The following is a 72,089-nucleotide window of genomic DNA, read 5'->3' on the forward strand; positions in this document are numbered from 1 at the left end:
TCCTGGCTGCCTGCCACACGCAAAATGCTACCTCGGGACATCCTGCTGGAGGCAAAAGGCCAACCTGGCCTGTTTCTCAGCAGCTGGATTGACAAGCCAATCCCCTAGGATGATGACAGCTCTGTGTGTGTGTGTGTGTGTGTGTGTTTGTAGACATACTCTGTGTGTGCTTATCTGTGTGCACGTGTATACAAACACACATCTATAGCATCCGTGCTGTATATGCTCTCAGCTGTCTGGGTTGTGTATACACACACACACACACACACACACACACACACACACACACACAAGTACTCAGATTCCAGATGTGCTGTAAACTTCCCATTTCTAGTCTGATATGAAATGGATAGCCTCCAACTTAGCTTTTTGTCCCTCTTGGTCTGAAAGGGCATCGCCCCCTCTTCAAGGTACTCTCAGAGTGGCACTCAACCCTTTACTGCGTTGACATGTTTTCCCTTTGGGGATCTTTCAAGCACTAACACACCTTCTGACAGGCAAGTGGCAAGCGTGAAGTTAAACAACTTTGTGTTTCTGGGCGACCCATTCACATGTCCTTTTATTTTTATAAGCAGGGAAAGGAAACACCAATCTCAATAGATAGCAACATAAACCCTAAACTCCCAGACCTTGAGGTTTAACGTGGATTTGCCTCTACTCCATAAATCACTGTCCTAGATTCTACTAAGTGGAGCTAAGCAAGCTATATCAATATTTTGTCTGACAACACAGATGCAGTTTGGAAACAAGTGAAGGAAAAAAAAGGTTACAAGTCCTGGAGATTCTTGGACGTTTCTCTAAATCTCCTATGCAATTAGAGAACGCAAATTTGGATGAATTTTAACAGATTAAAAAGAGAATTGTAATGAAGCCAGGATTTCCTCTTGAAGAATTTTTATTCAAAAAGTGTCTGGGATAACTGTGCACAAAGGCAGCAATGTGTACTTAAATGAAAACACAGTGGGAAGCAAAAGGTTAGGGCCAGAAAAATGAAAAACATCCAAAATTTATCTTTCTTGATAAAATGATTATATGTGTCAATGTATATTGTAAATACTTTAAATCCCCAAATAAGTCAGTCAAACAACTCTGAATATACTATGCATCCCCCAAACTGTGCAGCTCAACACGTAGACTCTCCTCTTAATTATCTTATTTAAATTTAGCAGCTCTTTCTATCTGAGACTATCATCTGATGATGAGTCATTTTGGAGATTTTCCTCTAGAAATAATTGATGACAGAATCTTGGCTTTCCTGCGGAACAGTGTTTGAATCTCATGTCATCCACGTGCCATGTTTTTTACTTCAGTGACGAAATGAAAACACAGGTTAGGATGCATGGACTTGAATTCAAATAGCATTTGAGGTCACGGTGCACAGCCTAGGTCCTCAGTTGTGGACAGAACCGGTGTCCTATGTTGGGGAGAAATCATGAACCAGTTTGAGAAGTTGAGCAATGAGAAATGAACATAGAAATAAATACCCATCTGTGAGTACAGCCGAAACACAAAACCTAAGGATTCCCTAAAGAGTGAAGGAGATGTGGAGGATATGATGGGACTTCGTATCCTAACGACATCCCCCCTTCACTGTGGTCGGTATAATGGAAAGTCTCTAATCGTACACAGTGAACTAAAATTCACACCTCCGATGCCAGGCCATGTGTTTTCTCCCCTGAAAGACGCTTTGGACCCTCCAGCAGAAGACCTCTTTCCCTCCTCAGTGCTATTTCTGTGCTCTCTGCATAGATCCTCTGCTCCACCTCTCACCCTCTGTTGTCCTTTTATTATTTACGTGTTGTTTTCCTGTGCTCGACTGTGAACACCTGGGTAGCAACTGGGAATCCTAGTACGATGTCTTACTCGAAAATAGGTGTTTTTTGGATTGATAGATCAATGGATCGTTGATGAATAGTAATGATATCAAGCTGAAAGCTTGACCCTAAGAGTGAAAAGACTGTGCTGACACATGTCATATCAGCTTTTTCACTATGGCTTCCCTCAATGGCCTTTCCCTTCAAGTGGGGTTGAGAGGAAGGATTCTGAATAGCACTTCCTTAGAAAGTTCCATTTTCCCTTTAAGTCAGGTTAGGAGTAAAATTTTGGAATGACCTTTCTAAATAACCTTCTTTTTAAAATAGGACTACATAAAGCATTATGGAGTCATTTAAAAGGATTTTGTTCTCCTTTTCAAAATAAATTCCTACAATGAGATGAGGGCCCACCAGGGAATGTTCCTGGCCAAGGAAGAGCACTTTATGACCTGCTGGTCTGAGATGGATGGATCTGAGACATATTGCACATGTGCCATGAGCGTCAAACTATATGAATGATACTCGGACTGTATCACTGTGTTTTCCCTATTCCATACTAATTGTTTATGATATCCATTATAGCTAAAAATCTTCTGATTTCCACCCAAACCTGATTTTTTTTTTTTTTTTTTTTTTTTTGCTAATCTTGGGGGATAACTTTTTAAGTGGTACATAAAATACTCTGGCATAAAAGAACCTGATTTTGACCTGATTTTTAAAATTTATTTAACTGATGTATGAGAGAGAAAGTGCACACGAGCAGGCTGGAAGGGGGAGAGGGAGAGAGAAACTCAAGCAGATTCTGAGTTCAGCCACAGAGCTTGACTCGGGGCATGATCTCATGACCCTAAGATCATGACCTGAGCTGAAATCGAGTCTGATTCTTAACCGACTGAGCCACCCAGGCATCCCTTGACTTGATTTTGTTTTTTGACCTTTAAGTAACTGAAATATTTTTTAGAATATTTGCAGTATCCATGTAGTTAAAAGTGTACCTTTATTTGGGATACACTGTTTATTTATAAAATATTCCCCTGCAGCTCACTTCTATATTTGCTGTCAATTGAAAATGAAAAAGCTAAGCGTTTTACTTGCAGTATCATGGACTTTCATTACTATTGCAATTGCCACTGATCAGAACAAATATTTCATTCCTATTTATCAAAGAATTATGTTTCACCCAAAGTTACATAATAGCTAGTTGAAAAATTAGATCCTGTCTTCTTCTCTGTAGGATATCCTCATATGGGTCATTTGACCTTAAACTATGATTGATGACCTTAAGGATATAATGGAATCTACAACTGAGATTCCTTCCAAATAGAAAAAAAAAATAACAAAAATGTAGGAATCAGAACTATACTAGAACCAGTGTTACCCTGTCTTCTTATTTACTATATAATTATTTCAACTTCTACTGTTTTCCTTGAGCCCATTCTCCAAAGCCTCTCTTCTTCAAGAATATGCACAGCTTCTGTTCTGCCAGGCTTATGGGCATCTCATTCCCATCACCTCTTATCCTACTGTAAGAAGATCCCATCCTCATAGTCAAGGTAGAGACAGCTGACTATACTGTGGATCCCATGCCTGACCCACCCCCGTCTCTAACTCCCTCGGGGACTTCTCTCTGTCATAGTGCAGATCCTACATTTATCTTCAGCCTCAACCTTCCCACCAGCATATTGATGTGTTTACGTCTTTCTAACTTTAAAAAGTCCTCTAGCTACTGCACCACCACTCTGCTTACCTTCACAGTTAAAGTGTTGGAAACAATACCGTCTGTCACTTGACCTACCTTACCTTCTTTTTCTTCCTGAGACACAATGCATTATGGTTTCTGAGGCCATTAGTCCAAAAACAAACAAACAAAAAAGAATGGCTTTACCACCTTGGTAGGTACAATGGATGCTTTTCAATTATTTCCCTGACCATACTTGAATTAGAGAAAATTAGTCACTCAGTTCTTAAAAATCATGCTTGCTTTGGCCTCCATGAACAGTGTTCTCCTCCTTCCCACTTTTCTTGTTTCCTATTTCTCTAGCTACTCCTTTTCAGTATCTTATGTCCTCCTCTGCTCTGTTATCTACTCCTCAATCTCAGTTTTTCTTCTTGTCTTCTCATCTTATAAATCTCTCTTCAGTGATCTATCTACCTCCACTTCCATGGTTTTATGAACTAATTGATTCCACAAATATATTTATGACACAGGTAGGCAGAGGAACTCCAGAGCAGCATCCCTAGTCCTGACCTCTTTTTTGACCTCCAAACCAATATTCCTATCAAAGTCCTCCTATTTGACAATACCATATAAAGGGCCTATAGGCACCACAAGTTAGTGATCCCTTGATAAATGTAGGTACCAAATAAAGAACCAGTAACTGATTACTAAAGAAATTACTGAATTCCCCCCGACTCTTTTTTCCCTATGGCTGATTACAGCCATTTTAATGACAGCACCATCTTGGAGAGAGTGGTTCAGGATTGTAATACTAGTCGCTGTTCTGGGTGAAGGCTTGCAAAATAGCCCTGCCCCTAGCTCCAAGTGGTGTTCCTAGACCTTGCTTCCTTGAAATTCTCCAGGGCGTGTTTCTCCAGGTCCCCAGCTCTCTGAACCCTTGGTTTCCCTGACCATTGACTCCACGAGGCCTTGACCTAGCTGAATGGTGGTGCCCTGAACTCACTTCCTGGCTGTCACGCACCCACACACACACAGCTTAACCCTTTCATTCCTAATCCATCACTCATTGACCACGTAGGTCACAAATCTGAGAGTTGAAACAGTTTGTCAGAGTCCCAGTGGTTTCATAGTTGATACATTTTTGCTAAGGTATAATTCATTTGATACTTTGACAAACTTTGAAAATTAAAATCTTGTGTATGGTGACTCAAAAACCTGTGTATTAAAAAAGACCAATTAAATTAGCCCTTATTTTTATAAGGTGAGTTATACATGTTTGGTATTTACTTTCAACATTTATGATAACTAAAGTAGAATAATAACTGCTTGCAATTTCCTACAAAACTCTTGTAGACATTTTCTTTGTTAGGTACCTAAGAGTGCTTATTTACAAAGTGCTCCATTGGTAGTCCACTTTGTGGGAATTTCAATGAGTAGATTTGAAAAGTTAATTAAAACATATTTTTAAAACATAGTTTATAACGTAGCACTTACTGCAATATAGGTTAAAACCTGGCTACTTAAGCCATTTTAGATGACAAGACTATGAGAAGGAGAAGCTGAATTTTAAGAATTATGAATGTGTAGTTAAGCTGCCCTCTGAGAAATCTTTGTAGGTTACAGAAACTCGATGACAGAGAAGATAAGTTGTTTTTCTAAAATCCCTATTAAGAACTAGTGATGTTCAAGAATATTCATCACTTTTTAGCTTGTAATCATAAAACAGAAAATGGTCTAAATGCCTGACACATGGAGGGAGGGAGTTCAGTTTTGAGGGTAAGGGGTAGAAGAAGACCTGTAGCTGTGATCTTCTGTAGGAAGTCAAAGGAAAACAAGATCTATTTAGATCAAAGACTAGATGTTTGTTAAAAGCATCTCCATTTGTACAACAGATGTTCCATATAAAATTTTTCTACATATATATTTTAACCCCAGCTAGTTATCTGGAATTTAGCCCGAAGTCAGCCAGGACTTAGAGGAAAAGTCCGAAATAGTCTCTGTTGAGTGATAAAATAGGCGAATTCAGATGAGACTTAAAAGCAGCAGAAGAACAAGAAAAGTACAGAAGGAGAAAACAGGATGAGTTATGGAAAAGTGAAGAAAAAATAACCAGATGGTGTGGAAGTGGGCAGAATTCACTCGTTTTAAGGACACTATATAGCTTGAACTTTCATTGCCTTTGGTGAACTCCATTTGGCAGTGCAAGGTTTACTTTCAGTTTTCAAAAGGTTACTTTCCTATTGCTTCTGGGAATGAGTAGCATGATGTTAAATACCAATTCAATTTAAGCATCAAACTATAGGTAAACCCTGAATTTTATAAAGAACATGATTCAGTGAAAGAATGCATATCATGGGGCAGCTAAGTGGTGCAGTGGGTTAAGTGTCTGACTCTTGGTTTCAGCTCAGATCGTGATCTCAGGGTGGTGTGATGGAGCCCTGCCTCAGGCTCAGTGCTCAGTGGGGAGTCTACTTGGGATTCTCTCTCCCTCTGCCCCTCCCCCCATGTTCACTCACATGCTCTCTCTGAAATAAATAAGTCTTAAAAAATGTGTATCATTGGGAAACCTAAATCTTTAAATACAACTTATTGATAAGTAAATCAAGCAGAATATTGGTTAAAATCATTTATTTTTATAGGGGTTCGAAATCTTTACTAACCCCCTTTACTTTGAAGCAGATAGGACACCGAACAACATTCTATATAGCATCCTGATCTAATAAAGCTGAGAGGACTCAAATCTTAGCAACTGTATGTCTCAAATGCCTTGGACCTGCGACATAATGTGCATGCATCTGTTTTACACACATGTAAAATGTTAGCACACTTTGAGCACCTGTTTTCATCTGGAAACTTGATAGACTTCAAGGGGAATCTGAGAGCATAGGACAAAGATGGAATGGGCGAAGGAAGGGAGAAAAGGAGAAAGAGTTGAGAGGTAAGAATGAACATGGTTTTGTGTGTGTGTGTGTGTGTGTGTGTGTGCGCGCGCGTGCGTTATGTATGGGAATTTTCACATGGAAGGTGTAATATTCTTTCCCTGCTGAGATCTCATCATCCTTCCTTCTCACTTGGTAAACTCTTTAGTGTATTCTCGTTGAGTGATTCTTTGGGGGCTACCCAGATGCCCTGACCTGGCTGGAAGTGGAGAGAAGGGCTGATTTAGAGACTGGCTCTGAGAATGTTCTAACAACATGCCTTACATGGCAGCGTGAGGGATTTAGGTCATTTTAAGTGGTAAAGATTGCCACACACCAGGCTGGAGTGTGAATAAGCTTTCAGACCTTCATTTGCCTTTCAGCTCACCTTCTCTCTTTATATTGTTATTAATGAGAGATTGTCCCTAACAGAGTTGTTTTTCAGGGCTCGGTATAAGCTAATATATTCCTTGATTTCTTTTTCTGAGCATGATAGAGGTAGTATTGAATAATGCTTCAAAATGCAGCCTCAGGTCAGAAGGCCTGGGTTCAAATGCTGGCCTGGGCATTTTCAGCTGTGCTTGGACAAAAATTAACTCTCCATGCCTCTGTTTACTTATGGAACTGGGAATTTTGTGCAAATTCTAGGGGTTTTGTGTAAATGAGCTATTAAATGCAGAGTTATTGGATCAGTGAGTGATACATAAAATGTGCTCAGTGAATGCTGTTACCATCCTGTTACTGTGTTTTCTGTTCTGTCCTATTCACTTTTATGAATGTCTTTTTCTTTTTTTTTTAAAGATTTTATTTATTTATTTGACAGACATCACAAGTAGGCAGAGAGGCAGGCAGAGAGAGAGGGGGAAGCAGACTCCCTGCTGAGTGGAGAGCCTAATGGGGGACCCGATCCCAGGACTCTGGGATCATGACCCGAGCTGAAGGCAGAGGCTTAACTCACTGAGCCACCCAGGCGCCCAATGAACATATTATTCTTGAGGGTTAGTGGATGCAGTCTGTGGCCATAAGAGTTTCCCCCTTCTGGAAAGCATTTTTTAATAAGCCCTTTCTCTTCATGTTTGGTCAGAGCACCAGGTAACCTGAGAATGGGTACATCATTAACATTCTCATGCTGGTTTCTTTGCTCAGAACAATTGGATACAAATCTTTAGAGGAAAAAAATTGAGCATCTGATAAGGTCAAAATGTCTCAAGGAAATAAAATATTTATTGTGTATTCAGCTTCAGAGGAAGCTGGCCCGTTTTGAAGCCAGGCCCAATTTTTTAAGAAGGCATTAGGTTGCCGGAAAGATGGTGCCACCAGCACACCGCCACCGCCACCTCCACCGAGAAGCCTCTTTGCTGGCTCACACCTGTGAACCCGTAACCCATATTGTTGGCAGTCTACAGATTTTGGTCTGGGAAAGAGGTTTCTAAAATTTATCTGCTTTGGAATATCTAATACCTTTTTGTTTTTATGACCTATTACTGTGTTCTTTATTTGTCTTAGAATTTATTTTTAGTATGTTCTCTACCTATCTTTGTGAGAGTAGTCACAAAATAAAATGGCCCACCTTAGAATAGCATACTATTTCTAGCAAGTTTGCTACAATAAAGAAAGGATGAAGAGATAGAAGCTAAAGTTTGTTTACTGAGGGGTGACCATGTGCCATCTATCCTACTTAGTCTTCATAGAACTCAGGGAAGTCTCAGGATCAGAGAAATTGACTGGCTTGTCTCAGGTCTTCCTGCTCGTAACTAGTCAAGGAAGTTCAGGAGTACAGAGTACCAAAAATGATGTTTTCATCTCACCTAGCCCACCACCATCCAACAATGATCAAGTCCTGAGTCCCAGATATTTAGAAGTCACAGATCCAGCCATTTCTCACCACCCCCACTACTACTCTACTAGTCCAAGCCTCCATCATCTCTTGCTTGGATTATTATAAGAGGGTCTGGATTGGTCTCTCTGCTCTACCATTGACCACCTACAGTCTCTTCAGATAGCACATCAGAAGAATTCCACCTTGATTGGAGCAAAAACCAAAGCCTTTATGCTGGCCTAAGAGATCTGCTAAGTCCCTGACCTCATCTCCTACAACTCTCTCTTTCTAAGTGTTCTTTTTGTATTCACTCCGGCATTAATATTTTTTATAAATAAAGTAAATGTGCAGTTATGGGAATAAAGATAAAACCTATCAAAGGGTGTTATGAAGGCTCAGTTTCTGATACTAGAAGAAGACAGGGAATGGGAAAGATACATGCAAGCCTATGTGGGGCAGAAGAGGAGAGAGCAACAACATTCCTATGCCTTAAAGTATAGAAGCAATAAAGATGGTGGGAATGGATTCTGTTAGCCTCAAAATAGAGAAAAACAGAAAGAAGCAAGTTTTTAATTCTTATAGTGTATAATCCATGAGTCTGGTGTAATAATGCATGACTTCTTTATCACTTAATTCAGGTCTGTGATCAAATGGCATCTTCAGAGAGGAATTCTCTCACCATTGTATCAAAAACAGAGTAGCCCGCCATCACTTTCTTTTTTTTTTTTAAAGAGGAGAAAAAGTGGGGGAAGGGCCAAATATCTTGCCCGCTTCATTTCTCGCAGTCCTTTTTCTTGAAGTTGCATTCACTTTTTTACTTACTCACTTTGTCTCATCACCAGCTCCATGAGACCAGGGAACTGTCAGTCTTACTCTTAATGGATCCCTACTGCCTAGAAGAGTCCCTAGCACATCAAAGTGATTAATAACTATTTGTTGAATAAACAAATGGGTTAAAAGGAAGTGAGATGGACAGTTGAGGCAGCAAGTGCTGACTTTCACTTAGATTAAGGGAGCTGCTCAAATCAAGTGTTTGCTTGATGGCAGAATGAGGACTGAAATCCACACCTCAGTTCATGGTGCACCGATCTTCATATTGTAACAAGTGGCCTCTCTTTAGAATAATTTAGTCTATCTTGAGAACCGTGTACAAAAAAGAGTTCCAAAAGTCTCTTTTTGAGTAAAAATGTTTTTCTTATTTTTAGTATTTAAATCTGAGGGCTCATACTTCAATATTGCACAACTACTTAGAGTATCTTAGAAGAGCAGAATGGAAAATCTGTGGCTTTTCCCCAAAAGTGTTTTCCTAAGAAAACATTAATGTGGATGGAGTATATAATGAAAAGTGAATATGGGAGATGATAGAGGGATGAATGAATCAAAGGACCTTATTATTTTGTTGGTCTGAGTTTTCTCTAGAGACTGGAAACTCATTTGGCCACCACCACCATCATCGTCGTATTTATCGAACACTTGTTCAGCACTGAGCATTGCCCTAGATGCCTGACAAACATTTTAATCTTTAATCCTCAGAATCTTGCAGTCTCATTTTATGGGTACAGAAGCTAAGGCTCAGAGAGGACATGTCACAGCTAGGAGGTGACAGAACTATATTCACATGAAATTCTCTAACTGCAAAGCCTTGATGCATCCCACTATTTCCTAAGAGAGAAATCATTTCTGATATGTCATTCAGAGCACCTCAGTGCTAGCTACGTTATAGATGCTCAAAATATCCAGAATAAAACTTCAAGTTGGAAAGAACTTTCAAGATCAATTTACCCAGGAAGGAATCTATGACTTACCTTTTGGAATAACACTTTAAGAAATCTCTTATTTCTTTAGAAGCAAATGTGGACAGAGAACCAAGGCCCTCGTTGCCAGTGGTTTTTTCACTATACCACAGCCCTTTTGGGTTGGTTATGAATACGATGCTTCTAAAGCTGTTAAATTATCTACATAATTATATATGTAGGATTGTATCTCAAATGTGCAAATTATCATTATTTAGTAGCATTCCAATTCAAATTCTTCCATCTTCCACACAGGTAAACAAGAAAGTTAAAGCTTGGTCTGAATCAGAAAAAAGATAAACAAAAACAAATTATTTTAAAATCGTACCCCCCATCTCACAAATCGACCCTACAATTTGTATAAAGGGTCAGATGCTGCGAAGGCATCTGCTTATGTGTGTATATTACACATAAGCTCGCACCTATATCCTGGCAAAACTCCCTCTGTGATGTAAGGATTACGGAAGCCCAAATGGTGAAGAAACCCACTTAAATCCTCAGGCAACAGTAACGTTACCAGAGAATTGCGGTGACATTTGTAAGTTCATATTTGCTTTCCCCAAACCATCAGCCTGTAGACTGTAAAAAACGCCGGCCCCAACCAGGAGATTATACACCAGGTAGGGATACCAAACGCAGTTCACACAGAGCAATTACGGTAAAAGCTGTGAGTTTTACTATTGCTTGGGGAATACTTTACACATTTACTTTTCCTCTATGAAAGGAACTTGTGCTAAGAAACTACTGCCTTCTCTATGCAAATGAAAAAAAGGGGAATACCTGAAGAAAGGGTAAAAAATGCAGGTTAATTTCTATATGAGCCTGGTCAAATAATTTTAAGAGTCAAACACGGCGGGGAGGGGGCTGGCGGAAGTGGAGTAAAAAGCCTTCTCATTTCTGAACTGGCTCTCCTTCCTTTGCATTTTCCTCCCAGGGTATAATCTGATTCAGAGCAGGAACATACAGTACAGTTAACATTCAACTTTAATTGCAACGAGGTGACAACATACTGGGTAATGAGTTGTTTATGAGTTGTAGATGTGTTTACAATGAGTTGACAATGTGTTGGATAAAGTGTTCTTCTAAAGTTGTAGATCTATTTACAGTGAGCGGTGGGGGATGTTCATTAGTTGTCGATTTGTTTGTTTACATTGTTTTCGATTTGCAATTGCTATGAAACAAATTGCGCATTGATGAAGGATGATTGTTTGTGTGCCTTAATGATTTACTGCAGTAGCTTGTCTGAAAAAGTACTTAACTCTGCCTCATCTGTCAGTTTCCACTGCAAAAGCTCCTCGTCACAATAGTTTTATTAGCACAGCATGGACCATTTGTAAGAACATTATGCAGCTAAGAAATCTCAGGACTTTGCTATTCAGACCATTGTATTTGGGCCAGCAGACCTGAACCGAATTCTTTCTGCTCGGTACACATTTATATCTTTTTAAGTTAGAATGTGATTGATAGTTGGTTTTCAAACTCCTAGCTACAGAAAAGAATTCTACAGATCCTTTGTAATGCCAGGGACAGTTCATTTTCAACCTTAACTTTGAACCACTAAATTCTGCAAAAAGCCTTTAAAAACAGAATCAGACTAATTTGAGGGTTATAATACAATTTTATGAAATATATTTTAACATACTCTAAGACAAGAACAGTGTGGGTCCTCTATTTAAAAACTCACAGTAAGCCAGTGCGATTTGCATCCGTCTGTATTACTTCTATATCTTATGTACTGAAAAGCTTTTATTGATGGAAGGGAAGAAATGAGAAAAGAAACGTACTCCACCCACATCTTCACCGTCTCAAAATTCATTCACTCTGTCCCTTTCTACATGTACAAGACCCATATGTATTCACATAAGGAAGCTGATGTACACTGTGCTTCATTTATATTCCATTCAGACATTATGATAAATAAAACCATCTTGTAATAATTTGAATGGAAAAATTATGAGCCAGAATTCATGGGCCAAGCCAAACTAAAGAACCTGTAGTCTTCAAACCATCAAGAATGAAGTATTGTGGTTAATACCTGGGATCTAAGAAAGAAGAAAGAAAGAAGAAAGAAAATTAGAAGAGAGAAAAGAAACCATTAAAAGCAAGAATAATATGAGTTCAGTGAATGGTAAATAACATTTAAATTTTCAAGGCATATAACATACTATCTTATTTAATCTACAGATGGGCAAAAAGTAGATTTTTATCCCGATTTTAAATATAAAGTGACTGAGACCAGAAGCCTACATTTTTATGCAAAACCTGTGATTATAAATACTGGCTTTACTTTTCTTAAATACATGGAGCAACTTCCTCTTATGGAAAGTCCCCATTTTATACAGAAAGCATGCGGTAGAACCTGATGACTTCTTGAAGTCTGACATCTACAAAGGACAGAGATAACCCAAACGTTCTGATTCAAATCTGGTGGTGTTACTGTCAGTTCCAGTTCTGTTTTGTTTTTATTATGCTCGAAGTAAAAATCCCAAAACACGAGCCAACACTTTTCCTTGTTTAATTCATAGATAGAAATCTAGTGATGTTTTTTTTCCTCCTACTGGTATGCTATTTGCTATAATACATGTCCATCCATTTGGAATTTCTAACTTAGGGAAAAATAGGAAATTTGATGAAATTCCACTAAACTGGTGTTCTCCTAAGCTCTTGACCCTCACTTTTTAGAAGCACCCTGAACAGTAAGACCTATTAAGTCTCACTTCCATGCTTGTCCCCGAGGAACATATATTTGCCTCTAAACCAGAAGTCACCTTCATAGGCATGATTTCCCATGCTTCATAAGAAAAAGGAAGACCTTTTAGTAGCTGAAAACACGTCAGCTAATAGACATGCGAAACAATTATTTCTAAAGATAAAACCCGAAAGGTCCGAAATGCTAAATTGGGCTTTCGGAGACCACGTAAGGGCTCTCCTTGACTAGCACTGAGAGTGCCAACGAAAACAGTGCTCGCATTTTCCTCTTCCAGTGTGCCATTTACCACTGCGAGCTTCCAAAAAAATAAATTCTCCATGCTTTCCAACATGCTGACCCTAAAACAAATCTGTCATTGGAATCTAAAGAAAAGGCACTGGACGAAATGCTGAGCTGTCGCTGCTCCCGGGGAGTCACGTTCGCATATTCATGTTGGAAAGGATTTCATCTTGGAGGCTTCTGTTCATCTAACCAGATACTTTGCAAGTAAAAATGCATGAAATTTAAACCAGCTTTTCACATGGCCATTTTTTATGGCAGACCATTTCAGCAGTATAACAGGGGTAGACACCTATAAATGTATGATGTGATGGATTCGATTGTAATGCAGACTGGATACATATGGAGGTAGTGTTTGCCCTTCAGTGCAAATCCATTTTTATGTCAAAAGGAATCCATGGAAATTAATAGGGCATTATCCAAGCAATAAACAATGTTGTATATACAATGCAAAAATTTCTAGCAGGAAGACAAATTTTCTCTAAGTAATGTGAAAAATAACCATGCTAAGAGATAGTAAGCACATTAAGAAAATGGTGAAGCTCTGAATACTATTTAGAAAGAAAACAGGTGGAGAAAGGGATCGTTAAAGTTAGTTAAAGTTAAAGAACTGCGATCTTTAACCTTTAGTGGAATAATACCTATGAGCAAGAAAAATGCATTATTTTCTAGACTCACATTTATGTTGGACACAGGCTCAGAGGTTTATGATTATTAGTAAATGCCCCAATGTCACTGCCCAAATTTTTGCTCTATAATGCAGTTTACTTAACTGACCAAGCAATTATTTTATTCTTTCATATATGGATTAATTTAAGAAATATCTTTGGCATTCCTATCATGTGCCACAAAAGCAAGTTCAATAGGGAATAGGGAAATCAATGCAGCAGGTATGGTCTTTATTTGATTGTGTTAAAGGGTGATCCTGTCTGTTGTTGAACCTGATTTGTAAACTTTCCACCGAAGCATAATTTTTAATATTGAATTATTCTTTGAGTCCCTTGACTATTTTTATATTTCATATATATACATATATATATTTCTTATGCCCAGTGTTTCTTAAAACATGACCTGCTCGCCTACTTTTGTTCTTACTTTTTATCACTTTATCCAGTTTTTTACTGTAGGGTATGCTCGATTTCCGCCCCCCCACCCCGCCCATCCCCAAGAGGCATTTTCTGACCATAAGGAAGACAGTACACCCAGCCCTTAGCTGGTATTTTATACATACTAATGTTTCCACCCCACCCTCAGTATAAACTACTGGCTTCTTAATTCCTCTTGTGCTTTACAGAATTTAATGAAGAACTTTGAAAGGGAGTTGGGAACTGGCGTTATATTCATATACAATCAATAGTCCTTTACTTTTGCTGTCACTACTAAGTCACTGATAGCCACTGGCCAGATCTGGAATGACCAGATCCAGGCGTCAGTTGATTAGGACAACTTGGTAAATGGTGTCTTTCTAGTGGCAGGTTCTCAAGAAAAGGAGGGCTACAGACAGACATTTGAGAATGGGAAAGGCCAGGGGCTGTAGCCGAGTGCTGAGTCTAGTTTTTTGTGGCATCAGGTAGGGGTACACAAGAAGCTCAATAACTATCAGGAAATCCAAAGCAAATGAGGAAAGGCACAAAATATAAATGGGCACAAACAAGCCACTTGATATAAGACCATGAACCTGAAGAGTCCGAGAAAAGATAAATTCTCTCAAGGCAGGTTGATAAGACATCCACTGTCTCAGAGTTGGTAGAACATGGGGAGGGAGAGATAGCAGGGAGTGGGACCCCCCTCCCAACAGCAGATTCTGAGCAGCAGGACACTCATTATAGCTGAAGCCCACGAACATTTTTTCCTTTTAAAGAAAGTATACAGGCTGATGACTATGATCTGAAGATAGAAGTCTACACCTCATTGCCTTTCTCAAACCTGAATGAGGGTTCTTCCTTAGGGTCTGTGAGGTGTTCACCAGCTGGGCCTTACTGGCTGTTTGAGCCTTGACCTCTTCATTGACCTCCAGGGCAGGCACACAGAAATGAGGAGACTTGATATAAACATGTCCCTGCCTCGTTAACCTCCTGCCATTTGCACATGTTACAATGTATTTCCAGCTCTTTTGTTGTGGGGAAATTGCTTTTTGGAAGCTTTAAAGCTACAAAAGTTGTTGAACCAAATGTCAGATATTTATTTGGAATCAATAGAACTGATTATGTACTGGGGAAACGGTGAAATAAGTACAACCTTCTTAGAAAAGAGAGTTATGCCACCTCACTTCTATGATTGTGGCCAACGGACTGAACAAGGGGACCGCTGGCCTGTTCAACCAGTCGATGTTCACCCAGGGCCGTGGATTTGCGTCAGCACTCAGACCTTTCTAACTAGACTGTAAAAGAAGTTTGTGGCACTTCATACATTACCTAGGACAATTGAAAAGAAGAATTATCCACTCATAGCAAGATGATGCTGTTCTCCCCATCTTCCAAATATTCACGAGCAGCACACAGTGTGCAAGGACAGACCCTTGCATCCAGCTGAACAAAAAAGTTGAGGATGGGTCATTTCGGAAGAAAGCAACTTGTTTTATTTTTGTTTTGTCTTAAAACGATGTGAGGAATAGAAGTGATTTTCCTGCTGGATGAGAATGTAGAAAGGTTACTGGGTATGGAGAAAGAGAGGCAGGATCAGCTGTAAGTTCCCTAGTGGTCAGACTGCCTCTCTACGGCACAGAGCTACAGTTTCCAAAGGTGTGCTTAGAGAACTACCCGGAGATTTTCTAAAAATGAGGCATCCTCAACTCCACCTGCGGTGATCCTGATTCAGTTGATCTGGATTTTGATGCAAGAATCTGCAGTTTTGATAAAATACTTCATGTGTTGTTTTAAGGTAGATGGCTTATGGATCATATTACAAGAAACACTAATCAAGGGTCTTGGTGGAGTTGACCCTGATTTCCACCCATAAACAATGCAGTACACACTCCTCAGAGTAGTTTGCAGAAGTTTCTGAAAATCTCACTAATGGGCATTGGTATAGAAATATCTCTAGGTCTTTTAGGAAAGGACCCACTAGTAACCACATAGATCTTCCCAAGTAATTCAACTGTTAAATTTCATATTGGAAAAAAAAAAGGAAAAAAAAATTCATACTGAAAAGTACAAAGTAAGGCTTCGAGTGATAGCAGATCTTCAGATAGAGAGAAAAAGACATGTCATCTCCCCTTAGAACAATGGAAACCTTAACCAGCAGAATAAACAGGCCAAGTAGATGATCAGAGATTTCATTGTGAAAAGAGAAGAGCTATCTAGCAGCAGACCAGACTATTTATTTGAATTTTTCTATACCCTTTAAATATCAGCTTTTTCGATGTTACTTTTCAGAGACTGTGACCTTTTAAGAAGTGAAAAAGCACCAAAATGCTATACAGTATATTGAAGCAGTTTATCAAAATGTCACCCAACAGTTGATGCCAATTGCTAACAAGATATTGTGTTTCCTTATTTAATTGGCCAGCTTGCCTAATTATGGCTGTTTTGGGATATCTATCAATGAGCTCTTCCTGAAGAAAAAGCATCATTTGAGGCAATTTCATATAAATATATGAAGAGAGAATATAAAGTAAGGGAACACCCCCAATGAGAATTATGACTGGGTAATAAAATTTACCTGTTTGCCCGGATCCCTAATTTATAGAAACACCTCCATAACATAGCCAACACAAATCTGGATAATTGCCCATTACCTATGCTGCTGTACCTTCCAAAAGTTATCTTGGCATACAGCTCAACAGAAAAATAGGAAGTGCCTTGGAAATTACTCACAAAATGTGAATACCACATGTCAGAATCGGTGAGCTTTGGAAGAACTATAAAGAGTTTTCATTATTTAGGTCTATGAAAGCAGAGGAAACAGAAATATATCTAATAATTCAAGGCAATGGAACCAGGAAATTTATAAGAAGGCTTAATCTGTGGATTTTACTTTAAATATTGGGCCATGTTCAAACTGAGACATTAAAAAACATTATCTCTGGCTGTAGCTGTGATCACTCAGAGGTCGGAAAGAATGGGATGTCAAACTTCCCAAGGTTTTTAGACAAAGGACTTGTAGTGAGTCCTTTCCCTTAAGCTTTCTTTTCTTCCTCTCTTATGTGGACATGAAAGACAAAACCTTAGCACATTCCACAATCAATGGAGACGATGTCCAGTGCCACTTATCTTAAATACTGTATTATGTTATTTATGACCCCTTGGCTGAGGCTTTAGATAATTAAGTGGGAGTAAGTTAGTCCTTGCTCTATAGGAATGATAATAAAAAATTCCAAATCTCAGTGGATTAAACAGAATGATACCCAAACTCACTGCTCCAGATACTATCACCCAAGTGTTACTCAGCTTGGGGAGCTACAGAAACTATATGAGGTTTAGAAAGTGATCTTGGGGGGGCACCTGGGTGGCTCAGTGGGTTAGGGGCTGTGCGTCTGGTGTAGGGCTCGATCCCAGGACCCTGGGATCGAGCCCCACATCAGGCTCTCTGCTCCGCGGGGAGCCTGCTTTCTCCTCTCTCTCTCTGCCTGCCTCTCTGCCTACTTGTGATCTCTATCTGTCAAGTAAATAAATAAAATCTTTAAAAAAAAAAAGAAAAAAAACAAGTGATCTTGGATTCTGTCTACAGTGTTCACGAAGTTTGGAGAACTTTCTGGGGATGAAGTCTGGACATGTCTGGTTTGCACAGGTTTCAGAGATTTTCAGCAGGCTTATACCAGGGCTTGTTTAAACCTGACAGGAATAGTATCTGCCGGAAAATTGAATCTTGAAGCCTTTAGGACATACCTACCCAAAGGTTACAAACCTCTTGATGAAGGTCACTCTCGAGTATCGGGCTATTCCACATAGTAAAATAGAAGATTTTGGTGCGTGCTGCAAACAATATTATACCTTAGAAGTCTTACATTTCAAATCTTCTTTGGATCATCAGTTGCTTGATCTTCTGTGGAATAAATACTGGGTGAATATGCTGAGTTCCTCCAGCTTGCTTACTGATGTAGACTTTGCCACCAGTCAGGCCTTGGATTTGTTTGAAAAGATCGAGCAGTCGGAGTCCTACTGGGATGAGGAAGTTTTACCTTGGGTTTAGAAACACATGGCAAAAACCCAGAAGACAAACTTGCTAAGGCTACTTGAGACTGCCATAAAACTGTCATAAAAGCTACACATGGATTGGTGTCTTAGAATAAATTCTTTAGTCAAATTAACATCTCTTAATCAGTAGTACTTCTACCTGAAAGTCAGTAGGAGAGAACTACTCAAGGAACACTGTAAAACCAGTTCCCTCAAATCAGATTTGATATAGGACAAGGGTGCTCTGAAGTCTCTTGAATATTAACATTTTGTAAGAAAACTCTTTAAAGTAACACACACACACTCTCACACACACCTCAAAACCTTGGGTACCGTTCAACTGCAGGAGCTGAGATCCGTATGTCCTGTTAAGCTAAAGCAACCACAGTGACAGAGTTAATTTCACGCCTGCAACATTTATAGTGCTGACCCCCAGACAAAATTAAATGAGGTAAACAGAAAGTTAAAATCCTTAAAGCTGCTAAATTAACCATAACAAAACCAGAACCTGCTTGGGCACGTTTGGGGAGAGGGTGGAGGGAGACAACTTGGGCTTGCAACTTCTTCTCTTATCTGGAAGGCATGACAGATTCTTAAGAACTCACACTGTGGCTTTTGTCAAAAATACCTGAAAACGTCAACTGCTACTTTGGAGATCAGCATTTTATTGAACCTATAATTCTTTTCTTTCTATTTCCCTCCATGAAAATAATTGCATTTAGGTTGCCGTAAGAGAGAGAAATACTATTTATTCATTCATTCGTATATAAAACCATTTATAAAACTTGGAGAATGTTATAAATACTGTTAAAATGAGATGATCATTTACATAATTTTGATTCTAAAAACAGTGAATTTATTCAACCTAGTTCTTTGAATGTAGCCTGTGTGCAAAATGGCAGTGCAATCTAACAAAAATATGAAGTAGGATTCTGTACAGTGTTGCTTCTTTCCTGAGAACATTGAGAAGGGACAGTGGCTTACATGATAATTTTCAAATATCCAAATTAACCATGAGAGCAGCTTCAGGATCAGCTATTAGAAAATATAGGATGGAAAAAAAGAGAAAATATAATAAAATGAAGAATAACAAGACAGTTAACCTGGCTTACCCACTAGAATTCCAACCTCCTACAGACTCAGGGAGTGTGAATGAAATGGACTCCATAAGATAGGTGTGAGATGGTGTTATGGCCTGAACCATGTCGCCTAAAAATTCCTTTGTCAATGTCCTAACCCCCAAAGTTACTGGATCCGGAGATAAGATCTTTATGGAGGTAATTAAAGTTAAATGATATCATAAGGATGGGACCCTAATCCTGTAGGAGTGGTGGCCTTATGAGAAGAGAGACATGACAGATGCACATACACAGAAAAAAAGACCATGTGAGGACACAGAGAAGACCACTTACAAGCCAAGAAGATAGGCATCAGGAGAAATCAAAACTCACCATATCTTGCTCTTAGACTTCGGCCTCTAGACTCACACACAAAACAAAACAAAACAGAAAACAAACAAAAAAAAACAACAACAAATTTCTTCTGTGTAAGCCACCCAGTCAGTGGCATTTTGTACTGGCAGCCCAAGCCTACTAAGGTAAAGTCCATGGATGACCCTGTGTATTCTACCTTTATCCTGCACCTGCTACCTCATTGTCATGTTCCCAAGGTGCATTTGGTGTTCCTTTTTGTGGACATCTGATAACAGCTGATACTCCTGTCTTGTCTCCTCTTGCTCACACTGTTTGCATTTCAAACATCTATGTATCTGCCATGATGGCCTGGGCAATTCTTCAGTAGTCAGCAGAGAATGGAAAAAAGCCTCTAACTTATGAGCTATATTTTGACACCAGAGCCCAGTGGGGCTTTCTGGAACTCTCTGTTATTTGAGATACTCTAAACAAACTGACAGTACCACACACTTTACTGTTTGCCTTATTTTTATAATAACCCAACTTGCCCCAGAAATCTGCCCCTTATATTTGAATAAAACTGGAATTTTATTCTTCCAACTTAAGATCCATCTCAGCACAATGTTACAACCAAACAAAATATAACTCCAAAGCCTTAAAAATATTGCAAGTTTTTTTGAGATATACTTGGTATGTAAAAAATTAGTCTCAGGTGTACAACAAAATGATTCAATATTTGTGATCAGTGTTGGTTAATATCCATCACCACACAGAATTACAATTTTTTTCTTGTGTTGAGAACTTTTAGGGTCAGCTCTCTTAGCAACTTTCAAATATACAATACAGTATTACTAACTATAATCCCATACTGTACATTAAATCCCCATAAGTTATTTATTTTACAAGTGGAAGTGTGTCCCCATTGATCCCCTTCATCCATTTTACCAACCCCCGGATTTTTTAGATTCAACATGTAAGTGAGATCATACAAAATGTGTCTTTCTCTGACTTATTTCACTTAGCATAATGTGCACAGGATCCATCCATGTTGTCACAAGTGGCAAGGCTTCATATTCTTTTATGGCTGAATAGTATTCCATTGTGTGTGTGTATGTGTGTGATGTGTATGTATATGTATATATTATGTGTGTATACATATATGATATATAGACATAGATTATATATATATATATATATATATAAAAATCTTTATCCTTTCATTCATTGATAAACACTGAAATTATTCCCATACCTGGCTATAGTAAATAATGAAGTAATGAACATGGGGGTGCTCATATATTTTGAGTTAGTGCTTTTGTTTCTTTCAGATAAATACCCAGAAGTGGAATTTCTGGATCATATGGTAGTTCTTTTTTATTTTTTTGAGAAATTTCCACACTGTTTTCCATAGTGGCTGAGCCAATTTACATTCCCACCAATAGTACTCTTCATCCACATCTTGACCAACATGTGTTATTTCTTGTCTTTTTAATTATAGCCATTCCAAGAGCTGTAAGTTGATGTCTCATTGGGTTTCAGTTTACATTTCCATGATTAATGGTGTTCACCATCTTTTAATTTACCTATTGGCCATCTGTATGTTTTCTTTGGAAAAATGATTATTCAGATTCTCTATTTAATTGGATTTTTTTGCTATTGTTTTGTGTGAGCTCTTTGTATGTTATGAATCTTAATATCAGATATCATTTGCAAACATTTTGTCTCATTCATTGGGTTATCTTTTCATTTTGTTGGTTTCCTTTGCTGTGCAGTCTACTTTGATTTTAGTCTCATTTATTTATTTTTGCCCTTGTTGCCTTTGTTTTTGCTGTCAAATCCAAACAGTTATTAAGATTGATGTTAAAGAGCTTATCACCAATTTGTCTTCTAGAAAACTTATGATTTCAGGTCATACATTCAAGTTTTTCATGTGTTTTAATTTAATTTTTGTGTATGATGTAAGATAGTGGTCAAGCTTCATTCTTTTACATGTGGCTGTCCAGTTTTCCCAACACTGTTTATTAAAGAGACTGTCTGTTAACCATTGTATATTTTTGGCTCCTTTCTTATAAATTATTTGAAAAAAATATATATACGCACATATATATGCATACACGTGTGTGTGTGTGTGTGTGTGTGTGTGTGTGTATAAATTTATTTTTAGGCTTTCTATTCCATTGATTTGTATGTTTATTTTTATGATAATACCATACTGCTTTGATTACTATAGCTTTATAATATAGTTTGAAATTAGAGAACTGTGATGCCTCTAGCTTTGTCCTTTCTCAAGATTGCTTTGGCTATTTAAGTTTTTTTGTGGATCCATACAAATTTTAGAGTTATTTGTTTTATTTCTGTGAAATAGGGATTTGATTGGGATTGCATTGCATCTGTAGAATGAATATTTTAACAATATTCTTCCAATCCATGAGCACAGAAAGTTTTTTCATTTATTTATGTCTTCTTCAATGTATTTCACCAGTGTCTTATAGTTTTCAGTGTACAGGTTTTTCATCTCGTTGATTATATTTATTCTTAGGTATTTTATTCTTTTTTTTTTTTTTTTTTAAAGATTTTATTTATTTATTTGACAGACAGAGATCACAAGTAGGCAGAGAAGCAGACAGATAGAGAGAGGTGGAAGCAGGCTCCCCGCAGAGCACAGAGCCCGATGCGGGGCTTGATCCCAGGACACCAGGACCATGACCTGAGCCGAAGGCAGAGGCTTTAACCCACTGAGCCACCCAGGTGCCCCGGTATTTTATTCTTTTTTTTTTGTTTTTTTTGTTTTTTTGTTGTTGTTTTTTTTTTTTTTCAGTTTTTTTTTTATTAAATTTTATTTTTTATAAACATATAATATATTTTTATCCCCAGGGGTACAGGTCTGTGAATCTATTTTATTCTTTTTGATGCAATTGTAAATGGGATGGATTTCTTTTCTCTTATTGATAATTCATTACTAGTATGTAGAAATGCAATACATTTTTGTGTACTGATATTTTATTCTGAAATTTCACTGAACTTGTTTATTCTAACAGTTTTTAGGTTGACTCTTTTATTAAAGATTTTCCATAAATGATATTATGTCATTTGCATATAGTGAAAGTTTTATTCCTTTCCTGTTTGGATGCCTTTTTTTTTTTTTCTTTTTCTTGCCTATTTGTTCTGGCTAGGATTTCTAATACTATGTTGAATAAAAGTGGGGAGTGAAAATCCTTGGTTGTTTCTGATTTTAGAGTAAAAGCTTTGATCTCTTCATTTTTGAGTATGATGTTAGCTGTGAGTTTGTCATATATGGCCTTTATTATGTTGAGGAATCTTCCTTCTATTCCCACTTTGTTGAGAGTGTTTATCATAAATGAATGTTGTTGAATTTTGTCAAATATATTTTATACAGCTATCTAGATAATCACTTGATTTTTATCATTCATTTTGTTAAAAATATATATTATTACACTGATTTGCAGATGTTGAACCATCCTTGCTTGGTAAAATAAATTGTACTTGATCATGGTATGCGATCCTTTTAATATTTTGTTAAATTCAGGTTGCTAATATTTTGTTGAGAATTCTTGCATCTATGTTCATCAAGGATGTTGGCCTATAATTTTCTTGTGGTGTCCTCATCTAGTTTTGGTATCAGGGTAATGCTGCCCTTATAAAATGAGTTTGAAAGTGTTCCCCCTTCTACTTTTTGGAAAAGTTAAAAAAAATACTGGTATTCTTCATGGTATTCTTAAATGTTTGGTAGAATTCACCAGTGAAACCATCTGGTCCTTGATTTTGTTTATTGGGAAGTTTTTGTTTTGTTTTGTTTAATGGCTGATTCAGTTTTCTTATTAGTAATCAGTTTGTGTCAACTTTCTATTTCTTCATGATTCAGTCTTGCTAGGTTGTATATTTCTAGGAATTTTCCATGACTTTGAGGTTGTCTAATTTATTGATATATAGTCGTTCATATCAGTCTTTTAGAATCCCACCCGCTTTTTTCCTGCTATACTGCTATTAGAAAGACCTGCTTGTAAGATTGGCTGATATGTTACCTTGGGTATCAGGAAGGCTCCCACCATCCTGATAAAAATAGCTATGTCTAAACTGTTCATACAAACAAAGGTTCATACTAAATAACTGCTTTCATTTGGGAACCTTGAAAATTGTGCCAGGCCAAGGATGCCTATGTGATTAGCCACCAGTAAAACCCTAACCACTAAAACCCTAAAACACTAGCCACCAGTGTAACAGTAAAACTGAGTCTCTAATGAGCTTCTCACAATTTGTTGGTGGAGTAATTAAGGGTACCCTGTTCAATTCTAGTCAGAGGGGACTCAGTAAATCTTGTGCCTTATTTCCTCGGGATTTGCCCAATGTCCCCCACCTTCCCCTGCCTTAAGTTTGCTTTGTCTATCTTTACCATTAAAAAAAAAAATCATTATCATGGGTACAACTCACATACTGTGTTCTGCTAGACAATCATCAAACCTGGGAATGGTCTTAGGGACGCTGATACACTCTAATAGCCTTTTTCCCATTTCCCTACTGAAATTCTAGCTGTGCTCTTCAACTTCATCATACAAATTAATTGACAAAATGACATTAGAAAAACTGGGGTAGGAAGCCTCAAACTTTCCTTGCAAAAAAAGCAGTGATTTACACTCTGGAATCTAATCAAAACCTTACCATAACCAAGGGAATGCTCAGTGAAGAATGAATACATTTCAGTAAGAGAGCTCTGTGCTGTTTAACTTAACTGCTACCATTACCTACTCTCTAGCAGAATGTATAACAATGATATCCAACTATATGGTGTCTATAACAGACTCACATTAGATACAAAGACACAAGTAAGTTGAAAGTGAAAGGATGAGAAACCACAATAGTCAAAACATAATTCACTTATTCCACTGTCCCGCTGTTTAGTTGATGTTTTTAGGTAATGCTGAATTTGTGTGGAAACAAAGTCCATCAACTTTTTTTTTTAATTTATTTTTTTAAGATTTTATTTATTTGTTTGACAGATCACAAGCAGGCAGCGAGGCAGGCAGAGAGAGAGGAAGGGAAGCAGGCTCCCCACTGAGCAGAGAGCCCGATGCCGGGCTCGATCCCAGGACCCTGAGATCATGACCTGAGCCGAAGGCAGAGGCTTAACCCACTGAGCCACCCAGGTGCCCCAGTCCATCAACTTATTAATGGATAAACAGAATATCATATGTCCATGCTATGGAATATTACTGAGCCATAAAAGGTAATAAAGTACTGAAGAATGCACAGCATGAACAAACCTTGAAGACATTATGGGAAATGAGAGGAACCAAATAAAAAAAGGCACATACAGTATCATTCCATTTTAATAAAATATAAAGAATTAGTCATATCTGTGGAGATGGAGAGAAGATCAATGGTTGCCAGGAGTTGAGAGTTGAGGGAAGAATGGGGACTGACTGACTACTTGATGGATATAGTTTCATTCTGGGGTAATGAAAAGTTCTGGAATTAGATAATTATGGTTATACAACACAGTAGGTATACTAAAAGCCACTGAATTGTATGTGATTGAAATGGTGAGTTTTAGGTTATATGAATTTTACCCTAATATAAATACTATAATTTAGCCTCTCAGCTTTTTTCAATTCTCTTCGTCCTCTAGTCATGATTCAACAATCACCATAAAGTTTTGAAAAGCAACAACAATAGTAACAGCAATAATAATAGCTAACATTTTAGGTACTTATTTTGAGCCATACATCCTTTTTAAAATTTATTTTTTATTTTTTGAATGGGGAAAGATATAATTTTTTTGAGTGTAGTTACTATGTTACACTATGTTACACTAGTCTTAGGTATAGAAACTTAGTGTTTTGGCAAGTTTATACCTTATGCTGCGTTCACCACAAGTGTAACTACCATCCGTCATCATACATCATTATTACAGTATCATTGATTGTATTTCTTACACTGTGGGTTATAGTTCTGTGACTTATTCATTCTTCTTCTTCTTCTTCTTTTTTTTTTTATTTCTTCATTCTGTAACTAAAATCCTATATCTCTTTCTGTTCTACCCTCTTTGTCCAACCCCATCCTCACCGCTCTGACAACCATGTAGTTTTTGTATGTAACCGTACAGTATCTGATTCTTTTTGTTTTTGTTTTTTTTTTCCAAGATTCCACTTAGGAGTGGACTCACATGGTATGTATCCTTCCCAGTCTGACTTATTTCACTTGATATCCACTGGATCCATCCAAGTTTTCTCAAATGGCACAATCTCATCCTTTTTTATGGCTACACACAATATCCCTTTGTGTATGTGTCAGGGGTGTGTGTGTGGCTGTATCACATTTTCCTTGACCATTCTTCTGTTGATGGACACTTAGATTGCTTCCATATCTTAGCTATTGTAAATAATGCTGCAATAAATATAGGGGTTCATACATCTTTTCAAATTGATGTTTTCATTTTCTTTGGCTAAATACACAATAGTGCAATTATTGATCATATGGTATTTCTACTTTCAATTTTATAAGAAAAACCCCATTCTGTTTCCACACTGGCTACACCAGTTGACAGTTCCATAAATAGTGCACAAGTGTTCCTTTTTCTCCACATCCTTGCCAACACTTGTTATTTCTTGTCATTTTGATTGTAGCCACTGTAACTGGTATAAAGTGGTATCTCATTGTGGTTTTGGGTAGCATTTCCCTTGTGAGAGATATTGAGCATCTTTTCACGTCAGTTGGCTATTTGTATGTCTTTTTTAGGAAAATCTCTATTCATGTTCTCTCCCTATTTTTTAATTGGATAGTTTGTTTCTTTGGTGTTGGCATTCATTTGGTGTTGGTAAATCCTTATATATTTTGGATATTAACCCCTTATCAGCTATATCATTTGCAAATACCTTTTCCCATTCAGTAAGTTGATTTTTGTTTTGTTGATGGTTTCCTTTGCTGTGCTTTTATTTTGATGTAGTCCATTTTGATGTAGTCCCAATTGTTTGTTTTTTCTTTTATTTCCTTTGTCTTAGGAGGCAAGTTCTGACAGCAGGTAAGCTGCAGAATTTGGATTTAAATGAAGGAAAAACTGCATTTTTTAAAATACTCTCTTCCTAGGCAAAAGGGATAGTGGTGAAACTACATGTGTGTGTTTTAATATTTTTTCACACCACAAATTCCTAAGGTTTCAGTGAGAGAATAATCAGAGGGATAGGTGCAGAGATTTGGTGGAAGTTATCTCTCCTTTTTGACACCAAAACATCTTTGGAGTATGTTTGTGTACAGAGTCTGTCACCTCTTAGGGTAAGCTTCCTGCTGTGGTATGCATCCTTGGAGTGACTGGCTTCTGACCAAGAGCTTTCGGATCTCAGTGGTCTTAGTCCAGTTGACCATGGTAGGAAGGATTACAGCCATCTGCTGTTAAAGGTCTTATTGTTTTACCTATGAAGTTTCTGGAATCTCTGGACAAGAATTCCATAACTTGTATTAAGTGCACAGAAACCCCCACCACATACAAATAGACATGCACTTTAGAGAGAGTAAAAGAAAGATTTGGGACATGGGATAGGCAGACAGAAGCTGGGCTTCTGTATTTAAAAGAAAAAAAAAATGATACACATTCCATATAAAGAAATTGTTTTTTTTTTTTTTAACATAATCAATTAACAGAAAATAAAAGGACACCAGTAAAAAGCAAGTGGGATATAGAGGCCAATGGGGCTGGGATAGAGACCAGGCTCAGCCATTTATGAGCTGCGTGACCTTGAGTTAATTTATTAACTTGTAAATTTCCTGACTTATAAACATGGGAGAAACCAACCTCTTAGGAGTGTAAAGATTAGAAATAATGGGCTCACAAACCTAAACACACTGTCATAAAGAAGATACTGTCTCTAGGACTGCACATTGCAAAAATCAGACTTGGGAGTAGAAAGCATCACTAACTTATGCCCAAATTAGATCCTTTCTCAGAGCATGAAACCTAAGTAGGATTCCCTGAAATGAATACTCATTGACATGGAAAAAATAACTTAGTTTGAGGGACACTTTATAAACATATAAACAATATATGTGTTCAGAGGAGGAAAATGTTATATACCCAAATGGTGAATCAGGAAGGGCTTCCTGGAAGAGGTAGAGAACATATATAAGACCAAGGTAGTGAGTATTTTATCTGGAGCAGCTGTTTGAGCAAATAATAAGAGGTTGAAGAGCAAGTGGCTTCAGTAGTAGAGTTTGGATAGAGCTGAAAATTTGTAAATGAAAGATAAAAATGCAAAATGGAAATTCATTTCAGGGCAAAATTCTGGAGAGTCTTGCCTACTAGGCAAGTGTTCAGACTTTATCCAAAAAGCAGAGCTGAGAATTTGAGCCTCAAGTTGTACAGAGCTGAGAGAAATAATGGTGAAACGGACCAAGACTTGTATACAGAGAACACCCATTCGTAAACTCCGGATTCTGTACTTCTGGCCCTACTCAATTAGGATGCCATGAATCCAATCTCCACGGGTCACAAGAGTATATTTTTTTAAACATGCAATACTTGACTAAATATATACTCAGGTTAGGATTCAGCATATAAATTGGGTGCTGAGTTAGCACCGAACTGTCTGGACATGGACAGAATCTCCTCCCTTCCTGAGTTGTGTTTTTTTTTTTTTTCCTATAGAAGAAATATTCATAATTGATCTTATTTTTATTCATGAGCCACAACTGACACCCATCTGAAATTCTGGCAATGTCTCTGTCACTCTTAATGATGCAGCTGAAGTGAAACATGTACTTAGTAAAAATCTGTAGTAACCTCTCCTCACTGCTGTCCCTGCTTAAAGTGTGTCCACAGGGTGAGCACATTGCTCCAGGAGGTTGAAGGAAAATACCTGATGGAGTGAGGTTTAGAATTCAATTTTTCCTGCTTGGACCTCTTTTCTGTTTATTTTACGGCTGTACATCCTTCCCCATTGGTGCTTGCTGTCTTTATCATTACTAATTCCAGCTTCTGTAATCCTCCCTCTCTTTTATACACATTGCATAAACCAGTTCTCCTGTTTCCATGCCAGTGGGGAAAAGGTAGAAGTGCAAATAAACCAAGAGTCGTTTTATTTTAGTTTCAGAATGCTATGTTATTTTGTTAAAAGTAGAGTTACTATTTTATTTTGCTAAGTATATTAACATTAATTAGCATAGCCTGAAAACCATTAGCTGGATCGTAGGACGGTGGAACAAGCAGATTATTTATCTGCTGTGAGGCAAGGTGGACTAGCCACGGATTAATAATCTGCTATGAATAAACTGTTAAGTAGATAAATTATACTTAAGGATTGATCAGAAATTGATGTGTCGGGGAAAAAAAGTTAATTCCTTTGAATTACTATTTTTTTTCCCAACTAAGTAGTTAGAATACATTTGGTTTCCTTCTCTCTAAATAGAATATAATAAACTTCTAGTTCTGAACCATCACTCATGGGGAGGACTTAGGAGAATCATTGATATGCATCTTCCTAAATGCTTAAGAGATACCTTCACATGAACATTACCTTATCACTTCAAAATCACCTTGTTCGGGACACCTGGGTGGCTCAGACAGTTAGGAATCTGCCTTCAGCTCAGCTCATGATTCCAAGATCTTAGGATCAGATCCCACATCTGACTCCATGCTCAGCAGGGAGTCTGCTTCTCCCTCTGCCTGGGGATTCCCCTGCTTGTGCACATGCCTGCCCTCTCTCTTGGTCTCTCTCTGCCAAATAAATAAAATCTTAAAAAAAAAAAAAATCACCTTGTTTTAAACTGAGCAGCGCATTGTACCCCTAGAAGCAACTGGCAATCTCAATTTCCCCAGTTATTCAAACTTCAGATCACTTTGTTATTTTCCCTTTTCAATAATCTGTGTTGAGGGCATTCCTTTTCACAACTAAACTTGAATCCAGAGCCAGCAAATGTCACACTATGAAATATAAATAAGGATCAATTCTATATGTAAGGAGCCCCATCCTAAGTAAGAAGCTGAAAATGTTGAAAAATCAACAACCCTTTTAAGATCTGCAAGAGAGGAGGGGACAAAGGGCAAATATCTGTCCATAAGATGGGGCATACCAACAAATATGGAGAATCACAATTTGTTGAGGCAGAGAGAAAGTAGAAATCATTGTAGGAGGAGAGCTAGGTTGGAAAACCTGAACTGTGAATGGTGAATTGCTGGAGGTTCAGTGTGGACAACTCTGTGAATTAAAAACTCCAAGGGAAGCCCCAAAATTGTATGAGATTGACCATCAGGAGCTAGACCAGGTTCTTGAAGTAAATACTGGGGAAAAATCCTCCTATGCTTCTGTCAAGGAAAGGGAAAAGGGAACCATTTTGAAATTCACCAGAGTACTTTGTTCTTAACAAGTCCTGCCCTCAGGAGAAACCAGTTAATGAGAACCTGGTCTGTTAGGTTATTATCAGAGTCTAACTAATTTGGGCTAGGGGAATACATAACTCTAGTTCACTCTGGCCATCCTTTTCCACTTAAAGAGGGCAGAAAAAGTCCCGAGAAACACTTGTGGAGTTCACAGTCTGGAAGTAGAAACTCACTAAAGGACTGAGACCCACTCATGACTATAAAACATTCTGTCTTCATACATTACCATGACATTACCAAAGGCCTATATACAAAAGTTCTTTTTACTTAGTACCCCATGCCATTATTACAAGGGGAAAAATTACAAGGCAAAATAAAAGGCAGATTTAAAAAAGAGCAAATTTGAAGGGAAAAGATAAACATCAGAACCAGATATCACTGGAATGTTGGAGAGATAAGACTGGGAACTTAAAACAGTTTTGATTAATATGCTAAGGTTTTTTAATGAATAAAGTAGACTGTGGTAATGTTAGCATCCTAGAATGAATTTGGAAGTTTTCTTTCCTTTTCTATTTTTTGGAATGGTTTGAGAAGAATAGGTATTAACTCTCGTTTAAATGTTTGATAGAATTTATCCATGAAATCAACATTAATTAGACAGAATGGCTGGTGAAGTCTTTGAAGAAAATAAGATACTGTATAGATCTTAAAAGATTGGTAGTACAGAAATTAATAGAAAGTAACTCAGTGGAGAGAATGGTAAAGCTTCAGGGATTTGAATAAGCAGAGTTGGTTTTAAGAGGTGTGTGTAAAATGTCTGGTTAAAGTAGATTTACAATTGGGGAGCACTAAGATAAACTTATATAGGTATGTTTTTGAAAAAAACCAAAGACAGGCATTTCTGTCGAGCCCATCTAAAAGGATTAATGCATGATCAAAAAATAACTAAGAAACAATATTGTTGAGGGACATGTGAAAAAAAAAGTTGAAGAAAGTCCTCTTCAAAACTGTGGCCATTAAAAGTGTTAGCTAATTAGAAATGGAATTAGGGTTATGGCACTGAAAACTGAAATTAATAAGTATGCTATGACTATTCCCTGTCTTATACATAAGAAATCATGTTTAACATGTTAAAAATTGCTAATTTGATAATAGGTATAGAGAATGAAGTTTCATATTTGGAACAAATGTTAATGATTATAATATCAAGGCTATTGCTAGTTGTTGTAATAAACTCAATATTTTAGGTGCTGTAAAAAAAAAGTGAACTGAGGTTAGTTGTGATGTAGATTGCAAGTTCTAGGACAACCATGTAGAAAAGTAAAAAACAGAGTATAATATCCTAATAAAAGAGAGAAAATGGAATCTTATAAATGCTCAATTAAAACCACAAAAGGCAGAAAAAGAGTGGAATTAAAAAATAGAAAAAAACAAGTGCAATAGAAAATAGTAACAAATATGGTAGATATTACTTCAACTATATCAATAATCACTTCCAATGTCAATGCACCAATTAAAAGAGAGATTGTCAGAGTGGACAAAAAACATGTTTATTTTGTATATTGTATATTATATATGTATAAAATATACATGTATATTTTGTTTCTAAAAAATTTTAACCATAAAGACACATTTAGATTAAAAGTAAATGAAGAAAAAATTCTCCATGTTAACAGTGGTTAAAAAAAAAAAAGGCAGTAATAGCTCTATTAATTTCAGACAAAGAAAATTTTGAAGTCAGGAAATTTATAAGGGATAAAGAAGGTCCTTATATAATGAGGTTAGTTCTCTGAAAAGACATAATAATCTTTAATGTATATGCACCTAACAAGAAAGCATCAAACTGTGGAGCAAAAACTGATAAAACTGCAAAGAGCAATACATGAATTCACTATCATATTGGAGACATCAACGCCCCTCTATTAGACATGAACAGATATAGCAAGCAGAAAACAAGTACGTAGTTGAACCCAACAGCACCGTCACTCAACTGGATATAATGGATGTCTGTAGACTACTTCACCCAATAACAGCAAATGCACATTCTTTTTCTCAAATTAATGTGAACACTTACCAAGATAGACCACAGTTTGGGCCATAAAACACACCTTAACAAGTTTAAAAAAAATAGAAATCATAAAATTTCTGCCCTCAGACCATAATGAAATTAAACTAGAAATTAATAAAAGAAGGATAACTGAAAAAAAAAAAACAACAAAGTTTGTGTAGATTAAAAAAAAAACTTCTAAATTAACATGTGGATCAAAGAAGAAATCTCAAGAAAAATTTAATATTTTGAACTAAGTGAAGGTGAAAACATAACAAACTTTGTGATATGGAGTAAAATCAGTTCTTATGGGAAAAACTATAAAGTTGAATGTTTGTAGTAGAACAGAAGGAGGATCTAAAATCAATCATCTATGCTTTCTCCTTTGAAAACTAGAAAAAGAAGAGTAAATTAAATCCAAACTAAGAAGGAAATATTTCTTGTTAAGAAATATTTCTTGATAATTTCTTAAGAACTTCTTGTTAAGTTAACAATTTCTTGTTAAATATTTCTTGTTAAGAAATATTTCTTGTTATTTCTTGTTACTTATTAAGAAGTAGTAAGAAATTGATTAAATTGAAGACAGAAAATCAATGGAGAAAATCAATGAAGCCAAAAATTTGTTCTTTTAAAGGTCTAATGAAATCTATAACTTTTTAGTCAGGCTAACTTAAAAAAAGAGAGAGAAAGCAAGAAAGTGAGCATAAAAATTATTAATATCAGAAATGAAAAGGATTCTGAGAAAAGAAACCATTTGACTTTTCTGAGCCTCAGTTTTTCTTTACCTGCAAAATTATGCAGTCCACCTCACTGTCTTTTTATGTGAATCGATAGTCATGTGTTGTTGATGCTTTCTAAAAAAAAAAAAACAAGAAAAAGAAAAGGGGCCATCACTACAGATCCCATGAAAATTTGAAAAGTAATAGAAGAATACTATGAATAGTTCTAGACTCATGAATTAGTTTTAAAAAGATTTTATTTATTTGAGAGAGAGACAGTGAGAGAGAGAGCATGAGAGGGGAGAAGGTCAGAGGGAGAGGCAGACTCCCTGTGGAGCTGGGAGCCCAATGCAGGACTTGATCCCAGGACTCTGGGATCATTACCTGAGCCAAAGGCATTGCTTAACCAACTGAGCCACCCATGCACCCCAGGCTCATGAATTTAATTACGTTGGTGAAATGGACCAATTCTTTGAAAGACACAGTCTGTCAAAACTGCAAGAAAAAAAAAATGGGTAATCTGAATATGTCTGTATCAAATAAATTGAGTTCAATGATTAATAGCCTTTCAAAACAGAAAGTACCAGGCCCAGATATGTACACTGCTAAATTCTACCAAACATTTAAGGCAGAAATTATAACAATTCCCTACAGGCTCTTTCAGAGAATAGAAGCAGAAAGAATACTTCCTAACTCATTCTATGAGGCCAGGATTACCCTAATTCCAAAACCAAATACATGTATAGTCATTAAAGAAAACTATAGACTAGTATCTTTCACAAACACAGATGCAAAAATCTTCAACAAAATAGCAAATCGAATTTAACAATGTATAAAAGAATTCTAAACCACCACCAACTGTGATTAATCTGATATGCAAGTCTGGGATTTGATGCAATTCAACATTTGAAAATTAATGTAATCCATCACATCAATAGACTAAAGAAGAAAAATCACTTGATCATATCAACAGATACAGAAAGAGCACTTGACAATATCCCACACCCACTCATGATAGAAACTCTCATAGGTTAGGAATAGAGGGAACTTTCTCGACTTGATAAATATGTACAAAAAACAAAACAAAAGAAAACAAAACAAAACCCCAACTCCTACAGCTAACCTCATACTTACTGGTGGGAAACTAGAAATTTTTTTCACTAAGAACCAGCACAATGTAAGCATGCCCCCTCTCACAACTTTATTTCAAAATCATACTTGAAGTCTTCACTGAGGCAGTAAGACAAGAAAAAAGTAGTAAAAGTAACACAGACTGGGAAGGAGGACATAATAATATCTTTGTTTGCAGATGATCATCTGTGTAGAAAACCTGCAAGAATCACCAAAAATCTCTTGGAACTAATAGATGATTATCTCAAGATTGCAGATACATGGTTAATATACATAAGTTACTTTTCTATTTACCAGTAATGGACATGTAGAATTTGAAATTAAAAAAAAATACCATTTTCATTAGCAAAATGAAGTACTTATGTATAAATCTAACAAAATTTGAATTAGATCTGTATGAGGAAAACTACAAAACTTGAATGAACAAAATAAAGCAAAAACTAAATGGAGAGATACACCATGTTCATTAATAGGAAGTGTCAATATTGTCCAGATGTCTGTTCTTTTCAGCTTGATCTATAGAGTCAGTATAATCCCAGTCAAAATCAGAGCAAGTTATTTTATGAATATGCAAAATTGACTCTAAAATTTATATGAGGCAAAAGACCCAGAATATCCAAAGCAATACTGGAAACAATCTGGAAGACTGATACTACCCAACTCAAGACAAAACAACAGTACAATGTGGTATTGGTGAATAGATAAATAAATAGAGCAATGGAACAGAAAAAAGAGCCCAGAAATAAATCCCATATACATAGTCAAGTGATCTTTGACAGAAGAGCAAAAGCAATACAGTGAAGCAAAAAGTCTCTTCAACAAATGATTCTGGAACAACTGGACACACATTAAAAAAAAAAAATCTAGGCAAGGACCTTACACTTTCCACAAAAAATAACTCACCATGAGTCATAAACCTCAATATAAAACATAAACCTGTAAAATTCCTAGATGATAACATAGGAAAAAACCTAGATGACCTTGAGTGTGGTGATGATACTTTAGATATAATAAAGACACTTAACATAAAGAAATAGTAAGTTAGACTTTAAAATTAAAAACTTCTCTGTGAAAGACAATATAAAGAGAATGATAAAACAAGCCACAGGCGGGGAGAAAATATTTGCAAAAGACGTGTGTGATAAAGGTCTGCTGTCCAAAAATGCAAAAAGAATGCTTAAAACTCAGTGATAAGAAAACAAGCCAAGTGGGGCACCTGGGTGGCTCAGTGGGTTAAAGCCTCTGCCTTCGGCTCAGGTCATGATCTCAGGGTGCTAGGACCGAGCCCCACATCAAGCTCTCTGCTCAGCAGGGAGCCTGCTTCCTCCTTTCTCTCTTTGCCTGCCTCTCTGCCTACTTGTGATCTCTGTCAAATAAATAAATAAAATATTTTAAAAAATAGATAAAAATTGGGGCACCTGGGTGGCTAAGTGGGTTAAAGCCCCTGCCTTCAGCTCAGGTCATGATCACAGGGTCCTGGGATCGAGCCCCGCATCAGGCTCTCTGCTCAGTGGGGAGCCTGCTTCCTCTTCTCTCTGCCTGCCTTTCTGCCTACTTGTGAACTCTGTCAAATAAATAAAATCTTTTAAAAAAAAGATAAAAATTAAAAAAAAAGAAAACCCAATTAAAAAATGGGCCAAAGTCCTTACACATCTCACCAAAGACAAGATACAGATGGCAGATAACCATATGAAAAGATGCTTCCCATTACATATCATTAGGGAAAGGCAAATTAAAACAACCAGCTACCATTAGATACCTTTTAGAATGGACCAAATCCAAAACATTGACAACACCAAATGCTGACAAGGAGCAACATGAATTCTCATCTATTACTGGGGAAAATGCAAAGTGGTACACTTTGAAAGTGTGGTGGTTTCTTAGGAAACTAAACATATTATTATGATCTAGTTATCAGTGCTCCTTGGTATTTACCTCAAAGAGCTGGAAACTAATATCTACCAAAAAAACCTGCCCATGGATGTAAATGACAACGTTATATATGATTGCCCAAACTTGGAAGCAACCAAGATTCCTTCTGTAAGTGAGTGGATAAATTAACTGTGGTACATCCAGACAACTGAATCTTGTTCAGCAGTAAAAAGAAATGAGCTACCAAGCCATGAAATGACATGCAGGAACCTGAAATGCATAATACCAAGCAAAAGAAGCCAATCGGAAAGGGCTACTTACTCTACAATTCCAACTATACGACATTCTGACAAAGGCAAAACTATAGAGACAGTAAAACGATCGGTTGTTGCCTGGAGTTGGGGGATAGGAAAGAGATGAATAAGTGGAGCCCAGAGGATTTGTAGTGCAGTGAATATACTCTGTATGATATTATACTGATAAATATGTATCATTATACATTTGCCCAGATCCATCAAATGTACAACACTGAGAGTGAATCCTGGGGTAAACTGTAGACTTTGATTGATAATGATGTGTCAACGTAGGTTCACCAATTGTAACAAATGTAACACTCCGGTGAGATGCTGATAATGGGGAAGGCTACGTGCATGTATTGGAGCAGGGAGGATGAGGGAAATCTCTGTAATTTCCTCTCAATTATGCTATGAACCTAGACTGCTCAACACACACACACACACACACACACACACACACACCACACACTTTAAAAATGTTAGAGGACCAGGAAAAAAATTAAAAAATAAATATTTGTCTTGTGCTATGTTCCCAGTCCTTTGTGCAGCCTCTGATACAGGATGAACATATATAAATTGTTCTCTGAATGACTTGAATGAATGGGTCACTGTCTGGTAAGAGCACACCATACCAGCCATCACAGATGACAAAATCTCTTAAAACAGAGATTAAAAACCTAGAGATATAGTAACATGATGGAAGTGAGCCTGGTGATTTCTGTTGTAAATTGGAGGAAACATGGCTCATCTTGAAGATGCAGTTGCTACCTGGCCCAAGATAAATGTTGCTTTCCAGACTGAAGACAGTGGGACAGATATTTTGAATTTTCAGTAAAAGTTGGACCTGTGGATTGTTGGGTAAAATATCCTAAATCTTTAAATGTTGGCAAATAACTTTTAAAAATATATAAATACTCTGCAAGCCCATAGATTTTTCTCACATTCTGTAATTTGTTGATTGCTTCCAATGGTGTCAGTTATCATACTAGTGGTAGTTAGAACTAGAGGCTTGACTGGAAAGGGTTTTGATTTTCTTTTTCTATAAAAATACTCATAAGTGGCCAGGTGCCTGGGTGGCTCAGTGGGTTAAGCATCTACCTTCCACTCAGATCTTGATCCCAGGCCCTGGGATCAAGTCCTACGGCGGGCTCCCTGCTCAAAGGGGAGTCTGCTTCTCCCTCTCCTTCTGCCCCTCCTCTCTGCTCCTGCTCTCTCTTTTGCTGTCTCCCAAATAAATAAGATCTTTTTAAAAATACTTCATAAGTGGTAATCTGTATACTTCTCTCAGGAGCTACATTATATCTGATTTTTTTTCTGATGTTTGTATGAGGGATTAAAATTTCTGATATTCTAATCTATCACTTCCTCTTCATTTATTGGCTGAAATACTCCTATCAGGTGGAATTTTTCTTGTCAACTCAATTTTGTACAGAGAATGCAGGAAAAATGTTTGTCTATTTCCATTTTTAAATTGGTTTTCAAAATAAGAGTTGTTTCCCTGGCATCTTTCAAATATGACAAATCAGTTGTTTTAATATCATTATCTCATAGGTTTAAATGTATTTTTATGCCTTAGTTATCTTCACATAGTATCACTTACTGATCCTTAAATTGTCCTATGTAGGCCACTGGAGACTCTTTAAGTTGCTTTCTGAGATTTTTGTTTTGTTTTGTTTTGACATAAACCTAGTAGTCATTGGGAATTTTCTTATTTTTTGAAGTAATCAAATATTTCAGGCTCATTTTCTCACTCAGTCCTAAGAACTTGTATGAGAAAATTTGAGCATCTTTTCATCTGGTTAAAGTGCCATTGTATATCATTTCTGCGAATTGCCTATTCATATCAAAAACTTTTTTTTTCTATATAGTATTGATCTCTTCCTTATTCCTTTTTAGAAAATCAGAAAAATGTACTTGTCATGTCTAGTTCACCAAAATGCAACTTTTGGCCCCAAACTGAAAGATAATATTCCCATAACAGATCTTAAAGTGATTCAGTAATTTAAGATTATATAAAGATCATCAAATAAATAACTTATTCCAATATAGGACTGCTCCAGTAATTATACTCCACAGAAGAAACTATATTTGGCCCAATTTCATCATAAAATTTCCACTATTTGATTAAAATCTAAACTCTCTTCTGGCTTCAAAGGCTTTAAAGATTTCAAAGACTTCAACTTTGACATATTAGTAAAATATTCTCAAATTAGGTAAGATCCCCATGACTGTTTCTCACTTAGATTTCATGAAATCCAGTGGCCTCACGTGGTTTGTTAGTGTGCACCCAGAATAGGACATGTTCTCAAAGATTGACTCAGTAAAGTCAAACTCCTTATTTATTTTTATTTTTAAAAGAATTTGTTTATTCATGAGAGACAGAGAGGCAGAGGCAGAGGGAGAAGCAAGCTCCCCACTGAACAGGGAGCCCGATGTGGAACTCGATCACAGGACCCTGGGATCATGACCTGAGCCAAAGGCAGACGCTTAATGGACTGAACCACCCAGGTGCAGGAAGTCAAACCCTTTAAAGATGGACTTTTAGGTTAGAATTAAGGTCCATTCTTTGACAATGAGATCACACACACACACCCTTCCTTCCTGCCTGCCTGCCTTCCTTCCTCTATTATCTATCTATCTATCTATCGAAGAAGATAAACAGTTAATAAGTGATCATGATGTGTACCAGTCAGGGCTCCAGGAAGATGCAGATGGCACACACCAAAGTAGGTAATTGAAGAGAATATAGTTAAAGGTTTGTTTAGAGAGATATGATCAGGATTTAGGGTTGATGATGGGCTGGGAAACCACCCAAGAAGTCTCAACACATTGGTTTGTACACCCAATGCTTGGCCTAAAAAGCCAGAGAGAGTAGCTATGATCAGAGCCTGGTGAGAGTATTAGTCTTTGAAGAGAGGCCACCTGACAGAAACTGTGGCTTTAGACCACAGTTTAGGACTGAACCCTGACCCCTCCTCCTGACCTCCAAACTTCTCTTGGTGCACTCTTACTTACCCTACCCCATTAGCTGAGACCAAGTGGAAGTTTGAGTTAAAGGAACCTTGATATACAAGCCAAGGAGAGCATCCTCCTGGAACATGGAGCAAGGCAGAGAAGGCTGGAGACTGATTTAGTCTGTGGAGTTGGAGCCCATGGAAATCCTAAGTGAAATTTAACAATGATACGAAAAAGCATAGAGGATGGTTCTTTCCTCAGAAAGCTCCTATCCTCCCTGTACATCTCTCACTTTGACAGTATTCACAAATGTTTATACTCTCCAACTTATCTTTTTTAGACTTCTTTCAGACTGCCTCCTCGGTGCTCAGACCTTTTTTTAAACAGGTTTCTTTCTTTTTAAAGATTTTATTTATCAGAGAGAGAGAGCACGCACAAGCAGGGGGTGCAGCAGATAGAGGGAGAAGCAGGCTCTCCACTGAGCAACAGCCTGATGTGGGGCTCGATCTCAGGACCCTGGGATCATGACCTAAGCCAAAGGCAGATGTTTAGCCAACTGAGCCACCCAGATGTCCCTACACAGAACTGATTTAACACAAACTGATTCTTCTCCAGTTTCTAAGTTCGTAACATTTCTGGGTTAAAGTTGAGGCTGTACTCTCATTACTTAGATTGAACTTTGGCATTCTGGAGGCTGCTCAGCCATGTATCACAGCCTCATGGGTGATTTTCTGCAGATAGTTATTATTAACATTTGAATTTTTTTATTTCACTCTCTGATTCCTATGTTCCTACATGGGGGAATGGGTCTCCTTCTAGACTGTAATATTCTTCTGATGAAGTCTTTCAGACTTTAAAAATTTTCCTTCTCCCCATTAAAAATAAATAAATACACACCCATCTATCTCATGGCATAGGTTAGTCAACAAAAGTATTGATTGAATAAAGAGTAGGTGCTGAACTAACAAGCATTGTTCTATCTTTGTGTGAGAGAAATGGAAGAATTAGCAGTCTAATTGGGAAGTCTGAAGTTCACAATATCACATAAAGCTAGATGCAACTTGAATAATGCAAACCAAGGATGGAAGGGACTAATTAGAGTATAGATTTAGATTTGGGAAGAGGAGGTGCATATTTGGGAAGAAAGAAAATTGGATATGCAAATACACAAAATTGTACATATTGAACAACAAAATTCACCTGAAAGAGCATGAAGACAATTAGGCAAGGCCAGACAGAGTAAATTGAATGTTACAAGCACAAATAAGACCATGGAGCACAAGGCAGCTCAAGAGATCTTTTCTAAAGTTGAGAGCTGTGTGATTATCTGTGTTTGGATAATGGTTAGGTTCTAACTTATGGTGGGTAATACAGAGATGAAAGAAGATGTGGGTCTCTTGGTTATGCACAGTGCCCAGGTGGTGATAAGAATGAGGTGGCAGAAATACCTGTAGGATTTCAAAGGATAACAAAAAGATGGTAAAAACATAATGGGAAAATAATGGGAAATTAAGAATGAATGGCTAACTGTGGAGTATAAAAAAAATGAGAAGTTTAATTCCTGACAAGTCCACCTTCAGGTTTTGATAGTATAAATAATACTTTTCAGAAGTCAACTGAAGCTTCATAACTTTAAGAGGGTATGTTATCAAAACTGAGAGCAGACAAAATAAAGTTGGTAAAGTGTTTCTTCTGAGTATATGAATTCCCTAAAGCAAGAAGGATAGAGATTCTGTAAATATGCTTAGGAGTTATCATCTCTCATGGCAAAGAATAATCAGAGAATAGCAGTCAGAGAATCAAGGTCTGGAGAGTAATAGATCATGGAAGTCAGGAGTGGAATTGCAATGTCACATGCCCAGAAGAAAAAATCATTGGTTTCCAAACAACAGACCATAAATATAATTTAAGCTTTCATTTTTGAAGATTCTGTTCCTTCTCTGTTTCCTGAACTAAATACAACAATAAGATTTATTAAATATGTTGCATACACATGAAATAATTACTCAGATGATGAATCAATCACAACATTCAATTTGCATTTTATATCACAAAATCTATGAAGTGCTATATAAAAGCAATCAAATTATCTTGGATCATGATAATATATATATTTTTTCTGATTTAAAAAATGAGATGTTATGATTTGAGAACTTTTAATGTAATTATGATCAAGAAATGAAAGCTGTAACTGGATAATTTGTTCTGTGGTGATTACATGGAATGCTTCATGTAGTTTAACTTCTTTTAAGCTAATGTTGACTATAATTTGTGAATGTACAAAAAATATGATGTGTGTGTGTGTGTGTGTGTGTGTTAGATCATAAAATGAAACATATTAGGATTTCTCTTATTGATAGAAAGATCCTGAAGATTAAACAATTGAGATTCCTTTCCTAGTCTTTAGTCAAAGAATGTTTGTTTTGGACTCAACTTTTTGATGTATGTTATTATATGTGTGTCTTGAGGGGGAGGGGTTCCTCATAAGGTTTCCCAGAACTATGTTGCCTTAAGTGGTAATACAGATGTGAGATCAAACTTCATTTGAGAACATCAAAGACCATATCAGGAAGCCAAGTGATGTCAGATTATTATTCAGCATTCTAAATAAATATCCATTGTAAAGTACACGACATGGACTGGAATTGCTCCTTCACTGAAGGCAGTGTGGGAAAATTAATGAATATCACTGTGTGCAGTATGGAAAATAGTCTAAACACAAGGCTGGCATAAAACTTGTTTCTAGCCAGATTGAGCTAATGATAGATATACATACCCAAATGTAAGTTGTACAATTATGGGGGTAGTTTACATGCTTCTGAATTCATTACCTGGTTAATGCCAATCTCCTACTAGTCTTTAGAAAATAAATCTGGGTTAGACCACAAACTACTAAGAAAGGGGCGCTGTGCTTCACATGCAATATTATTGTCCCCGTACGTTTTATAAATAAAAGACTATGCCTTTAGAAACATAGTTCCAATTCTTTACCTAAAATCAGTTACCTAAAATCAGATCTGTTTCACAGATCTTGACATTCTTCATTACACATTAAATCTGAATTTTTTTTCTTTTGAAAATTTAAAGATAAAACACATTTAAAAGAAGACATTTCACATCTGGAAAACTAAGGAAATTTTTTTTTTCATTTTGAAGAGTGTGTCATCTTCAAAAATAAGTTTTATTCATATTTTATATCAATTTTCCATTTTATTTGTGTTTTCCATAATGAAAGTGACAATTTTTATTTCCTATTTTTATCAAGTTAATTATAATTTCAATATCTTTACCATATGGTGTTATATTAGTTTCAGGTGTACAATACATTCAACAATGCTACACATCATTATTCAGTGTTCATCATGATAGTCCTCTTCACCCCTTTCATCCATCCTTCCACCAACCTCCCCTCTGATACTTTATTTTAAGCAAGTACCCTCAGTTGAAGTTATTTCTTTACTTGAAGCATACTTCAGGATACATGATTCTTATATATATAATATATAATATATAATATATAATATATAATATATATATGTTATATATGTTATATATATTATACATTTTTTTTCTTAGAGATATATCTCCAAGAAAAATAGAATACACATTTTCTTCAAGTACACATGGAAGAATCCCCTGGTTAAATCATATGAAAAGAGACATAACAAGTATTGGAAATTTAAGAAGACTAAAATCCTACCAAGTCTATTTTCCAATCACAGTGGTATAAAATTAAAAATAATAAAGCTAGAAAATCTACAATGTAAATATTAAATATTTAATATGTAAATATTAAACATACTACTCAAGCAATGGACCAAATAAGAAATCAAACAGCAAATCAAAACATGTCTTAAAACAAGAGAAAAAACAATATCCCAAAACCTATGGGATGCAGCAAAAACAGATGTTAGAGTGAAATTTATGCCATAAATGCTTGCATTAAGAAAAAAATTGCAAACTTGGCTAAAATTTAGTAGAGGAAAGAAAAACAAAGAAAAACCAGAAATAATTACTAGAATAAACAATAACACTGAAAGTAATGACCAGTTTTTCCAAAACTATAAACAAAATTAGCAGTGCTTTAACTATATTAAATAAGAAAAAAATCAAAAATAGAAAGCAATACAAGAGATAACCACAGAAATACATAGGTAATTATTATTTATAAAGTTGATATCTTGCTGCTGGTAATGTACATTGATATGGCTAATATATAGCAATTTGGCAGTGTATCAAGGGCCTTAAGAAAGTTAATTCTCCTTGACCCACTAATTCTAATTCTGATAAAGAGTTCTGAGGAAGTAATCCTAAAAAAGCAAAAGCCTTTATGTGTGGATGTGTATTCTACAGTTGTGAAAAGCTCCAAAAATAACAAAAATGGCCAACTATAGAAGGTTAAGAAAATTGCCATATAGACTTGATAGAGTTGTATTACTTATGAATCACTATGAATTAAACTACCAGGCAGTAGCTTCAAAATTCTTATGATTTAGGAATTATAAATGATAAACTCAATATAATCCAGCATCAAAAATAGTGTTTCAGTGATGACTGACTGACTGAGTTAATGAATGAAGGGATTGTAGATTTATCTGACACATTATTATTTCTTCCAGCCACTTCTTGTATCAGTAGACTTAGAATAATTAAGCACTAATTTACTGCATACCATTTGGGGATAACCACCAAATGAGATTTGCATAAAAACAGAAAAGATTAGTCAAACACATATTTTTTCAGTCTCTAATGAAGTTTTGGCACTATTTTTCATTCCTGACATAGAATTTTAAAACAATTAAGAGTTTTATACACACTCATAATCAACAAAAAGAAGTCATTGATAGCACTAACAATAAAATAAATTTTTTTCCATGTGTATTCTTCCTCTTTATTGAGGCATAATTGACATATAACATTGTATTAGTTGCTGGTGTACCAGCTAATGACTCAATATTTGTATATATTGAAAAATAATCACCACAGTAAATTTAGTTAACATCTATCACAATACCTAGTTACAAAAATGACTTTCTTCTTGTGATGAGAATTTTGAAGATGTACTCTCTTAGCTATTGTTCAATATGCAATAAAGTATTAACTATAGTCACCATGCTATACATTTTTCCCCATAACTTTTCCCCATAACTTTCTCCATAACTAGTTTGCACACTTTGATCCTTTGACCCATTTAACCCACCCCTTACATCCTGTCCCTGGCAGCCACCATCTTTTTTATATGAGTTTGGTTTTGTGTGTTTTGGGTTTGTTTTTATATTTTGTGTTTTATTTTTTTCTTTCAAATTTTAATTTAAATTCCAGGTAGTTAACATGCAGTGTAGTATTGGTTTCTGTTGTAGAGTTCAACAACCCATCACCCATAAACAACACACACTGCTCATCACTGGGTGTTGTATGTAAGCAATGAATCACCAAATATTATACCAGAAACCAATAAAAAGTGGCTTTTGTAGCAAGAAAAAATTCTTTGCTCTCATTCCATGATTCTGGATGCATTGAATTCCTTTATAGGAATTTAAATTCTTGCACTATGATGTATTGGGAAGGCACTTCTACTTTTAACATGTCCAAGAATCTGATTCCTAGGTAAAATCTCACTTTAAATTTTTCTTCTAGTGAAATAAACAAGTTATATTGTATCTGAATGGCTGTTATCTACTGGTATTATTTCACTAAGGAAGTGGGATTTTTTTCCTTCTTTGTTTCAAGTTTTTATTTAAATTCTAATTAGTTAACACATAGTGTAATATTGGTTTCAGGAGTAGAATTTAGTGGTTCATCACGTACATACAACACCCAGTGCTCATCAGAGCAAGTGCCATCCTTAATACTCATCACCCATTTAGCCCATCTCCCAGCCACCTCCCCTCCATCAACCCTCTTTGTTCTCACTAATTAAGAGTCTCTTATGGTTTGCCTCTCTTTTTCTTTTCTGCCTTCCCCTATGTTCATGTCGTGTTTCTTAAATTTTACATGTGAGTGAAATCACATGATATTTGTTTTTCTTTGGCTTATTTCACTTAGCATAATACAGTCTAGCTCTATCCACATCATTGCACATGGCAAGATGGCTGAATAATAGTCCATTGTATATGTATATACCACCTCTTCTCTACCCACTCATCCATTGATGGGTATTTGAGCTTTTTCCTTAGTTTGGCTATTGTTGGTAATGCTGCTATCAACATCAGGGTACATGTATCCCTTTGAATCAGTATTTTTGTATCCTCCTGGTAAATACCCAGTATTGCTGTTTCTGGGTCTGGAGTAATTCTCTTTTTTTTTTAAACTTTTTTGACGAACCCTCTTACTGTTTTCCAGAGTGGCTCCACCAGTTTGCATTCCCACCAGTGTATGAGGGTTCCCCTTTCATCACATTCTCGCCAACATATGTTGTTTCCTGTGTTGTTAATTTTAGCCCTTCTGACAGGTGTGAGGTGGCATCTAATCATGGTTTTGATTTGTATTTCCCTGATGGTGAGTTGATATTGAGCATCTTTTCATGAGTCTGTTAGCCATCTGGATATCTTCTTTGGAAAACTGTTTATTCATGGCCATTTTTTAACTGGATCATTTGCTTTATGGGAGTTGAGTTTAATAAATTCTTTGTAGATTTCAGATACCAACCTTTTATCCAGTATGTCACTTGCAAATATCTGCTCCCATTCCATTGACTACCTTTTAGTTTTGTTGATTGTTTCTTTCACTGTATAGAAGATTTTTATCTTGATGAAGTCCCAGTAGTTCATTTTTGCTTTTGTTACCTTTGTCTCAAGAAATGTGTCTAGCAAGAAGTTGTTATGGGAGAGGTCAAAGAAGTTGCTGCCTTTGTTCTCCTCCATGATTTTGATGATTGCCTGTCTCACATTTAGGTCTTTCAGCCATTTTGAATTTATTTTTGTGTGTGGTGTAAGAAAGTGGTCCAGTTTCATTCTTCTACACATTGCTGTCCAGTTTCTTTCCTATTTTGTCAAAGATTAGTCGATCATATAGTTGTGGGTCCATTTCTGGGTTTTCCCTTCTGTTCCACTGATCTACGTGTTTGTTTTTGTGCCAGTACCATACTGTCTTGATGACTACAGCTTTTCAAGTTTGCTTTGGCTATTTAGGGTCTTATATTTTTGGTTTTAGATCCAATAAATAAGATCATCCTGTATTTGTCTTTCCATGTCTTCTTTCTCTTACCATAATGCTTTAAAGTACATTTATGTTGTAGCAAATGGCAGTATTTCCTTCTTTATGTGTATGTATATTTATTCATACACAAATATGTATATTTATTCATACACAAATATGTATGCACGCACACACACACATTTTCTTTATTCAGCTTTTGATGAACACTTAGGTTATTTCCATATCTTGGCTACTATTGCCATAATGACCAAGGGGTGCATAATATTTTTAAGTTAGGTTAAATATCAGAAATAGAATGGCTGGACCATATGACAGTTTATTTTTTGAGGAACCTCCATACTATTTTCCATAGTGGCTATACCAATTCATATTCATACCAACAGTGCACAAAGTGTTTTCTTTTCTCCATACCCTCTCCAATACTTGTTATTTCTTGTCTTTTTGATAATCCCTGTTCTAAGTGTGGTGATAATCTCACTGGGTTTTGATTTTCATTCTCCTGACAATAACTGACTTATCACCTTTTCATGTATCTTTTGGTCGTCTGAGTGTATTTTTTGGAGAAATATCTGTTCAGATCTTTTGTCTATATTTTAAATTACTTGCTTTTGTTGGTTATTGAGTTGTCTGAGTTGTTTAAATATGTTGGATATTAACCCCTTATCAGATACATGATTTGCATTTTTTTTTTTCTCATTCAGGAGGTTGCTTTTTTGTTTTATTCATGGTTTCCTTTGCTATTCAGAAACTTTCTAGTTTGTTGTAGTCCTACTTGTTTTTGGGGGGGGGGGGCAGGAGTATTTTTGCTTTGGCTTTTAGTATCAAAATAAAAAAAATAAACTATACAACAAGCAGCTTACTGCTTATGTTTTCTTCTAGGAGTTTTATGGCTTCAGATCCTATATTTTTTTTAATTAATTTTATTTTTTATAAACATATAATATATTTTTATCCCCAGGGGTACAGGTCTGTGAATCGCCAGGTTTACACACTTCACAGCACTCACCATAGCACACACCCTCCCTAATGTCCATAATCCCACCCCCCCAACTCCCCTCCCCCCATTAACCCTCAGTTTGTTTTGTGAGATTAAGAGTCACTTATGGTTTGTCTCCCTCCCAATCCCATCTTGTTTCATTTACTCTTCTCCTACCCCCTTAACCCCCCATGTTGCATCTCCTCTCCCTCAGATCCTATATTTAAGTCTTCAATCCATTTGAGTTAATTTTTGTGTATGGTGTAAGGTAATGGTTGAGTTTCATTCTTTTGGATGTGGTTGTCCAGTTTTCCCAATAGCATTTGTTGAAGAGACTGTTCTTTCCCCCATTATATATTCTAGGCTTCTTTGTCATAAATCAATATTATAATCCATATGTACATGGATTTTTTTCCTGGACTTTATTTTGTTCCATTGACCTATGTATCTGTTTTCATGACAATATCATACAATTTTGATTACTATAATTTTGTAGCATAGTTTGAATCAGGGGTTGTGAGCTCTCCAGCTTTGTTCTTTCTCAAGATTGCCTGGCCATTCAGAGTCTTTTGTGGGTCCATACAAATTTTAGAATTGTTTGTTTTATTTTTTGTGAAAAATGTGATTTGAATTTTGATTGAAATTACACAGTATTTGTAGATCGCTTTAGGATCTTTTAACAATATTATTTCCATTAATGACCAATTAATATCTTTTGGTTTATTTGTGTCTTCAATTTTTAATTCCTTGGTTACATTTATTCCTAGGTATTTTATTATTTTTGATGTAAATGGGATTTTTAAAAAATTCTCTTAAAGTTCACTATTAGTGCAAGGGATTTTTGTATATTGATTTTGTACATGCACCTTTAAAAAATTCACTAATTCACATAGTTTTTTGGTAGAGTCTTAAGGGTTTTCTATATACAATATGAAGTCATCTGCAAATAATAGCAGTTGTATTTTCTTTCTGACTTAGAAGACTTTTATTTCTTTACTTGACTGATTGTTCTTAGTAGAACATTGAATAGTATGTTGAATAAAAGTGATAAGAGTGGGCATTCTTGCCTTGTTCCTGATTTTAAAAGAAAAGCTTACATTGAGTATAATGCTAGTTGTGGTTTTGCCACATATGGCCATTATTATGTACAGGTATGTTCCCTATAAACTCAACTGAGAGTTTTTATTATAGATGGAGTTGAATTTATCAAATGCTTTTTCTGTATCTGTTGAGGTGTTCACATAATTCTTATACTTCATTTGGGACATCATGTAGGTGGTATATCACAAAAGACTGGCTCTTAGTTTCATTGATCTTTATTATTGTCTTTTTAGTTCCTATTTCATTTATTTTTGCTCTAATTTTATTATTTCCTTTCTTCTACCAACTTTGAGTTTTGTTTGTTCTTTTTCTCGTTTCTTGAGGTGTTGTTTATTTGAGATTATTCTTTTACTTGAGGTAAGCGTTTATTGCCGTGAACTTCTTAGAACTGCATTTGCTTACATTTTGTATATTTTGATGTGTTGTGCTTCCAATTTTACTTATCTCAAAGTATTTTTAAATTTCTCTTTATATTTCCTCTTTGACCTGTTGGTTGTTTAGTAGTTCAGTAGCATGACATTTAATATCCATATATTTATGAATTTTTCAACTTTCTTCATAGAATAATTTCTAATTTCATATCATTGTGGTCAAAAAAGATGCTTGATATGATTTCAGTCTTCTACAATTTATTAATATTTCTTTTGTGACCTAACATAAGATCTACCTGGAGAATGTTCATGTATGCTTATTTTCTATTGCTTTTGTATAGAATGTTCTGTATATATCTGTTAAGTCCTTCTGGCCTAATGTTTTGTATAAGGCCAATGTTTCCTTGTTGATTTTCTGTCTGGATTATCTAGCCATTGATGAAAGTGGGATATTATACTTTCTTACTATTGCTGTATTGCTGTTTACTTGGGTCTCTTAATATTTGCTCTATATATGCATGTGCTCCTATGATGGGTATATAAATATTTACAAATGTTACATCTTCTTGTTGAATTGACCACTATATCATTATGTAATGCTCTTCTTGTCTCTTACTGCAGTTTGTTTTAAAGTCTATTTTGTCTGGCATAGGTAGAGCAACCCCAGCTTTCATTTGGTTTACATTTGCAAGGAATGAATGAATATATATATATATATTGTACCTTCACTATGTATGTGTCTTTAAATCTGAAGCAAGTTTCCTATAAGCAGCATATAGTTAGTTTTGTATTTTTAATCTGTTCAGTCACTCTGTCTTTTGACTGGAAAATTTAGTCTGTTTACATTTAGAGTAAGTATGATAGGTATGTGCTTATTCTCATTTATTAATTGTTTTTCAGCTGTTTTTTGTTTCTATGTTCCTTTCTTCTCCCTTCCTTGTGGTTTGATGACTTTCTTTAATTTTATACTTACATTCTTTTCTCTTTATCTTCTGTGTATTAGTTACACATATTTGCTATGTGGTAACCAGGACTTTTAAATATAACAAATTGTATTTGTAATTGTCTGTTTTAAGTTGATAACAATATAAGTGTGAACACATTCTAAAGCTCTACATTTTATTCTCCCCCTTCATGTTTTACATTTTTGATGTCTTATTTTACATTTTTAATTTTTGTGTTTTTAAATCATTATAATTATGGCTCTTTTTATGACTTTTCTCTTTTAAATTTCATGCTAACTTTATAAGTGATTAATCTATCACCTAACTATATATTTACCTTTTCCAGTGAGATTTATACTTTTATATACTTTCCTGTTTCTAATTAGTACCCTTTCTTTTTAGCTTTAAGTCCCTTAAACATGTCTTGCAAGCCTAGCTTAGCAGTAATAAACTTTTTGATCTCTTTCTTGTCTGGAAATTCTTGATTTCTAGAGTTTTCTCCTTTCAGTACTTTGAGTATATTGTGCCAATCTCTTCTGGCCTGCAAAATTTCTGCTGACAAATATGCTGATCGTCTTTTGGGGGTTCTCTTGTACATAACAAGTTGTGTTTCTCTTGATACTTTTAAGATTATTTCTTTGTCTTTAACTATTGACATTTTAATTGTCATGTGTCTTGGTGTAGGTCCCTTTGGGTTCATCTTATTTTGAATCTCTGAGCTTCCCGTGTCTGGATGTCTTTTTTCTTTCACAGTTTAGGCAAGCTTTTAGCCATTAATTCTTCAAATAAATTTACTTCCTTTTTTCTCCTCTTTCTGGAACCCCTGTAGTGTAAATGTTGGTCAGCTTGATATTATATCACAGGTCTCTTAAGCTCTCTTCACTTGGTTTATTTTTTTTTTTCATTTTGCTTTTCTGACTTAATGAGTTCCACTCCCCTATTTTTTAGTTAATTGATCCTTTCTTCTGTTTCATTAGTCTGCCATTGAACCCCTCTAGTCCAATTTGTTGTTCAGTTACTATATTCTTCAGTTCTATGACTTCTATTTGGCATGTTCTTATATTTTGTGTCTCTTTGTTGAATTTCTCATTTATTCATCTATTTTTCCAAGGTCATGAGCAATCTTTATGAACATTACTTTTAACTCTATTAGATAATTCACTTATTTCCATTTTATTGAAGGATTTTTTCCCCCCTGAGGTTCTATATTCTTTCCTTAGAACATAGTCCTCTAATTACTTTTTTTAATTTTCTGTGTTAGTTTCTAGGCATCGGATAAAATAGCCATCCCTCCTACTCTTCAAGGGGAGGCCACATGTAGGAGATCAAACTTGTTGTTTAACCCTGCCTTTGTATTGGTTGTCTCTCAAACCCTTTTGATTGTCCAAGCATGCTATTCTATTTTAATAACTCCCAGTATTTGAGAATCTTCCAAGACCCATTGTGTCCCAAAAGGGAGGATCTCAGTCAGCATCTAGAGGGAGGCTGATTGGAAGATGGACCCTTAGGCAGTAGCTTTTGAAGTATGCAAATATACACAGTTCTGTGGGGCCACGAGTGTAAGCATCACTGGCCACCAATGTTGGCATCTTAGAAATGTCTACTGGCAGCAGCTGCAGAAATCAAGGACACAGACAAGGGTACAAACTCTTTTGGAAGATCCTGCTGAGCTGGAGTATGGCAGAGAGAGAGCACAGAGTGTGTCCACTGGTCGCCTGTTCCCTAGATATATGTATGTAAGTCCCTAGTTGTGTGTCAAACTAGAAGATTACCCTTCTGGTTGAAACTCCTGGACAAGCAAATAGGCCTCATTTACTGAAAGACTGGAGTATTTCTCCATTCTGCTTTGTGTGCAATGCCCTGGTGTTGTTACCTAATCAAGAACAGTCTCTCTGAGGGGAGGGGAGTCAAGATGGCGGAGAAGTAGCAGTCTGAGACTACTTCAGGTAGTGGGAGATCAGCTAGATAGCTTATCTAAAGATTGCAAAAACCTACAAATCCAACAGGAGACTGAAGAGAAGAACAGCAATTCTGGAAACATAAAATCAACCACTTTCTGAAAGGTAGGACTGGCGGAGAAGTGAATCCAAAGCGACGGGAAGATAGACCGCTGCGGGAGGGGCCGGCTCCCGGCAAGCGGCGGAGCAATGGAGCACAAAATCAGGACTTTTAAAAGTCTGTTCCGCTGAGGGACATCGCTCCAGAGGCTAAACCAGGGTGAAGCCCACGCGGGGTCAGCGTGGCCTCAGGTCCCACAGGGTCACAGAAGGATCGGGGGTGTCTGAGTGTCGCAGAGCTTGCAGGTATTAGAACGGGGAAGCCGGCTACAGAGACAGAGCCGAGGAGTAAGCTCTAATCTCGGGTTACCTTGAACCGGTCGCAGGCTCGGTCAGCTTGGAGCGCGGCCGGAGGCAGGGTGACAGGAGTAATTGGGCGCTGTTCTCTGAGGGCGCACTGAGGAGTGGGGCCCCGGGCTCTTGACTCCTCCAGGCCGGAGACTGGGAGGCCGCCATCTTCATTCCCGCCCTCCGGAACTCTACGGAAAGCGCTCAGGGAACAAAAGCTCCCGAAAGCAAACCCGAGCGAATTACTCAGCCCGGCCCCTGGTAAGGGCGGTGCAACTCCGCCTGGGGCAAAGACACTTGAGAATCACTACAACAGGCCCCTCCCCCAGAAGATCAACAAGAAACCCAGCCAGAACCAAGTACACCTACCAAGGAGTGCAGTTTCAATACCAAGGAGAGCAGCTGAATTCCAGAGGTAGAGAAAGCAAAGCACGGAACTCATGGCTTTCTCCCCATGATTCTTTAGACTTGCAGTTAATTTTTTTTTCTTTTTCAATTTTTTTTCTCTTCTTCTGCTAAATTTTTTTTAACTTTTACCCTTTTCTTTTTTAACTTTTTTTAAACTAGTTTATCTTATATATATATATTTTTTTTCTTTTTATATTTTTTCTTTATTCGTTTTCTTCTTTTAATTGTTTCATTTTTTTTTTTCTTTCTGAACCTCTTTTTATCCCCTTTCTCCCCCCTCACGATTTGGGATCTCTTCTGATTTGGTTAAAGCATATTTTCCTGGGGTTGTTGTCACCCTTTTAGTATTTTACTTGCTCCTTCATATACTCTTATCTGGACAAAATGACAAGGCGTAAAAATTCACCACAAAAAAAAAGAACAAGAGGCAGTACCTAAGGCTATGGACCTAATCAATACAGACATAGGTAATATGTCAGATCTAGAGTTCAGAATGATGATTCTCAAGGTTCTAGCCGGGCTCGAAAAAGGCATGGAAGATATTAGAGAAACCCTCTCGGGAGATATAAAAGCCCTTTCTGGAGAAATAAAAGAACTAAAATCTAAAGTTGAAATAAAAAAAGCTATTAATGAGGTACAATAAAAAATGGAGGTTCTCACTGCTAGGATAAATGAGGCAGAAGAAAGAATTAGCGATATAGAAGACCAAATGACAGAGAATAAAGAAGCTGAGCAAAAGAGGGACAAAGAGCTACTGGACCACGAGGGGAGAATTAGAGAGATAAGTGACACCATAAGATGAAAGAACATTATAAAAATTGGGATTCCAGAAGAAGAAGAAAGAGAGAGGGGAGCAGAAGGTATATTGGAGAGAATTATTGTAGAGAATTTCCCCAATATGGCAAAGGGAACAAGCATCAAAATCCAGGAGGTTCAGAGAACCCCCCCTCAAAATCAATAAGAATAGGTCCACACCCCATCACCTAATAGTAAAATTTACAAGTCTTAGTGACAAAGAGAACATCCTGAAAGCAGCCCGGGAAAAGAAGTCTGTAACATACAATGGTAAAAATATTAGATTGGCAGCAGACTTATCCACAGAGACCTGGCAGGCCAGAAAGAACTGGCATGATATATTCAGAGCACTAAACGAGAAAAACATGCAGCCAAGAATACTATATCCAGCTAGGCTATCATTGAAAATAGAAGGAGAGATTAAAAGCTTCCAGGACAAACAAAAACTGAAAGAATTTGCAAACACCAAACCAGCTCTACAGGAAATATTGAAAGGGGTCCTCTAAGCAAAGAGAGACCCTAAAAGTAGTAGATCAGAAAGGAACAGAGACAATATACAATAACACTCACCTTACAGGCAATACAATGGCACTAAATTCATATCTCTCAATACTTACCCTGAATGTTAATGGGCTAAATGCCCCAATCCAAAGACACAGGGTATCAGAATGGATAAAAAAACAAAACCCATCTATATGTTGCCTACAAGAAACTCATCTTAAACCCGAAGACACCTCCAGATTTAAAGTGAGGGGGTGGAAAACAATTTACCATGCTAATGGACATCAGAAGAAAGCAGGAGTGGCAATCCTTATATCAGATCAATTAGATTTTAAGCCAAAGACTATAATAAGAGATGAGGAAGGACACTATATCATACTCAAAGGATCTTTTCAACAAGAATATCTAACAATTTTAAATATCTATGCCCCTAACGTGGGAGCAGCCAACTATATAAACCAATTAATAACAAAATCAAAGAAACACATCGACAATAATACAATAATAGTAGGGGACTTTACACTCGCCTCACTGAAATGGACAGATCAAGCAAAAGATCAGCAAGGAAATCAAGGCCTTAAATGACACACTGGACCAGATGGACATCACAGATATATTCAGAACATTTCATCCCAAAGCAACAGAATACACATTCTTCTCTAGTGCACATGGAACATTCTCCAGAATAGATCACATCCTCGGTCCTAAATCAGGTCTCAACCGGTATGAAAAGATTGGGATCATTCCCTGCATATTTTCAGACCACAATGCTCTGAAGCTAGAACTCAATCACAAGAGGAAATTTGGAAAGAACCCAAATACATGAAGACTAAACAGCATCCTTCTGAAGAATGAATGGGTCAACCAGGAAATTAAAGAATTGAAAAAATTCATGGAAACAAATGATAATGAAAACACAATGGTTCAAAATCTGTGGGACACAACAAAGGCAGTCCTGAGAGGAAAATATATAGCGGTACAAGCCTTTCTCAAGAAACAAGAAAGGTCTCAGGTACACAACCTAACCCTACACCTAAAGGAGCTGGAGAAAGAACAAGAAAGAAAGCCTAAACCCAGCAGGAGAAGAGAAATCATAAAGATCAGAGCAGAAATCGATGAAATAGAAACCAAAAAAACAATAGAACAAATCAACGAAACTAGGAGCTGGTTCTTTGAAAGAATTAATAAGATTGATAAACCCCTGGCCAGACTTATCAAAAAGAAAAGAGGAAGGACCCAAATAAATAAAATCATGAATGAAAGAGGAGAGATCACAACTAACACCAAAGAAATACAGACAATTATAAGAACATACTATGAGCAACTCTATGCCAACAAATTTGACAATCTGGAAGAAATGGATGCATTCTTAGAGACATATAAACTACCACAACTGAACCAGGAAGAAATAGAAAGCCTGAACAGACCCATAACCAGTAAGGAGATTGAAACAGTCATCAAAAATCTCCAACCAAACAAAAGCCCAGGGCCAGACGGCTTCCCGGGGGAATTCTACCAAACATTTAAAGAAGAACTAATTCCTATTCTCCTGTAACTGTTCCAAAAAATAGAAATGGAAGGAAAACTTCCAAACTCATTTTATGAGGCCAGCATCACCTTGATCCCAAAACCAGACAAGGATCAAATCAAAAAAGAGAACTACAGACCAATATCCTTGATGAACACAGATGCAAAAATTCTCGCCAAAATACTAGCCAATAGCATTCAACAGTACATTAAAAGGATTATTCATCACGACCAAGTGGGATTTATTCCAGGGCTGCAAGGTTGGTTCAACATCCGCAAATCAATCAATGTGATACAACACATTAATAAAAGAAAGAACAAGAACCATATGATACTCTCCATAGATGCTGAAAAACCATTTGACAAAGTACAACATCCCTTCCTGATCAAAACTCTTCAAAGTGTAGGGATAGAGGGCACATACCTCAATATTATCAAAGCCATCTATGCAAAACCCACCACAAATATCATTCTCAATGGAGAAAAACTGAAAGCTTTTCCGCTAAGGTCAGGAACATGGCAGGGATGTCCGTTATCACCACTGCTATTCAACATAGTACTAGAAGTCCTAGCAATCAGACAACAAAAGGAAATTAAAGGCATCCAAATCGGCAAAGAAGAAGTCAAACTATCACTCTTCACAGATGATAAGATACTATATGTGGAAAACCCAAAAGACTCCACTCCAAAACTGCTAGAACTTGTACAGGAATTCAGTAAAGTGTCAGGATATAAAATCAATGCACAGAAATCAGTTGCATTTCTCTACACCAACAACAAGACAGAAGAAAGAGAAATTAAGGAGTCAATCCCATTTACAACTGCACCCAAAACTATAAGATACCTAGGAATAAACCTAACCAAAGAGGCTAAGAATCTATACACAGAAAACTATAAAGTACTCATGAAAGAAATTGAGGAAGACACGAAGAAATGGAAAAATGTTCCATGCTCCTGGATCAGAAGAATAAATATTGTGAAAATGTCTATGCTACCTAAAGCAAGCTACACATTTAATGCAATTCCTATCAAAGTACCATCCATTTTTTTCAAAGAAATGGAACAAATAATCCTAAAATTTATATGGAACCAGAAAAGACCTCAAATAGCCAAAGGAATATTGAAAAAGAAAGCCAAAGTTGGTGGCATCACCATCCCGGACTTCAAGCTCTATTACAAAGCTGTCATCATCAAGACAGCATGTACTGGCACAAAAACAGACACATAGATCAATGGAACAGAATAGGGAGCCCAGAAATAGACCCTCAACTCTATGGTCAACTAATCTTCGACAAAGCAGGAAAGAATGTCCAATGGAAAAAAGACAGCCTCTTCAATAAATGGTGTTGGGAAAATTGGACAGCCACATGCAGAAAAATGAAATTGGACCATTTCCTTACATCACACACTAAAATAGACTCAAAATGGATGAAGGACCTCAATGTGAGAAAGGAATCCATCAAAATCCTTGAGGAGAACACAGGCAGCAACCTCTTCGACCTCAGCCGCAACAAAATCTTCCTAGGAACATCGCCAAAGGCAAGGGAAGTGAGGGCAAAAATGAACTATTGGGATTTTATCAAGATCAAAAGCTTTTGCACAGCAAAGGAAACAGTTAACAAAACCAAAAGACAACTGACAGAATGGGAGAAGATATTTGCAAATGACATATCAGAGAAAGGGCTAGTGTCCAAAATCTATAAAGAACTTAGCAAACTCAACACCCAAAGAACAAATAATCCAATCAAGAAATGGGCAGAAGACATGAACAGACATTTCTGCAAAGAAGACATCCAGATGGCCAACAGACACATGAAAAAGTGCTCCACATCACTCGGCATCAGGGAAATACAAATCAAAACCACAATGAGATATCACCTCACACCAGTCAGAATGGCTAAAATTAACAAGTCAGGAAATGACAGATGCTGGCGAGGATGTGGAGAAAGGGGAACCCTCCTACACTGTTGGTGGGAATGCAAGCTGGTGCAACCACTCTGGAAAACAGCATGGAGGTTCCTCAAAATGTTGAAAATAGAACTACCCTATGACCCAGCAATTGCACTGCTGGGCATTTACCCTAAAGATACAAACGTAGTGATCCGAAGGGTCACGTGCACCCGAATGTTTATAGCAGCAATGTCTACAATAGCCAAACTATGGAAAGAACCTAGATGTCCATCAACAGACGAATGGATAAAGAAGATGTGGTATATATACACAATGGAATACTATGTAGCCATCAAAAGAAATGAAATCTTGCCATTTGCGATGATGTGGATGGAACTAGAGGGTATCATGCTTAGCGAAATAAGTCAATCGGAGAAAGACAACTATCATATGATCTCCCTGATATGAGGGAGAGGAGATGCAACATGGGGGGTTAAGGGGGTAGGAGAAGAGTAAATGAAACAAGATGGAATTGGGAAGGAGACAAACCATAAGTGACTCTTAATCTCACAAAACAAAGTGAGGGTTGATGGGGGGAGGGGGATTGGGAGGGGGGGTGGGGTTATGGACATTGGGGAGGGTATGTGTTATAGTGAGTGCTGTGAAATGTGTAAACCCTGGCGATTCACAGACCTGTATATACCCCTGGGGATAAAAATATATTATATGTTAAAAAAAATAAATTTTTTTTAAAAATGGAAAAATAAAAAGAACAGTCTCTGATTTTTACAGTCCCATAGAACCCAGGAACACAAGCCCAGCTGGGCACAAGAGCCATGATATCAAGGGATATCCTTTGGGTGGTGCCCACATAATCTGGACAATAGATATAAAAACTGGGCCACAAGATGTAAAATTTCACCAAGGGGACAAGGTCCCTCTGGAGCATGGCAGAGGGAGAGTACAAAGATTACAACTGTCCTCCAGGGTCTTAGGAGCATCCTCTCAAACTGCAGCCTTGAAGATAAGCTAGAAGTCCTCTTTCACAGAAAGACAAGGCTTCTCAGACTGTTGCCTCTTGGTATGCCTTGAGGGTGGTAGTCATTTAATAACTCCTCCATTGTTTATAGTCCTGTGGGACCCTTGAATTCAAACTTAACTGGCCCCCAGATTTGGGAAATTTAGATGTGTCCTGTGGGTGGTAGCACTTTGGGCACCAGAGGAGGGAAGAAGCTTGTTTCTGGGAGATATCAGTGATGTGGATCAAGGCAAAGGGGGAGTGCAAAGATAGCACCTGCCAGCCCCCATCCCCAGAAAATAATACTCAAGCAGCCTTCTACATGTGTGCTAAATTAGATGCCTGCCCCTCACGCCACTGCTTTAAGATAAGCAAATATGCCTTTTCCACATAAAGTCTGGGCATTCCTCAATTGGCTACTTTTATATTAGGTATCAGTGTGTGAGTCTGAGATTGCAAGTACTTTAAAAAGCCATTTCTCTGTTCACTATGGCCTTGTGGGTCTTGTGAACATGGGCCTCACTGGTTTTCAAAGCTATATGTCTTGGGGCTCATTTCTCATGTGCAAGTCTTAAAAGTTGGGATGCCCAGTGTAGGGCTCAAACCCTTCACTCCTCAGGGAAATATTTCAGGGTTTTAGTTTCCTCCCAGTTGTGGATTTCTGTGCTAGGAGTCGAGTTCATGTGTCTGCCTCCTCTACCCACTTTGTTGTGGGTTTTTTTTTCCCCCCCATTTGCCTGATGCATAGGAGTCACTCAGTTAGGTTTTAGGTTTTTTCCCAGAGGAAATGTTTCCATATGTAGCTATATTTCAGTGTGTCCCAGGAGATGAGTTTAGGATCTTACTGCATTGCTATCTTGAACCAGAACTTTATTAGTAAATACGTATTTTTTAAAATTTCCATAATATTTTTAAAATGTCTTTTATATACATATTTCCTGTAAGAAAGGAAACCAATAAAAAATATTATTTTTCAAATCTAGTGATAGGGGTACCTGGGTAGCTCAGTTGGTTAAAGCATCTGCCTTTAGCTTAGGTCATGGATCCCAGAGTCCTGGGATTGAGCCCCACGTCTGTTTTCCTGCTCAATGGGGAGACTGCTTCTCCCTTTCCATCTGCCCTTCCCCCTGCTAGTGCTCGAGCTCTGTTTCTCTCTCTCTAATAAATAAATAAAATCCTTTAAAAAAATCCAATGATAAATTGAAATATTTCCATCAAAGTCATTATAATCTCACAACTGAACTATGAGGTTTCTGAACACTAGGGCAGGTAGATCTGTAGAGACATTAGTATAAGAGGTTTTTGTCCCCCTATAAACACTTCTCCAGCACTAAGTTTTGCACTCTTCATTATATATTGCCCTCAGTTGTCTATATCTCTTAAGAGCACTAATACTCACTGGATAAAACATGTATTGGCCTGTTGTGAATAACACTTTGTCCAGCTGATTCTCACTCTTTCAAAAATATGAATACCTTCAGAAAACTGTCATGTAGCTAGTCTCGGGATTCAAACAATACCTGAAGTGTTCTGGACTCTATCAATATTATCCGAATACAAACTTAATATAGTTTCTATCAATGGTCACTTTTGCTTTTTGGCATACTCAATATTAAAATCTGAAATTAGTCTCACAAGAATGATTATGCATCTGACCAACCAAGAACTTTTCCTTCTCTCAGGATTATAACTAGAATAACCATATAATTTTCCAGCCAAAAAAATATTATTTTAGAGTAGAAGGGGAAACTATTTACATTTATGTAGAGACAAAAATATAAATGGGGAATGCCCTTGCAAACAAGGACATACAGCCCTCTTAGTTATAACAGTCAATAGGAATATCCTTACAGAAACTTGTTAACTCAGTGATTTAAAAAGTTTTTGTTATGGTGATTAATCTTCAGTGAAAACAGAACCCTAAGGCTCATCATTTTCTAAGTGTATTTCTTATTTAATTATTTATTATTATGTTGATGATTCTGTAGGATGCTCTGACAGTATACCAAACTTTACTTATACGTTAATAAAATTGTTCAAATTATGAGAATACAAATTCACAGAATGAAAGAAAATATCTTAGTTTATTCTAACATTTTTATTTTTCAGATAAGATAATTAGAGCATAGGAAGGCAAAGTAAATTGTCCAGTGCTGTAGAGTAAATAAATTGCAGAGACAGAAATATATCTCAGGTATTCCAGTTGCCAATTAACACTTACTGGATTTTTAAGCACATTACTTCAATTAATTTCTATCTACTTTTTTTTTTTTTTTGCTCCTGAAACTACTATTACACTATATGTTACCTGAAATTTAAATAAATACTTAAACAAGTAAATAAAATGATATTTAGAGCAGAATATATATATTCTGATATATAGAACACAATAAAATAACTGGAGGGATGCTGGATGGCTCATTTGGTTAAGTGTCTGCCTTCAGCTCTGGTCATGATCCAGGGTTCCTGGGATCGAGTTGGCATTGGTGTCTGCTTTCCCTCCCACTCTGCCCCTACCCCCTGCTCATTCTCTCTCTCAAATAAATAAATAAATAAATAACATCTTTCAAAAAACAATAAGATCACTTGAAGTAGACCAACAATCTCATTAAAAACCTCTGGAAAGGTCATACAAACTTAAAAAAAAAAAAAAAAAAAAGAGAAAGGAAAGAAAAAAAAATAAAAATCTGTTAAAAGACATCAGAGAGCTGCTGAAGCGACCAGGACAAGAAGGGAAAATATGTAGAGAGAAGAAACCACAAATGTTTCATGTTTGAGTTTACATTCTGTAGCCATTTTTCATGAAGGCATTTGAGTCTGTACACTGGTTGAAAACTTGAGAATACAGATTCTGTGGATAGAAGGCCACTGGTGGGTCACAGAGAAACACGCAGACTTATAAGACCAGACAGACAAAATTGGAAGCTTTAGCGCTTAAGATCAGAGTGAGAGGGCATAGAGAACTGGGCCTAATATGCAGCTGGTTTCCCCCTCAAGGTATTGGCTGAACTCTGAAGCTTCAAAGGACAAGAGCATGTGAAACTAAATCTAATACCTATAAAAAACAGGGATTTTTTTTTCCCACCTTACCACAAAAAGGATTTTGAGTACAGAACAAACCCCCACCTATACTATTGGCCAAAAAAAAAAGGGGGGGGGAGGGTGTTTCTGGTGAACATACCTGGTGTTAAAATGAAAAGAGAGATACACCCTAAGAACAAGGATAACCTAGGAGTTTTACTAAAGCTGTAATCTTGTCTTAACTCAGTTCCATACTTGATTGAACTGAAGTGATAAAACCTCTGTCTAGTAAAGAAAAGGATGACCCTCTCTAAAAAAACACATGATGTCAGGTGGAGTTCCTATGATTTTTTTTTTTTGAATATACAGCATTTACCATTCAGCCAAAAATAATCATGCCAAGATAAAGGACCATATCATACCTCCAAACACCAAAGAAATTCCCAAAAGGGCAAGATAAGAAGAGGAGTCAGATATTTGTTTTAGCAGAGACTGAAATAACCTCTTAATGATGTTTCTTAAAAAAAAAAAAAGTTGAAAAGATCATAAAAGAGATGGAAAATGGATAATTTCACCAGAAAATTAGAACTATGAAATAGAATAAAATGGAAATTCTGGAATTGAAAAATACAACTGAAAGTACTCAACAGATGGATCTAATATAGGTTAAAGACATAAGTCAAGATTAGTGACTTTGGGTCACTAATGGGTGAATAGAAAATATCCAAGCTAAAGCACAAAGGGAAACACTAATAGGAAAAAAATAAAAATAAAAGCACAAGAGACACATAAGACACATTGTAAAATACATATTATAAATTGGAGCCCCAGTAGGATTAGAGAGAATGAGAAGATAATTGAGACACTTTATTTTGTCATTTTAATTTTAAAAAATGAATTCCAATATAGTTAACATACAGTGTTATATTAGTTTCAGGTGTACAATATAGCGATTCAACAATTCTATGCATTACTCAGTGCTCATCATGTTAAATATATTCTTAATCTCCTTTACCTTTTTCACTCTCCCTTCCACCTCTCCTCTGGTAACCATCAGGTCTTTATAATTAAGAGTTTGTTTTTTGGTTTGTCTTTTTTTTTTTCATCATTCATTGTTTTGTTTCTTAAATTTCACCTATGGGTGAAATCATGTGGTATTTGTGTTTCTTTGGCTTATTTCACTTAGCATTATACTCCAGATCCATCCACGTTGTTGCAAATGGCAAGGTTTCATTCTTTTTATGGCTGAGTAATATTTCATTGTGTATATGTACCATATCTTCTTTATTCATTCATCTATTGATGGACACTTGGGCTGCTTCCGTAATTTGGCTATTGTAAGTAATAAGCATACGAGTGCATAGATCTCTTGGAATTGGTGTTTTTTTATTCATTTCGTAAATACCCAGTGGTGGAATATATGATAATTCTACTTTTTAATTTGTTGAGGTACCTGCATACTGCTCTTCACAGTGGCTGCACAAGTTTGTATTCCCACCAATGGTGCATGAAGTTCCTTTTTCTCCTCTTTGCCAACATTTGTTTCTTATCTTTAGATTTTAGCCATTCTGATAGGTTTGAGGTGACATCTCATTGTGGTTTTGATTTTTATTTCACTAATGATGAGTGATGTTGAGCACCTTTGCATGTGTCTGTTGGCCATCTCTATATCTTTGAAGAAATGTCTGTTCAGGTCTTCTGCCCAATTTTTTTTTTAATATTTTATTTATTTATTTGACAGAGAGAGAGAGAGATCACAAGTAGGCAGAGAGGCAGGCAGAGAGAGAGGAGGAAGCAGGCTCCCCGCTGAGCAGAGAGCCCCACGCGGGGCTCGATCCCAGGACCCCGAGATCATGACCCGAGCCGAAGGCAGAGGCTTAACGCACTGAGGCACCCAGGCGCCCCCTCTGCCCAATTTTAAATCCAATTATTTGGGGGGTTTTTTGGTGTTGAGCTGTAGGAGTTCTTTAGATATTTTGGTTACTAACACTTTATATGATATGCCATTTGCAAATATCTTCTCCCATTCTGTGAATTGCCTTTTAGTTTTGTTGACTGTTTCCTTTACTGTACAGAAGGTTTTTATTTTGTTCAAGTTCTAATAGTTTATTTTTGCTTTTGTTTCCCTTGCCTCAGGAGACCTATATAGAAAAAAGTTATTATGGTCAGTGTCAGAGAGGTTACTGCCTGTGTGTTCCTCTAGGGTTTTTATGGTTTCAAGTCTCTTACATTTAGGTCTTTAATCCATTTTGAGTTTAATTTTGTATATGGTATAAAAAAGTGGTCTAGTCTTATTCTTTTACATGTTGCTGTCCAGTTTTTCCAGCCTCATTTGTTAAAAAGACTATCTTTTTTCTCATTCTTGCTTCCTTTGTTAAAGATTAATTGACTATATAATTGTGAATTTATTTTTGGCCTCTCTATTCAATTCCATTGATCTATGTGTTTATTTTTGTGCCAATACTATACTGTATTGATAACTCTAGTTTTGTAGCATATTTTGAAATCTGGGATTGTGATACTTCTAGTTTTGTTCTTCTTTAAAATTGCCTTGGTCATTTGGGGTCTTCTATGGTTCCATATAAATTATAGGATTATTTGTTCTAGTTCTGTGAAAAATGCTGTTGGTATTTTGATAGGGTTTGCATTCAATCTGTAGATTGATTTGGGTGGTATGGACATTCTATCAATATTTGTTCTTCCATTTTGTGAGCATGGAATATCTTCCTATCTGTGTCATCTTCAATTTTTTTCATCAACACTCCATAGTTTTCAGGGTATCAGTCTTTCATCTCTTTGGTTAAATTTATTCCTAGGTATTTTGTTATTTTTGGTGAAATTGTAAATGGGATTTTTAAAATTTCTCTTTATGCTCCTTCATTATTAGTGTATAGCAATGTAACATTTTGTATATTGATTTAGTATCCTGTGACCTTACTGAATTCATTTATCAGTGCTAGTGGTTTTTTTGTGGAGTCTTAAGACTTTTCTACATATTGTATCATATCATCTGCAAATAGTGAAAATTCTACTTCTTCCTCACCAACTGGAAGCCTTTTATTCCTTTTTCTTTCCTGATTACTGCAACTAGTACTTCCAGTACTATGTTGAATACAAGTGGTAAGAGTGGACATCCTAGTTTTATTACTGTTCTGAGAATAAAAGCTCTGTTTTTTTTACCACTTAGTATGATGTTAACTGTGTCTTGTGTCTTTTTAAAAAATATAAATTATTATATTGATATACGTTCCTTGTAAATCTACTTTGTTGAGGGTTTGTATCATGAATGGACATTACACTTTGTCAAATGTTTTTTTCTGTATCTATTGAAAGGTTTTTATCTTTTCTCTTATTGATGTGATGTATCATGTTGATCATTTTGTGACTATTGAACCACCCTTGCATCCCAGGAATAAATCCCACTTAATCATGATGAATGAGTTTTTTTATTTGCTATTAGATTTGGTTTGCTAATATGTTGTTGAGGATTTCTGCATCTATAGTCATCAGAGATATTGGCCTATAGTTCTCTTTTATTGTAATGTCTTTTTCTGGTTTTGGTATTAGGGTAATGCTGGCCTTCAAGAATGAAGTTGAAAGTTTCCTTCCTCCTCTATTTTTTTGGAATAGTTTGAGAAGGATAGGTATTAATTCTTCTTAAAATGTTTGGTAGAATTTGCCTATGAAGCCGTCTGACTCTCTGACCCTGAATTTTGTTAGTTCGGAGTTTTTTGATTACTGATTCAATTTCATTGCTGGTATGCAGTCTCTTTGAATTTTCTATTTTTTTTTTCTGCTTCAGTTTTAGGAGGTTATGTATTTTTAGGAATTTATCCATTTTTTTTGATTGTCCAATTTGTTGGCATATAATTTTTTGTAAGGTTTATAATCCTTTGTGTTTCTGTGAGGTCAGTTGTTATTTCTCCTTAATTTCTGACCTTGAGTTGTCTTATTTTTTTTTTTATGAGTCTGATTACAGATTTATCAATTTTTTTTTATCTTTTTAAAGAACCAGTTCCTGGTTTCCTTGATTTGCTCTATTATTATGGTTATTATTATTTTATTTTTATTGGTGTCCGTTTGGTTTATTTCTGCTGCAAACTTTATTATTTCTTCCCTTCTGTTGGTTGTGGGTTGTGTTTGGTTTTCTTTTCTATCTCCTTTAGGTATAAGTTTAGGTTATTTGAAGTTTCTCTTGCTTCTTAAAGTAGGCCTGTATTATTATAAGCATACTTCTTAAAACAGCATTTGCTGTATCCCAAAGATTTTGAACCATTGTTATTTGTTTTCATTTTTCTCCATGTATTTTTCAATTTCCTCTTTGATTTCTTGGTTGACACATTCACTGTTTATTAATGTGTTATTTAACCTCCATGTATTTGTGTTCATTCTGGATTTTTTCTCGTCATTGATTTCTAGTTTCATAACACTGTGGTTAGAATAGATGCTTGATAGGACTTCAGTCTTTTTTAATTTGTTGAGATTTGTTTTATTGCCTATTATGTCTTCTTGAGACTCTTCCATTGAAAAGAACATAATCTGCTGTTTTAGGCTGGAATGTTCTGAATATATCTGTTAGATCCTTCTGGTCTAATGATTCATTCAAAGCCACCATTCCTTTGTTCATTTTCTGTTTGGTCTATCCATTGATTTAAGTGGGGTGATAAAGTCGCCTACTATTATTGTATTACTGTTAATTACTTCCTTTGTTTGTTATTAACTGCTTTATGAATTTGGGTGCTCTCATGTTGGTTGCATAATTATTTATAGTTGTTATATGTTCTCATTGGAGTGTTCCCTTTATGATTACATAGTATCATTCTTTCTTACTGTAGTCTTTTTTTTTTAAATTTCGATTCAATTAGCCAACATATAGTACATCATTAGTTTCAGATACAGAGTTCAATAATTTATCAGTTTCATATAACACACCACATGCCCTCTTTGATGCCCATCACCCAATTACCCCATCTACCTACCCAGCTCCCCTCCATAAACCCTCAGTTTTTTTCCTACAGTTAAGAGTCTTTGCTTTAAAGTCCATTTTGTCCCATACAAGTATAACTATTATGGCTTTCTTTTCACTTCTATTTGCATGATACAAGGTTTTCTATTATTTTTCTCCCAATATTCTTATGTAATTAGGTCTGAAATGAGTCTTCTTTTGTAGGCAACACATAGATCTTGCTTTTCATCCATTAAGTAACCATACATATTTGATTGAAGCATTTAGTCCATTTATATTTAAAGTAATTATTGATAGGTGTGTACTTAGTGTCATTTTGCTTCTTGTTTTATGGTTGCTTTTGTAGTTCTTCTGTAGTTCCTTTCTTTTCTGGCTCTCTTCTCTCAGTTTGTTGGCTTTCTCTACTTGGATTCCTTGCTTTTTTAATTTTTACATATCTGTTACTGGTTTTTGATTTTTTTTGAATGTTGGTTACCATTAAGTTTGTATATAGTATCTTATGCACATAGCAGTCTATATTAAGTTGACAGTCTCTTAACCTTGAACCCATTCTTTACTCTTCCCTCCTCCTCCCCCATGTTTTAGGTATATGGTGTCATTCTTTACATCCTTTTATTTTGTGAGTCTCTTGACTGATTTTTATAGATATACTTGATTTTACTGCTTTTGTGCTTCTTTTCTTACTCTTACTTACGGTCTTTCCTTTCCATTCAAAGAGTCCTCTTTAATATTTTTATTAGGAGTGATTCAGTGGTCATGAATTTCTTTCACTTTTGTTTTTCTGGAAACTATCTCTTCTTCTTTTCTGACAAATAACCTTGTTGGATAGAGTATTCTTAGTTGCAGGGTTTAACTGTTTTCTCTTGCTGTTTTATTTTATTTTTATATATTTTTAATGATTTTATTTATTTGAGAGAGAGAGAGAGAAATTGAGAACATGCACAAGTTGGATGAGGAGGGGCAGAGGGATAGGGAGAAGCAGGCTCCCTGCTGAACAGGGAGCCCAATACAGGGCTCAATCCCAGGACCCCAAGGTCATAACCTGAGCCAAAGGCAGATATCCAACTGTCTGAGCCACCCAGATGCCCTCTCTTGCCATTTTAAATATTTTCCCTTCATCACTAGTTTTTGCCATCTTAATAACTTTGTGTCTTAGGTGTGAACCACCTTAGATTGAATTTGTTTGGGGATCTCTGTGCTTCCTGGATCTGGATATCTGTTTTCTACCCAAGATTAGGGAAGTTTTCTGTTATTATTTTTTCAAATTGATTTTCCTTCCCCTTTTTTCTCATTCTAGGATCCCTGTAGTTTAAATCATTTTATGCTTGATGGTGTCACTGAGTTCCCTGTCTATTTTCATCTTTTATTATTTTTTCTCTCTCCCTTTCAGCTTGATTTCTGTTCCTGTGTTCTCCAGGCTACTGATGGGTCCTGCTTCCTTGAGTCTACTATTTAGTCCATCTACTGTATTTTTAATTTCAGTTACTAAGTTTTTCATCTGATTGGTTATTCTTTGTTTTCTATCTTTTTGTTAAGGCTCTCACTGAGGTCTTCCACTCTTTTCTCATCTAGTGAGTATCTTTGATTGTTACTTTAAATTCTCTATTACACATATTACTTATCTCTACTTTGTTTAGCTCTCTTGCTGTAGTTTTGTGCTACTCTTTCATTTGGAATATATTCTTCTGGGTCCTCATTTTGTCTAACTCCCTTTATTTGTTACTATGTTTTAGGAAGGTTAGCTACATCTCCTGTTCTTGAAAGTTGTGGCCTAATGAAGAAGAGGTCTTGTACTGCCCTGCAGTGCATTGTCCCCTGTTTGCCAGAACCTAGCTCTTCAGGTGTGTCTCCCATATGTTTTGTGTATGACCTACTGTTGTTGAGTCACATTTGTTTTCAATCCAGTCATCTGCGGTGGCTTTCCTTGACTGTTGTGTGCAGGGTTTGGTCCCTGTGTTGTCATTCACCCAGTCTAAATCTGTCTTGGGCTTGAGTTGGGTCAGATCAGGCATTTGCCAAAGCTATTATAGTACCAAACGCCAGGGTGCTCTCCCTGTTTAATCTCTTGAGAAGCTTTTGTTGTTCGATGGGGCCTGCAGTCAGTTCAGATGTCTTCTACCACCACACAGTGTGTCTGCAATCAAACTGGTGTGTGTAGTTATCTTTCTCTCTCCCTAGGGAAGAAGTCACTTTGGAGCATGCTGAGACCCATAAGGGCTGCTTGCACACTGCTACTCTTGTGGCATCTCTTTGGATGGGTTCCTGCTAAAGGCTTGTTGGAGGGAGTGGGGTCACAGGAGAGCATGGAGGTGGGGCACCTGGTTTCAGCAAGGTCCACACTAGTGTACTGTGGGAAGGGACCTATAGCCACCTGGGAAAACTCATGCCAAGGCTGGAATGAAGGTGTGGTTTTACAGAACAGTATGGGATCAGGATGCACTATTGGCAAGCTAGATGGAGAGTGTTCATGCTGTACTGGTTCTTAGAGGGCTGTATAATCAGCCTGGGGAGCAGGGGAGGGAAATGGTGCCTGCCAGGTCTTTTGGTCTTGGAGAAGTTTCCCAAAGATCTCTGCCCCTCTAGCGCATGCTCTGAGATTGGGAAATAGAGCTTCCTGTATATACCTGTATACCACATGCATTTTAAACCTGCTGCTTCTGTGCTGTATCTCTGCAGGGCTGTTTGTTGTGCAAGGGTGGGGAATCAGCTTCCTTTTCTGCTCTGACTCTCATAAAGTTGAGCCCACTGATTTTTAGTTTTTGGTGTTAAGCCCACTGATTGTAAGAAACTAGCAATATTAGGCCTCTCTGGTTTTCAAAGCCAAATGTTATGGGGACCTGTCTTCCAGTACAGGTCCCCTGTGCCTGAGGTGGGGTCTGTTTCTCCCCCATCTCTATGCTTCAAGTTTCCCTCCCTCTTTCAGACAGTCCCATGAGTCCGTTTTGCTCGCAACCCTATGTCTGCCCTTCCTACCCTCTTTGATGTGTCTTCACTTAGCTGTGGAGAATCTGTTATGTCAGTCTTCAGGTCACTTTCTGGGTGATTTACACTGATATGGGTGTTATCTAGTTGTACGGTGGGACAAGGTGAGCTTAGGATCCTCCCCCACCATCCTTGTCAGAATTCTCTCTTCTGCCTATTCAGTAGATTGCCTTTTCTCTTCGTTGATGGTTTCATTTGTTGTGCAAAACCTTTTTATTTTGGTGTTGTTTCAATAATTTATATTTGCTCTTGTTTCCCTTGACTGGGGAAATACACCTAAAAAAAATATTGCTACCTATGTCTTTCTTCAGATTTAGGTCTTTAATCCATTTTATTTTTGTGAAAGTGGTAAGAAAGGGGTCTGGTTTCATTGCATATAGCTGTGCATTGTTCACAGATTTATAGAAAAGATAATCTCTTCAATATTGTATATTCTTGCCTCTTTTGTTGTAGACTAATTGGCCATATATGCTTGGACTTATTTCTGGACTCTCTATTCTGTTCCATTGGTCTATCTTTTTTTTTTTTTTTTTTTGGATCTTCTTTTATACCAGTATCCTACTGTTTTGATTACTATAGCTTTGTAGTATATTTTGAAATCTAGGATTGTGATACTTCCACCTTTGTTCTTTCTCAAGATTGCTATGGCTACTCAGGGTTGGGTTGTTTTTTTTTTCCCATATAAATTTTAGGATTACTTACTCTAATTCTGTGTAAAATACTCTTGGTACTTTGATAAGGATTACTTAGAATCTCTAGATTGCTTTGGGTGCTATGGATACCTTAACAATATTTTTCCAGTCCATGAGCATGGAATATCTCATTATTTGTGTCATTTTTTAATTTCCTTCATCAATATTTTATGTTTTTTAGAGTATAAGTCTTTTACTTCATTGACTTATTCCTAGTACTTAATTATTTTTGGTGTAATTATATATGAAATTGTTTTCTCAATTTCTCTTTCTGCTACTTTATTAGTGTATAGAAATGCAGCCAATTTCTGAATATTGATATTTTATCCTGCAATTTTATTCATTTATCCTTCTAATGGTTTTGTCGGAATCTTTAGGTCTTTCTATTTATAGTGTATCATCTGAAAATAGCAACAGTTTTACTTATTTCTTACTAATTTGGGTACTTTTTAATTTCTTATCTGATTGCTCTGGCTAGGACTTTCAGTACTATGTGGAATAAAGGTGGCAAGAATGGAGACTCCTGGCGGGCTTAGTCAGTTAACTGGTGGACTCTTGGTTTTGGCTCAGGTTGTAATCTCATAGTTGAGAAATTGAGCCACCTCAGGCTTTGCACTGAGTATGGAATCTGCTTCAGATTTTCTCTCCTTGCACACACACTCTCTTTCAAATAAATAAAATCTTTATAAAAGAAAAAAGGTGGAAACAGACATACTTGTCAGACATACTTGTCTTATTCTTTTATTTTTTAAAGATTTTATTTATTTGACAGAGATCACAAGTAGGCAGAGAGGCAGGCAGAGAGAGGAGGAGTCAGCTTCCCCTCCCCACTGAGCAGAAAGCCCAATGCGGGGCTCCATCCCAGGACCCTGAGATCATGACCTGAGCCAAAGGCAGAGACTTAACACACTGAGCCACCCAGGCACCCCTCTTATTCTTGATCTTAGCAGAAATTCTGTTTTTCACTATTGAGTGTGATCTAAGCTGTGGTTTTGTTATATATAGCCTTTATTATGTTCGAGGTATGTTCCCTTTGAATGCATTTTGAGAGGTTTTTTTTTTTTTAATTATGAAAAGATGTTGAATTTAAATGTTTTTTCTGCTTTTGAGATTATATTATTATTTGCCTTCATTTTGTTAACGTGGTGTATCACACTGATTGGTTTGTAAATATTAAATCATCCTTGCATCCCTGGAATAAATCCCACTTGATTGTGCTAATTCTGTTGATGTATTGTTGAATGTGGTTTGCTAATATTTTGTTGAGGATTTCTGTCTCTGTGTTCATCAGGGATATTGGCCTATAAGTTTCCTTTTTTTTTTTTTTTTTCTTTTTTTTTGTAGCACCCTTGGTTTTGGTCACAGGGTAATGCTGGTCTTACAGAATGTATTCAGAAACTTTTTCTTCTATTTTTTGGAATAGTTTTTTTTTTTTTTTTTAATTAACTTTTCTTTAAATGTTTAGTAGAATACTCCTGTGAATTCATCTGATCTTAGGCTTTTGTTTGTTGGGTTTTTGATTACTGATTCAATTTTGTTACTAATAATTAGTATGCTCGGATTTTTATTTTTTCTGATTCCAGTTTGAAGGATTGTATGTTTCTAGGAATTTATGCATTTCTTCTAGGTTTTCCAAGTTGTTGGTATGTAATTTTTTCTGGTAGTCCCTTATAGTCCTTTGTATTTCTTTAGTGTCACTTGTTACTTTTCCTCTTTTGTTTCTAATTTTAGTTATTTAGATTTTCTCTTTTTCTGATGAGTTTGGCTAAATGTTTATCAGTTCTGTTTATTTTTTTAAAGAACCTGTTCTGGGTTTCATTGATATATTTTTTTCTCTGATCTTTATTCCTTCCTTCCTTCTACAAACCTTGAACTTTATTTGTTCTTTCATTTTCTAGTTTCTTTGAATCACGTAGTATCTTAAGAAGATTTAGTATTGAGAACAAGATAAAGTTATTGTGATAGATTTTTTAAAAATTTGCCATTATGTTCAGTTAGACAACATATAGTACATCATAAGTTTTTGTTGTAGTGTTCATTCGTATAACGCCCAGTGATCATTCCAACACGTGCCCTCCTTAATACCCATCACCCCACCACCTCCTTTCTGTAACCCAGAGTCGGAATGGGAAGAAATCAGAGTTAAGAGATTTTGAAACTAAGCTTGTCTGAATTCTTACCACCAGACCCTGGAGTGACTTAAATAAAATGTTGAATGTAGGGTGTTAGAAAGGAGTGACTTCATCAAGCCATTGGGAGAAAAAAAAAAGATAATTAGGTTAATGTACTGATTTTTCTTCTACCTTCTACCCCATTTACCAATTTATTCTGTATCCTCTGCCCTGCTCAGTGCCCCGGTTGAGCCCCGGTTGACTGACCTCTACAGACTGCATCAGGAACTGGGCTGCCCCACCCTCTGGCTTTTCATCAATAGGAAGCACTAGGTAGAGAGAACATATTTGGGGTATTTCTTCCCTGTCCACTCCCTGCTTCGGCTTTTACCCTCTAGAAAT

The sequence above is a fragment of the Enhydra lutris genome, unplaced genomic scaffold (assembly GCF_002288905.1).
Source record: "Enhydra lutris kenyoni isolate GAN:26980312 unplaced genomic scaffold, ASM228890v2 scaffoldscaffold4, whole genome shotgun sequence".
Taxonomy (NCBI): domain Eukaryota; kingdom Metazoa; phylum Chordata; class Mammalia; order Carnivora; family Mustelidae; genus Enhydra; species Enhydra lutris.